Raw genomic sequence first — 72,089 nt, 5'->3', positions numbered from 1 at the left:
ATAACCATTGCAACAGTATTGTATTTTTCAACAAACGTTATCAATATATGATATTCAACTTTAGTTGTACTAGAGAAGTACTATTCAAGGTGAGTTAAATAGTATGTTTCTTGATTAAAAGGTAAGTTAATTCCAAAGGCAACAAAAATATCACTTGAAACAACTGGTACGTTGTTTCCATGGAAACACTGCAAAGTAACAATTAATCCCAATTTTTCTTATGCTGTCGGTGTTGCAAGGTCCTTAAGATGTACATGTGCCAGTCATGGATTTTATTGTTTTTCCTCAAGATAGTAGCATTAACCAAATCTTAGCAACGGATTTTACATGGTTACTTTGTGTTTCCATGGCAACGCTGAAAGTTATTTTTAGGTCACCTGAGTCACTCAGGTGACCTATTGCTATCCGTTTTTGTCCGTCGGCGTTCGTCGTTCGTCGTGCGTCGTGCGTCAGTGCGTTAACATTTGAACATTTTTAGCTTCTCCTCTGAAGCCGCTCAACCAATTTCAACCAATTTTGGAATATAGCATCTATGGGTGAAGGGGAACAAAAATTGTGAATTTCATGGTCCCTGCCCCCCTGGGGCCTGAGGGGTGGGGCTAAAACCACGAAAAATAATGCAGTCTTTAAAAATCTTTTTCTTTACTCCTGGACATCAAGCAGTCTAACTGTTGGCATCATTGTAATAAGCATTCAGCCCTCTACCAAATTGTGAAATTCATGGCCCCAGGGTCAGGGCTTCCGGCCCTAGGGTGGGGCTATATAGATCATTTAGTGAAAGTGCATTACTTCTTTGAAAATCTTCTTCTCTGCTCCTGGGTATTAAATAAAGTAACTAAGTACATAGTTATGAAAAGCAAGACTGCCTCTTCCAAAATTGTGAAATTCATGGCCCCAGGGTCAAGGGTTCTGGTGTTAGGGCGGAGCTCTATTGATTATATAGTGAAAATACATTAATTGTTTGAAAATCTTCTTCTCTGCTCCTGGGTATAAAATAAAGTAACTAAGTACATAGTTATGATGAGCAAGAGTGCCTCTTCCAAAATTGTGAAATTCATGGCCCCAGGGTCAGGGGTTCTGGTGTTAGGGCGGGGCTCTATAGATTATATAGTGAAAATGCATTAATTCTTTGAAAATCTTCTTCTCTGCTCCTGGATATTTAATAAAGTAACTAAGTATATAGCTATGATGAGCAAAAGTGCCTTTTCCAAAATTGTGAATTTCATGGCCCCAGGGTCAGGGGTTCTGGTGTTAGGGCGGGGCTCTATTGATTATATAGTGAAAATGTATTAATTCTTTGAAAATCTTCTTCTCTGCTCCTGGATATTTAATAAAGTAACTAAGTACACAGTTATGATGAGCAAGAGTACCTCTTCCAAAATTGTGAATTTCATGGCGCCAGGGTCAGGGGTTCTGGTGTTAGGGTGGGGCTCTAATGACTATATAGTGAAAATGCATTTATTCTTTGAAAATCTTCTCCTCTGCTCCTGGGCATTAAGGTGATAAACTAAGTACATAGTTATGATGAGGAGGTGGGCCTCTTCCAGAATTGTGAAAGCCATGGCCCCAGGGTCAAGGGTTCTGGTGTTAGGGCGGGGCTCTATTGATTATATAGTGAAAATGCATTGATTCTTTGAAAATCTTCTTCTCTGCTACTGGAGATTATTTAAACAAACTAAATGCATGATTATGATAGGCAAGGATGCCTCTTCCAAAATTTTTAAATATATGGCCTCAGTTTTTGGGGTTCTTGAGGAAGGGGGGGGGGGGGGGCGGCTCTATTGATTATATAGTGAAAAAGCATTAATTCTATTAATTAATCATTAATTAGTCCTGTCTGCTCCTTGGTGATGAGCTGATAAATAAATTGCTTAGCTATGATGAAAATGGGAGCTTCAAACAGAATGTTTAAATCTTGTGGTCCTAGGGTCAGGGGTTCTGGCATAACGAGGGGGGGGGGCTTTTGATAATATAGTGAAAAAGTGTTAATTCTTTTAAGTCCATAGTTATGATGATGAGGGTAACTCTTCCAAATTTGTAAATTTCTTGACCCTTGGTCTTGGGTTCTGGTGTTAGTGTAAGGCTTAGTTGAATCTTTAGTGAAAATGCATTGTACCTGTGAAATTCTTCTCTGCTTCTGGGCATATCGGAAGAAAACTGAGTAAAAGTTTAAATGATATAAGTAAGCGTATTTCTACCAGATTTGTGAACATCTGGACCATTTGTCTAAGCATTCTAGTCCTGGGCAGGGCTCTATTAATTTGTATTCTACTGAGAGAAGTTATTCCCCTTTTCCATTCACCTTTGATAATTAATCACTGTAAATAATACATTTGGAAAGTTAATGGAATAGATAATTATGCAAGAATGTTTATCATATAATTCAAAAAGTATTTTCTTAGTTTTAATAATCAGGTAGACCTGTAAGAAATAGATAAATAAAAATGAGACAAAAATAACTTATCTTAATAAAAGTTCTTCAAAGACCATAAGAGAGGTCAATGCTAGAGGTCTTAATATGGGTTTAGAAATAGTACAGAAGCACTAATAGTTTGTTAATAGTCTGCATGTGATAGTGTTAAGTGGGGGACAGATTAGAACTTAGTTTATGAGTTGATACTGAATACAAGACTAATTATTTTGTTGATCCTGATCTTCCTACTTCTCTTGCTTTAGGGCAACAAAGCTTCATCTATCAGTGTATTTAACTTCTAAATTGTTGTATTATACTCAGGTGACCGTTAAGGCCCTTGGGCCTCTTGTTAGAATAATACTGCAAATACCTAATTACTTAAAGTCAAATTATTTTTTATCATTTTTCGTAGGTTGTTCATTGAGTTTGATCATGTATCAGCTATCGTAAGTGAATTTTTAGCGTTTTCATCATTTTTCAGCATCTAAAATGAATTCCAAATGTACCCATGGTTACGACTTACTTAGAGATAACAAGGTGTCATGTTTTTGTGAAAATGGTTTGTTTGTTTTTCTTAATCTTTATTAAGGCTTGAAAAAACTTCAAAGTAGCTGAAAATCTCAATTTTTCCAACTTCTCTGGCTGTTACCATGGCAACCAAGACACATAGCAACGAAATTTGTATCTTTGATATGCTAACATTGGAACATAGATTTTAGCAACTATTTGAGAAGAAACTGGCAGTATTTGTCTCTATCAAGACGGCATATTAACTGCCTCTATCTTATAACAGGCTAGAAAATACTTTTTACTTATTTTGATATCCTTTTACACTGTGAGAGAATATCACTTTTGTATCCTTTCACACTTTATTTTAATAGATACATCACAGTATTTCACTTTTGAAAATGTAATACGAAACTAGTTTGTTATAACAAGTCTTAGAATTTGTTTAAACGAATTTAATTTGGTAAAACAAATTTTGGAATTTGTTATATCGAATTCAACAAATCTGTTATAACAAATATTGCAGACAAGTATCTCTGTTATATATATTAAAGCAAAATACTTGAGCTTAGGATAGGAATGGACAAAACAATTATAAATTTGTAATGGACAAGGGAATAGCGCAATTACAGATTAAATGTGTGAAAAGTACTTAAACATATCATGTGTCTATCCATGCAATTCTGGGGTGGGGTGGTGGTGGGGGGGTTGATGTTGGTTGCCACTCGCTCAAAAAATTCTGACTCGGATTTGAAAGAAAAAAAAACCCATCAAGTTAAACGTAAACCTTTGTCAAGTGTGTGTGTGTGTGTGTGAGGGTGTGTGTGTGTGTGTGTGTGTGTGTGTGTGTGTGTGGAGAGAGAGGGTGATGTTCAGTTGCGTGTCTTTAAAAATATACAGAATTTGTTCATGTATCTGACTTTTCTTGCCAATTTTTCATGCTTTTTACGGTGTTTTGTAATGTGCTAGTTTACTTAATACTTTATACTTTTAATACCCCAAAAAATCCCAGTGTACATGTACCGAACTCAGTGACCCCCCCCCTCCCCCCATTATATCCACGCATGCATATGATGGGTATGGGCCTAGGATCAACATGCAATGTAATTCTTTTTACCAAATGAATCTCAAAGAACTAATGCTAAAAATCATTTGGTAGGGAAAGGCAAAAGATAACAAAATCTCAGAGTGATCAAAACCTTACAGAAAATAAAACTCGATCGACAATAAACTCAACGTTGGTAATGTTTGTTTGAATGCATAAGTGTCCCCGTAGGCTTCACTATGTATATTCGGTAAAACTTGTTTAATCCGGATGTTGTGTACTCCAAAATCTTGCCTTCGATGTAAACTTTAAATCCCTTTCAGTAAATGTTGTTTAATCTAGAATGTTGTCTTATCCGACCAATTTCTACGGAACCAGTGGTTTCCGGATCAGACTAGTTTTACTTTATTACATGTACCATCATCCTCGCATGCCAGGGGTCCTGAGTCAACACAACACGTTGCATATTTCATTCAATATTTGTGGGCTGATGGTAGCGACCTCTTTCGGAAAAATTACAAATCTTGATTGTTTTTCTTATCTCTCAACCTATCACATTAAGCCATTCTATGATAAATAACTTGTAACACGTGCATTTGAGGTGTCAACTGAATCCTTATCTAACTATTTATGAAAGCTTTAATTTGATTGGCGCTTCTCAATGAAAATATTGAATGAAATATGCCAGGGGTCCAACGGCAGCGTGTTGACTCAGGACCCCTGGCTTGCGAGGATGATGTACCATAGACCTGAAGCAAAGGGATCGCCGACTAATGACGTCACAATTATATTTTCTTTAAACGATCTCCTTACGAGTGCAGCAGGATGTATAGAAAACTTCCGACATCATAAACATGACATTGTTTACATCAATGAAAAAGAGGCTCAGAACCATATCTGTATTTGTAAGTTAAGTTTACATGCTGCACACTAATGCTTATAACATTTTCACATTCTAAATTCTTTGAGTGTTTTTTTTTATATAAAATTGTGAACTTGGTCAAAGAATAAAAAATTTTCTCTAGGAGACCAGACCATACAATATTGATATCTCTTGGTATGTCATGGTCAATCATATATGTTATTAAAGAGTTCCTGGCAAGATCATAACATGGGCATTGAAAGAGAAAATGAAAAGAATCTTTAAAAGATAACCACATTTTAAGCATTTAGGTGAACCAACTAAGTTATGATTAAACAAATCTGCATTAAGATTACTTGACAATTTTCTTTTCTGACATTGGAGTATATTTATTTTCCTTTGTCCATAACTGTATAATTTGGATTTATTTTATCATCATTTTTATTAGTTCCCTACCGGTGAAACCGGAGGGGACTATAGGTTTCCTCTGAGTCTGTCCGTCCGTCTGTCTGTCTGTCAGCCTGTCCCACTTGGTTTTCAGCACTTTTTTTCCTAAACGCTTGCAGATATTGAGCTGATTTTTGGTATGTGAGTGTATCTTGATGAGCTACAGATCAAGTTTGCATTTCGTTCCGCTTCATTGATTTTTGACGGAAGTACGGCCTTTTCAATTTTTAGGGGTTTTCTGCAATTTTCTTCTAAAAGCTTTCAGATATTGAGCTGATTTTTCGTATGTGACTTTTCCTTGATTAGTTATAAATCAAGTTTGCATTTCGTCCCGCTTCATTGATTTTTGACGGAATTGTGGCATTTTCAATTCTTAACGGGAACCAGATTACACTTGCCGGTAGGGAACTAGTATTGCTAATGCAATACTCTCAGAATGATTGTTTTGTTTACTTTGTTTGAATTTAGCTACACTTGTCGCAGATTTCGAGCTATCAGACAAACCATCCCATAACTTAATTGTAGATGATAAAAACTATTATAATATGTAACTGTTCTAGTGATTGGTATGTGATACAAATTATTATTGCGTAAAGCATAATTATATGAAACAGGTAGACACTGTTTAACCATATCATGCAAATATGCAGGTGCTTAACTATTAAGTATTTCATTCAAAAGTTTAAGCTTGTGTTAGATTCTTCTTACACTCACTGTTTCCCATCCTAATTCTTTATATAAATTTTGTTTCGAAGAATTGTTTCTAGTAATGATACCTGAGGTCAACCTGCCTTTGAATGAACATTATAAACACACAAGTGTGTTCCTTCTTATGTATGCAGACGATTTGGTGATTATGTCAGAAAGCCCAGAGGGTTAACAGCAAATGTTAAATTCATTATGTAAATATACTACTACGTGGAATCTAAAAGTTAATATACAAAAGACAAACATAATTATATTATAGGATTGACTATATAAATTATTTTGTTCATTGAGAAATGGATCTAAAAAACGAATCGCACACTTTATGAAAGCCGAAGGCTATCCCCGGCATTACCCATTGACAACAATTACCTCGCTTAATAATTTATTTGAATATTTTTCTTTTTTCTTCTGAACAAGAATTTTTATTGTATGATTTAAAAATAGAAACATATGATTAAAATATTTCCTTTAAAGCACACGGAGAGAAACAAAAGATTTACAGAAGCTGAATTTAAATCATGAAAAGAACATTGTCGTACGTTTTAGAGACTATTAGTTTATAAGACAGTCGCGCTTCTACAATTATTGGAATGACAAACATTAACAATAATTGTATCAAAATGAATAATAAAAAGTAGTTCGGATACTAATATTGACATTACATTCATTGGAAAATGAACAGAAAATAATTCTCCATAGAAATACATTAGGTCAAAGTGATGGAAGTAAGGAAAATTGAATTATTCAGAAATGGTGGTAAGATCAGGGAGGATGAAAAATGGACGTATGGTAATGGAATCGTTGATATTGTTGATGAATTTAATTATCTTGGATTGCTATTTAATTACAACATAAATTTTTTGAAAACTCAATAGCATGCTGCAGCTCAATTGAGAAAAGCTTCATTTGCTATTTCTAATTCATCAAAAGCACATGCATTCAATGAAGAAACACAGTTATTCGTCTTTGATATTTATGTAAGTAGAGTACTTTTATACGCCTCAGAGATATGGGGATGGCATAAAGCTAATGATGGTGAAAAAATCCATCTTAATTATTGTAAAAGAGTTTTAGGGATAGGTCAGAAAACAGTTACTAATTTCATATATTGTGAATCCGGTAGATATCCACTAGCACTGAAAATGAAATTAAAAGTTTTTGAATACTGGCTCAAATTTAGAAGGTCTGATAATTGTATACTCAGTGCCTGTTATGAAGATATAGTTTTGCGTTATGACAATTGGATTATGTGTATTAATTAAGAGTTGGGAAGACTAAGCCTGAGCTATTTATGGGAATCTAACATTATTAGTCCCCTACCGGTGAAACCGGAGGGGACGAAAGGTTTCCTCTGAGTCTGTCCCTCTGTCTGTCTGTCAGTCTGTCCCACTTGGTTTTTCGCACTTTTTTCCTAAAGGCTTGAAGATATTGAGCTGATTTTTGGTATGTGAGTGTATCTTGATGAGTTACAGATCAGGTTCGCATTTTATTCTGCTTCATTGATTTTTGACGAAATTATGGCTTTTTCAAATTTTAGCGGGAACCAGATTACACTTGCCGGTAGGGGACTAGTATTGCTTATGCAATACTCTCAGAATGCTTGTTGATAAATGTGTATATAAAATAATTGAGCAGAGAATGATTGATGTTTATAGACAAAATATTTTTTTAAATTGAATCTTCATATTCAAAAGGACAATTGTACCAGTATCTTGTGAATAATTTGTATAACGTATTTAACAAAGCCTATTGATACTAAATATCAGAGAATGCTTACCAAGGTGAGATTGTCAAACCGCCAAGTAAAAAATGAAACTGATAGATATAACAAGTATTCTGAGAGTGTAGCATTAGCAATACTAGTCCTCTACCGGCAATTTGATCTGGTTCCCATTAAAAATTAAAATAGTGTAATTCCGTCAAAAAATCATTGAAGCGGAACATAATGCAAACTTGATCTGTAACTCATCAAGATACACTCACGTACCAAAAATCAATATCTGCAAGCGTTTAGAAAAAAGTACGGAAAATCATTAAGGCCGTAGTTCCCTCTAGAATCTATGAAGCGGAACGAAATTCAATCTTGATCTGTAACTCATTATTATACACTTACATACCAAAAATCAGCTCAATGTATACAAGTGCGGAAAACCAAGTGGGACAGACTGACAGGCAGAGGGACAGCTAGACAGACAGACGGACGCACAAAATCAGAGGAAACCTATACATGTAGTCCCCTCCGGTTTCACCGGTAGACGACTAATAATACATTAAGATCTCAAAGAGTTTACACTTTCTGTCCTTATGATATTGAAGATGAATTTCACTTTATATTAAAATGTCCATTTTATGAAAGTCTGAGAAGTGTGTCTTTTAAGAAATATTATTATGTTAAACCAAGTGTATTTAAACTTATAAAATTTATTGTGTAGTCAAAAGTTGAAAGAGCTATCTAATTGGGATAATTTTTATACAAAGCTACAGCTCTTCAAAAATCCAATTTGTAATTATTATTTGAAATCCATGTCCTTCTTTTGTATATCATACAGTTGGAAAAATGTTTTATAAGTCCCCTACCGGTGAAACCGGAGGGGAATATAGGTTTCCTCTGATTCTGTCTGTCCGTTCGTCCGTTTGTCTTTCTGTCTGTCTGTTTGTCTGTCCGTCTGTCTGTCCGTCTGTCTGTCCGTCTGTCCCACTTGGTTTTCCGCACATTTCTTCTAAAAGCTTGCAGATATTGAACTGAATTTTTGTATGCGAGTGTATCTTGATGAGTTACAGATCACGTTTGGATTTCGTTCCGCTTCATAGATTTTTGACGTAATTATGGCCTTTTCAATTTTTAAGGGTTTTCCGCAATTTTCTTCTAAACGCTTGGTAATAAATCAATTCCTACACTTTTTTGTTCCTTTATTTTCGTTAATTTCCTATTCCCAGTCTAACTAGTTCTTTCATGCTGGAGCACTTTCGCGCTGTTATATACAGCTTCAACTTGGGAATGTTCGATTTATAAGACATCAATTACAAAGCAATTGTGATTTGTATATGACTACCCCCACTCCTTATCAAGCCCCTTTATATATTTTATGACAGTTTCGATTTTACTTGAAAACTTTGACTTGATTTGTTAATTGTATGCATACATGTATGTACGTGATATTAAAAGCAAATTGTAGCAGTTTGTAATGAAGGCAACACACTTTCATGTCAACCTCTTATTTATGTTCAAATTAGTCGGCAAAATTATAATCTATATTCGGAGGGGTGAAAAGAGGAATTTAAATACTTATTGCATCATATCTTTGTATTGAACACACATATAGGTCTCTGTGGGTTATAATTAGTCTCAATAAAAATTGAACTCGTAAGTTGACATATTTTGTCATTATTTGTTAAAAACATTGTAATTGTACGCACAAGTACTCTAAAGTTGATATTAAAAAGGCGTTTCTGATTGACAATATCTATGTAGTTTTTCAACAATCTGGTGGAATTCCCATGGATACTTATTGCGCCCCTTTACCAGTAGACTTATTTTTGTGTTCATATGAAGCAGAATTTATTCCAAAACATCTACATGAAAAGAAGACGTCTCTATGGTGACTTTTAGGTCGTCATTTAGATATATCGACGACGTTTCATCAATTAATAATATTTTTTTTCATTCCTACATTGATCCGATACAGCCCTCTGAACTCGAAGTAAAAGACACTAAAGATTCTGACATATCTATCTTTTAATCGATTATGAATAATGGTTTCCATAAAAATGTTAGGCCATTGTTTTCACATGAATCTACAGATTTTTCCGTTTGCTCGATCATGACAAGAAACAAATGGCAGATGAGACCGGTCGACGGGGGATGCTTACTCCTCCGTGGCATCTGATTCCACCTATGATGTTTTTAAAGGCTAGTGTTAAATTGCTACGAATTGGTACTGTTTCTATGGATTTTTGAACTTGATTGTTGTTCATTATCGTCATATTTCAATACATAATCATGTAATGACTTGGTACATGATGATAACTATAATACAGTCATGTAAAACTTCAATTAAATGTATCAATCAGTCATCATTATTAATCACTCAGTTTTTTCTAAGTTATGCAAAATAATGCATAGCCTTCTAAGAAAGAACAAGGACTGAATAAGTGAAATCTACACTACACGAGCGTAACAATTTAATATTCACAGAGTTCCTGCAGCATTGTTTCAGAAAAAATTATAATTATACGTCAATATTTATAAACAAACGACAAACACAAGATGCTTGAGAAACATTTCCTCGCATTCAGCTTGACGTAGGTGAATTGAAACAGGTAAGCATGTATCTAAAATTAAGACTGCACTTATAACTTTCAGCTTTGTATTAAAAAATCGCTAATCAATAAATGAAAATAAATTAATAACTTCCGGCAATAACATACAGACTAACCATTTTTCCAAGATAAATTTTACAGAATTATTCTTAAATTGTGTTTATATAGAGGAATAATTTCCCTTTTTTCCGTTTGCTCGATCATGACAAGGAGCAAATGGTGGGTGCTTCCGGTAGAATGGGGATGCTTACTCCTCCATTGCACCTGATTCCACATCTGATGATTGTATTTTATCTATGGACGTTTGAGCTTGATTAATGTTCGTTATCGACACATTTCAATACATAACCACGTAATGACTTGGTATATGATGAAACTTCATGTAAAACATCAACTAAATGTATTAATCAGGCATCATTACTAATCATTCACTCTATCTCTAAACTATGCAAAATAATGCAGACTCCTTCTAAGAAACCACAAGAACTGAATACTGTAGATTCCTTAGATTATGCGAACAATTAATATCGCAATATGACCCTTAGACGTCAAATCGCGAGAATATTAAATCGTGAGTGAATGGTTGATCAACAGATTTTTTTCACGGATTTCAGCACCATAAAAAAAACAAAAAAAAAAAAACAAAAAAAAAAAACAAGTAATTTTATTTCGCGAGTGGAGCTTCTCGCAAAATTACGCAGTAATTGATTCCTCGTGTATATTTAGAAATCCACAGTAAACGAAATTTACATGAGATGAGCGTAACAATTTCATATTCACAGAGTTGCTCACAGGATTGTTTCAGAAAAATTATAAATACTCAATATTAACAGATAAACAAACGACAGACACAAGATGCTTGAGAAACTTTTCCTCGCATTCAGCTAAAGTAGATGAATTAAGACAGTAACGTGTACGCATGCATCAAATATTAAGATGTGCACTTAACTCCCAGCTTTGTAATAAAAAGTCGCTTATAAATAAATGAAAATAAATAAATTAAAAAAAAAAAAAAAACTTTCGGCAAAAACATGCAGACTTGTCATATTTCCGAGATACTTTTAATAGAATTATTCTAAAATTTTATTTATATAGAGGAATATTTTTTATAAGAAAAACATAATCCATTTACGTTTCTTTGAGAAGCATGTCAAATCCATCAGAAATACTCATGTAAATATAATACAAAACACAGATACCCCTTTTTAATTACTATGATACCCAACGCCTTTTTTAATTAATACTGGGACAATGTATCACTTTTTCAGACTAAAATTCAATTCTATAACTAAATACAGTAAAACACGGTTATAGCGAACACGCTTATAATGAATTGACGCTTATAGCGAACTGCTTTTCATACCCCGAGACTTTAAAATATGTTGTAAACTTAACAAATACGACGAATTACGCTGATAATGAAGCAAAAAAAATAACTTCGTTATAAGCCTGTTTCACTGTATACCCTTTACACAAAACAAATTCTCTCCCCTGTTGCTTGGGTGTTTAAAACGTGCCAGTTCTGAGAAAAATAATTTTACAATTTATACAAAATTTGCTCAGAAGTGTGAAAAGGTTTTTTTCCGTCAGGTTTTTATCGAAGTCTGAACACTGATCATATTAGTCGCCCAAACGCGATAATGGAGTCCGTTCCTACCACTCCTCGAAACATTAGTTGCAAAACATAAATAGATGATATCAAATCATTACAATTGAAACATTAGTTGCAAAACATAAATAGATGATATCAAATCATTACAAGTTCTTTATGACGATCAATCCATGGGCTTTTAGAAACTTCAAGTGATATGATTTAATACGTTGAATGAAATATTATAGAGTTAAAAAATATCTCCAACAAAGATATAATGTTTTTTTTTTTGTTTGATTGTTTGTTTGTTTGTTTTTTTTTTTTTTTTAAATGTTAGAATTTAAAACCTCATATCTCACTCAGTCATAGAAATTATTCAAACTGCATTATGACCTCGACAACACAAACAACATATGGGGTCCAAAAAAAGGCTTGGACATGAGCAGACCGCTGAAGGTTCAAATATTTGAACGAATATAGTTTAACAACTCTTTTTTTTTTTTTTCAAGTATTACTTATTTGTCGTCAGTTTGTAATTCAGAATCTTTCCACTACAAATATCTTTTAAATCTTTTTGCATGCTAGATGGCATCCCGATGTAAAACTTTTAATGTAGTGAAAGCATTTGGAGGAAAGTTAATTTTTCTAACATAACCAAAACAAAAGTTTTAACTTCAGTCACATACTTAGATTCCTTGGATAAGTAACACTTTTTGTCTACTGGGATGGATTATTCAAATCAAATAGTATTTAAAAATTAATTTTTTTTTAAGTTTTCGATCAAATCAAATTCGATGGTCTTATCATATTAGCAGGGTAAGATCAAGGTAAGTATTTTTCTTAAACATTAAGGCTAAAGGGGAAAAAGCTATTGCACTACTATGTCTGATCAGATAACATTACCAAAGTAAAATAATATAACTTGAACAGACATTGGCTACACAAAGTTTCGTCTTATTTTTTTTAATTTTTTAATCCTTCTTTAGTTTAAAATCTCTTATTCTTATATAGAGTGAAAAAGTCATATTATTGTCATTTTATTATACCTCATTTTTATAATTGAATACAACGCGTTATCTGATTGGTACTAGATTACCACGTGACAGGGCCATACAACTTCATATTTTCTTGTCGTTTTCATGCTTTTCATCATATTCAACCTCTTCAGAGACCTAGTGCATTTTCCCGCAATAGTTATCGTTCATTGAACGAAAACTCCCGAGAGTATTAGACGTCACAATAGCCTGGTTCACGTCGCAGAAGTGCTGGAGTGTTTTCAATAACTTTACGTTAAAATTAAAAGTGAATTTGAGAGCGGTGTCGAATTTGAAAGTTTATGTTTATTTTTAAAGTTTCTGCTTGTTCCAGTAGTATAAACAATTCATTGCATGAATGTTTGGGAAACATGAAGATTTATTCAGCCAAAAAATGTCATATTCCCCTCGGGCGAAGTCCTCGGGGAATATAATTTTGTCTAGGCTGAATGAATCTTCATATTTCCCTCACGATCATGCAATTAATGTATAATATTATATACATTTTTTATTATATACAAGTCTTATTATATATAAGTGATAGAAAAGCACCTTTTTAGATATGATAAACGAAATACACGAATAAAACATCGTGTTTTACACGATGTTAATATGAAACATATTTTACAATTATTTAAACAATAAAATGCTTTGAATTCTATGGTTGTTAGTAGGGGAATTAATGTTGCAGCTGTTCAAAAAAAAAAAAAAAAAAAAAAAAAAAAAAAAAAAAAAAACATACTCCGCGAGAGAGGGTTATGTAATTTTTTTTCTGCAATAGCTGCGACGTTAATTCCCGTACTTACAAACAAAGAAAGACATTTTATTGTTTATATTCATATCTGTATAAAAACATTTAAATTAAATTAAATATGTTAATATTGTATTATAGAGGTGTATATGTCATTGTATGCATAATTGATGGAAGAGCCGTTGCTCAAGAAATCTATACAGGTGGCTTGCTTAATGGCGTTTACTGTCTGATAAATGACAATGGTTTTCATAGGAAATAAAGGAAATAATATTCAAAGGATGTAAATATATGCATATATACCTTTTATAAATGTTGTCTATTGTATGAATAACTTAATTTAGCATCAATAAATGATAGCTCTTATGACGTTGTAATTCTATGAGCATTTTGCAGATCTTATTAAGAATAATCGTCGTGTTGTAGCAGGAAGTATCACATCACAATGTGACAAATTAAATTCAATTGTCAGCCATACAGCCCGCATTTTTGTAAATATATAAGTATACAAAAATTTGTAATTCAAAATATATATATATTCAATTGATGAATGTGCATACCCGTACCATTTAAATGAATCGAAATTGAAGAATATTTATGTTGGCCATGTCACCATTAAATTTATTATCATTTCTCAGGAACTGAAATGTATTCACACGCAAAAACTGACAATCACATTTTCTTTTCTACATTTGTATCCACACCTTGACCTGGTTCTTTCATTGTGGTTTCTTTGATGCAAAAATAGCGTCGTTAAGGTCGTTGTCTTCATGTTCGTATCTTTAAATATTTCTTAGGACTATATAGAAGTTTTCTGCTCCACAAGTTCGAATCAGAACTTTTTGGGAGAACCCTTTCTTTTCTTCACAGCATCCAAGTTATAAGTAAACATAATCAAAGCTGGGTTACTTGCCTTCATCCAAATTGTCTTTCAGGAAAGAAAATACATCTGCGCAATCAATAATTCAAAATGCCTAGAAATATAATGTGTCATAGGAATCTATCTGTCTTATCTATCTAACCATTGTGAAAATTGTCGCCTTTGAAACATATTTCTTTGTACTATTTTAACGTCATTTGGGTCAATTAATAGAAGAAAAAATTATCACGCTCTCTTGTAAATAAATTGTGTTGAATTTTGTATCCATGAAGTTGATCTGATTTCTATTTCCTTGTTTAATAATAAATACACAATATCAAGAATATGGGAATGTATTTTTTTTTTATGAATCTCATGCGGTAAATGCTTAAAATTATTCAGTGGTGAACAGCAAAAGATAACTATCTCAGAGTGGATGACAATCTCAGAATGGATTACAATCTCAGAGTGGATAACAATCTCAGAATGGATAACAATCTCAGAATGGATAACTATCTTATTATCTTATACATATCACATCATAATCCAGTGTCAATTCTCCGGGATTACTTTTCCTTCGAATATTGATTTTAGTTGTAGCATAACGTAATACTGAGATGTCTGGAGCTTAGTGCCACATAGCAAAAAGTATAAATGTGGCTCTTCACCTGCATCGTACATTATAACGAGATCTTTTTATTTTTTTTATTATGAATATATTTCTCTTTATTACAAGATCTTTTTTTTCATAATAAGGAGATAATTAACTAATTTAAATAAATAAATGAACAACATTGAGTTTTAATACAGTTAAGCAAAGAATTAGTAGACAATAGAAGATTTTAACATGAGCAATCTGGCAAATTAGCATGAATATTTACAATTTTACAATTTAACAGCATGACACATTTTAATTTATTTTTATTTTTTTTTCTTTACATCCTACAATGATTGATACACTTGGATAAAAAACTTTTACAAAAATATTGGGATACAAAGACAAATCAGATGCATGTGTTTTCTAATGTTTATCCTTTAGAATTTAAATCGGTTGATTATCTTTCTTTTCTGTCTTGAGCTTTTCAGCTTACAAAAATCTATTGGACTTCCGTTGTAAGCTTCCAATTCCGGACGGTTGAAGACGTCATCCAAGGTGTCCAGTTGTAAAATGATTTTAAAAAATTCAAGAGAATAAACTTCAAGGAATCAAAAAAAAAAAAAAAAAAAAGAAAGATTTTCAGGCATGCACATTGAATTAAAATTGAATCAAAATTTTGCAGTGCTCGATTGAAATAAAACTTTGCATTGCTCCTTGGCAGTAAGGCGACTAGGAAGGACCATAATTTAACACAATCATCAGTTTTCGGCTTATAATCATAACTTACTACAATTCTCAATGACACAACACATTGACATTACACTGAAAGAACTTTCAACATGAAATTTCTATACAAGCAGGAACTCTTAAATTTCATATTTACTGGATACAACTATGTCATTCAGGTAACTGAAAGTGGACTGATAGATTTCTGGTAGGTAAATGAATGGTAGAGCCCTGCAATTCAGTCACCTTTCATAGACCTTTCATTTACTGAACGGTGCACTGTCATCCTATGATTGAATTATTTCGTCCTGATGGATACATGTATCTACCAAATACACAACAATTAACCGAGAACGCAAGCAAAAACTCTTACAAAACTAAGAAAAAACGGAGGCATTTTTCTGATTTTGAAGCTTATTAAAAGAAATATGCTCCGTAAATTTGCATGTAATTCTAAGAAGAAAAAAAAAACAACATTCCAATCGCATCAGCCTATGTTGCGAGTTACAAAAGGACCCTATGGAAGAAACAAAAGAAAGACCCATAAGGTTCGTTGTAAAAAGTAGTAGAGACTTATTCGTGTTTCACATTTCAGAAGTTTTATGAATATGCACATCTAAGCAAACGCTATAGATTTGTGCAATACTGTCAAACTCAAAACACGTGCTTACAAGTAAAGACGAAATGTGCTTACTCGCAAAATTGTTAAACTCTAATGCAAGATGTAGTTGAATATTTTCCCCCGTTTGTTCGAACCCGTCTGTAAGCTCATCTATGTACTTTTTTCGCCTTTTTACTGATTGATATTGGTAATATTATATTTTTCTTAATTTCCTTTCAATATGTCAATTATTCGCTTCAATTACCCGTGTATCATTCGATTCTGAAAAGTTGTTTTAAATTACGTAGATAAAATGAACATTACTAACGATTACTGTCTTGAAACTGTTTTAAATACTATGAAACTTTACTCTGCAGGTTTATTTATTTATTTATTTTTGAGATTGAGTGAGTTTATATCTCTAAATGATGCATCTGACATGAATTTAGCAAATAATATCATGTTTGTTTGTTTGTTAGTTAACGTCCCTCTCGAGAATTTGCTGATAGAGGCCTATACTCGGCACTTAGGGCCATTGTGCAGTGAGGGATATTTTTCGTGCCAGCACCTACTGCGACACAGGACCTCGATTTATACGTTCTCTTCCGAAGGACCAGCCTCCACGTCCCGCAGTGGGATTCGAACCCGCAACGTAAGGATCAACTCCTTACACCGCGACTCTAAAGCAAACGCTCTAACCACTGCGCCACGCTGGCGACACAAATAATATTAGAATATACGAGTACTATTTCCTTTTTAGAAATATAACAATGGATGTAAAAATTGGAGAATATGAAATAGAATTGTTTTAAATTCGTAGTTTAAAAAACATAGATTAACTAACGTAAAAACTTTGATATTACGAGGGTTGTTAGAAAAGTTCGCGGACAAGTTCTATTGTGAGCGCGCTATTGCGCTATCGGTAATTCTCTGCAAATGAAAACTATACGTATTTTTCAATAAACATGCAAAGATTCAGCGTTTTCCCATTATCCTTAAAAATATACAGCTGTATTATTTCGATAAATATGCTTCACTGAGCATGTCACTTTTTCGCACGTTTACAATACATAATCATTTTTTTTAAAATTAAAAATTGCACTGTTGAAGCACATAAAGATTTATGATATTTCACCTGTTGCTGCAATATTCATAAAATATCATTTGGCGAAAATTTGACTTAAATTAGAGGGGTCTTGACTGTTTTACCGCTAATTATAGATGATCAATGCGTGAAAACAGTCATTGAACGTTTTGGAGCATCAAGCTATTGAAAAATTATCTGTGCAGACAGGAAAATGCACGAAAGAGACTAAAATGTTCAAAAACGATACCTGGGATTGTCTACATTTACTTAGGACCAAATTGTTCAAAAGGTAGTATTTTTGTAAGAATGGAGGGATTGAAATTTTTGATGATCAACTCCTTGATATCCAAAAACCCCACTTACGGATTTTGAATTCTTTACATACCTGATCGCTTAACTGTGAAGCTTAACTGTGAAGACATTCATTTAAGATATCACTAATATCTGAAACACTACAAAAGACGTTTCAGAAAATACAAGTATCATGTTTTGATGTAGTTATTAATTTTTAAGTAGGAAAAAGGCACGGAAATTTTATAGAAATGAAAGACATTTTAAACTATGATAAAGAGAGACAGCTTTGGAATCAGGTTGTCGTGTCACCTAATATATATATATATATATATATATATATATATATATATATATATATATATATATATATATATATATATATATATATATATATATATATATATATATATATATATATATATATACACATATATATATATAAAGTCAAGTGATTGCTCCGTGAACCTTTTGACCGCAAAGTAAAAATCATGTATATTTTCAAACTTTTAGTAAATGAACCTAATTTTTTTTACATACTAATAAACAAAAGATAAAAATTTAATCAGACACATATTTTTTTTTAAAGTACACAATAAATTTTCCGTAAATCAATGTGTCCGCGAACTTTTCTAACAACCCTCGTATATCAAATTAGTTTACTATAGTTTTGTTTTAGAGTAATTCAATGAAATCAAAATGTTATATAGCTAACACAAAGAATAACCCCGAAAGCAAGCTGAACATAAATTAAATATATAAAACGGGGAGGGGGGACAAACATTAACCTGCGCAGGTATGTTAAGGCAGTAACCAAGTGATATTTCGGCGAATTTAGACTTTTTTCGTAAAATGTACATGTAACATTGATAAATCGGAAAAGCCATACGTAAAACATTTACTATTATTATCCATTGTATAGACGTCATTGCATCTTTGTTGTTATAGAACGACAGAGGAAAGGCTGATCGGGATTTCAAAACATGCCTGTGTTCAATATAAGAAAACATGATAAGAATAAATCAGCGTACCTGATTGTTAAGCTTTAATTCCACACATAACATTCACGGTATATGCTTTAAAAATCCCATATCATATATTTGTTCACATGAATTCTCGTCACGTTTAATTTTCACTCGGCAAATATTTGATCAATAGTTATGACGTCATGGGTTTGGTATTTAACCCCCGCAATAAATACTTAGCTATTTATACCACCGAAAATCGACAAGATTTAGTTTATATTATGTTTTTGAATGATTACATACAATTTTTGGACCTGAAATTAAACTTTAAATATAGATATTAAGAAATCATTATCTCTTAAGTTCACGACATACAGCTTACTATGACGTCATATTGTATAGGCAAGTAGGATATCTGGGTGTAGCCTTAACATACCCGCGTGGTCGTTCAGCAAATAGTCGAACTTTGGAAATATATCAAACCATACTACTTCAAAGTAATTACCAATAAAATATATTCATTTTAACACTGATTCAAACAACAAATTTTTTTTTTGCCTTTTTTTTTTGATCAACTCCCTCTATAAATTTGTATATAATACGATATTATTTTATAGTAATACTTTAGGCATCCCCATCTCTCTCTTCCAAAAAGCGCGACAAAAATTTGAGATTCAGAGGTAATCCGAAAGCTAGGTACAAAAATATGCCATGGCCACCATTAAAAAGAGTATGCAACATGGAAAATAACTGAAATTCAGTGAATTGAGCCAGAAAGCCAAACAACCAGGCCACACCAACGATGGTAGAAAGGCGGAAGTACGCACTTAATTTACTCTTATCCTTTGACTTTCGGATTTCTGCCTTGACACAGATCCGAGATAATGTCACAAGAAACATGAAAGAATTGATAGAGATGAATAAACCAACTGGGAGTGTAAAAGTAAAGAGGGTCATCTTGGGGTCAGCAACATAGCAGGTGCGAGGAGAGTAGCCCAGGTTTTCCCCTTCACTTTGCACAAAGCTTACAATTACATTGACAGCGACTATTGCCAAACATAGAATTACATCCATCAGTAAGAAAAATAATACCTTCGAACTGTCTTTCTTCTGTACATTTGATATTGTCGTAAATGATTGAAAGATTTGGAAAGTAGATAAACTCATCCAACATATGACAGAGAGCCAAAGAAAATGAACCAGCATGCCAATCCCAATACACAAGGACTCATTCCAAAGAAAAAACTTAGAGAAAGTGTAAATTGTATTTGCCAAAACTGACAACACAGCTAATATAATGATGTTGATATCTGCGACTGATCTGTGGGATTTATTAAGAAAAAACGTTAGTATAGTAACCAGAGAAGCAATGGAGGACAATGAGAGACAGATAAGTGAAAAATACTTCATTAAACGGTCTTCTGAAAATTCCCTTTGAGTGTTTGCTTGGCTGACAACTTTGAGATACTGGTCGACACATATTTCTACACTGCGTTTATCTTGGGACTCTTTGAACTGATTCGAGGAGAAACATGCTTGATAGTCTACAAGACATACAGAGAAATTTGACATATCTATTTTGGCTTCTCTTGTACTCACTTCTACTTTAGGGCAGCGATACCAGTCAGCTACGACGACCACCATATCATTTTGGAAACATAGAGGCCGCTTGGGGTCATAATCATAATAGTTTAGTCCTACAGCACCCGGATATAAATACATTTTATCTAGACTCATTGGGTTCACATAGAAACGGTCACGAATATTTGTTCCAAATAAAGAATTACCGTGCATATGAAATCTTTGCCCAACAACAGAAAGAATGACGTTAACTTCGCGCTTCAGAGATACTAGATATACTGCCATTTTCTGTATAGAAAAGGCATTCATCAGCCTCTGTATCATTAAATCCACGTTATGAAAATGGCCTACCGACAGTTCAAGAACAATTGCCAAGAAATCTGGTTTTAACGGAGTCAAAATTGAAATCCGACAGAGATAATCAGTGAAATGGTGACTAAATATGATGCCTGCTAAAGATGCTTCGACGTCCCTTAAATGGTATTCCCAATTAATCATGTCGGAATCTTCTAGAAAAGTGAGCATAAGATTTAACTCGTAATTGCTCTTCCCAAGCATCGGATAACGAAGTTGGCAGGCTGAGTTGTTGTACTTGTATTCTGCTTCACATTCAATATCCAGACACTTGGACTAAAATAGACAAGGCAAAGTTTTAGAAAGTATTAAATCAACATGTTGTACGAGTAGAGCCTTAAATATACTATAAACTAGCTTCAACAATACTTCAACTGTACAAGCAGGCTTCGAAAAGCTTGAAATCACTTTATTGTAAACTTTATATCTTCCTTATTTGTTGTCTGTTTTGATCCAGAGGAAATTTATAAAACTTACAAATCAGGAAAATGAAAAAAGAAGAAGAAGAAGAACAAAATACCATTTTACTGTCAAATACTTGATTTGTTGCGCAATTAGAGTCTTCTGTGTGCACTTTGATTTCATTTTGTTTGAAATCCATCAGAGCCGAAAACGATGAAAGCATAGAAGTGAGGGAACCTTCTCCACTTAAGTCATTTTGAATCGTAAGATCAAAAACTACTTTATCACACAGGGCACAATAAACGTTTCTATAAACTATATTGGAAGTTTTGTAGGGTAAGTAGTATTTCTGGCAAGAGTCAATGAGAAGAGCTTTTGTTTCTTCCGTTAGTCTGTGTGTTTTGTTGCAAGTAGGATCAACTCGAGCTGTATAGGTTACACAGGGATTAACTATTTGTTGAATGGATTTTGGGGGATGAAAACCAATGTTGCAGACTGAACTGCCTATTGAAAACACAGATTGGTAAAGAGTTTCAAGTTCGTCATTTGAAAAAAGCGCGGATCGATTCAGGCAAATTTTTTCCCTGTCCCAAGGAACCATATCAAAACTTGATTCATTATTGCATAATGCGCACTGAATATTAAGATACGTTTCATTGGTTAACAATGACGTCACTGGCGTAGCATTGGTAATATTTTTAGATTGAGATGACAAACAAGTATAACCATTTAGACACGTTTGTATCATCCAGTACGATTTCCCAGATGTGATTCCTGTGTCTTTATTCCATAATGGTTCAAGGCAAGACTGTTCCTTTTGTTTTTCCTGTACAATTGGCATGTATTCAATGAAGTCTGGAGTGATTGCTTGTCTGTAGAATTTAGAGGGACAACAAGTGGCTTTTCTCACACAAGAGTCTTCACATTCGCATGTTGTACACGACGGCTGTTGGGTGAAAGTAAAGTTTCGTCTGAATTTTTTTCCAAGACACATATCTTGTTCTGGGCATAGCAAAAGGTAATAGTTAAGCAAGGTATGTGCCTCTCCTCTGTCGATCCATGAGGTGAGATTATCGGTTTCTGTAAAGTCGTCAGAAGTTGGGTAAAGCGAACCCTGGAAATCCGTGATGAAGCCACCCAAAGCAACACCAACTGTTGAAGTTATGAATAAAATGGAGATCTATAAAGGATATAGAAAATGATGGATATTATTAAAATAATTTATCTAACTTAAGTAATGAACTCGGCCATTATGTTTATATCTCAAAGTACAATCAACTTTCCGCTTCAAATCAATTTGAAACAGATTTCTTGATAGAGATTTTTCGGATAATCCTAACTTTCTAAACAGAAAAAAAATGTGCTTCATTTTCCTTAGAACATTTTGGAATTAGACTTGTATTCGAGAAAACTTTAATTTAGGCATTTTTTTTCTGGTCAACATAGGTTTTACTAATCGTTTGCTTTAATAAATTGGATTTTAGGTCCCTCAATTTTAATGCTTGAGAACATTTGCATAGCTAATTGTCGATATTTGTCGGTTAATTCCCCTAACTTGGTTGCGCACTGCTCGTTAACGTTCAATTTTACTTCCGGTTTAAGCTGAAATGCTGTCTTGTTGTCGTGTGCCGGGTTGCTCAACTCGCGGGGGACTTAACTTTCCTAAAGATGAGGCATGGAAAAAGCTGTAGATTATTAGAAATAGTAGTTTAAATAAGCACAAGCTATGGTCCCAACATCCACGGAGCGTAATATGTGATTTCATTTCAAGGACGAGGACTTCTGTACAGAAACTAGATACGGTGGGTTGATTTTATGTCTGTTATAAAAATGATTTTTATTTATTAAATTTTTTTTGTTTCTTTATTCATGATTCAGCAATATTCAGCAATATCTCGTTTTACCATCCGAATTTCAGTGGTATGCAAATAGTCAGTAAATTCCTAATATAATTATATGTAAAAGCCTTAATAACACTTATGTCCGAGCTTTATGTGTAAATTATCATTGTATAGATTCACACAGAGATAATAATGATATAGATTCTCATAAAAATGACGACAGTATTTCAAATTGTTTTTGTTCATCAATTTAAAAAAAAAAAAATATTTATTTCATGTTACATGCTGTTTAATTTAAACTTCAGGGAACAGCCACCCATAATGATTAGAAATTGGACGTCAATCAAAATATGTAGTGAAATTGCCAATTCCTTTCTTCTCACTGTAAATAGTTGGCATTGTCATGTCTATTTTGATATGTTATAAGAAACTACGGGAACTCCGAGGAGACTACAAATGCAGACACCACAGTGAAAGATTGCTGGCCTCTGACATCAGCATATCCAAACAACAAATCCCATGATCATGATAAAGAGGCTATCTAAAAAAGTCAAAGACACAATTCACTGGATAAGATATTTTTGCATCTCTATTAAAATATAAAGAAATGTTTTGACCACAGTAATCAAATTTTGATACACTGAAGCTATGTCTAAGAAATAGTACTGTTATAATTCTTTTGTAATTTTAAATTTGACTTATGTAAACATGACTTAACTCTAAAGAAGCAATGTAATCAGTGCATGTAAATCTGTACATGTTTAGTACTGCCTAATTATAGCTGTCAGTTCGAAGAAATTTTTTAGGTGCTGATCCCCTCAGAAGGCAAAGGACGCCACATGCGGCGCCTTCATTATATCCATGGAACAGTTTGAACAGATGAAAGTCACTTGATGAAAGAAACCGGAGACTCATTACGCGTGAAAAGAAAGTGGACAAAACTTGTAGTAGCCCTAAAGAAATCATTTATGAGGATAAAGCTGATCAGTGTCAAACAGGTATAATTTCAAATGTGGGTATTTTTGTTGAAACAACTGCATGTGAATGAAATGGAGAAAGTTTCAAGTGTACAGAGAGCTCATGCGAAAACTCCGCTGAAGGATATAGAGATACTCTGTGTCAGACCATGTCATCAGCAATATTTCATTAATGATATCGAAGGTTTTATGTTTGATACAGGACTCGGAACATACACTGATTTTTGCATGTTCTTTATAGTATAGGGGAAGCTGCATTTCATCTGAATTATATTTACATTCAAGTGCAGAATCTTACAATTGAAAACCAGCTATTTCTAACTCTTAAAAAACTGAGACAACATAAAACTACAGTACGGACACACCCTAACAGAAAGCAAACCCCAACCGAACCCCGGGTTTGCTCGGGGTCCGCTAGAGCTGACCCCTAGCAAACCCAGAGCGCACCCCTGGCGGGCCCAGAGCAAACGCCGAAAGCAAACACCGATTTCAGCAGCGTACCCAGAAAGCGAACCTGGCGTTCGCTATTACGCAACAGAGCTTTCAATCAGGATAACACGTTGACCAATCGGCGCGTCGACCAATCAGCATGTCGGTTGGCATTATGTGCAATTTAGATTCATTTTTATTTTTGTACTTTATATTTACAAATTATAATTCTCTGGATAACATTAAATATTCAGATGATTGCATAATTGTTTATTTATTTTCATATTTTTTTTCTTACAAAATCGATTTAAAGAGGCCGACTGGGGTTTTCATTGCACAATACTTCGCCCAGCATAGTAAAATAAAGCGTATTTACTCTTTTAAAGCAACTATTTTTACATGATTTATAAAAATTAATAAATTTAGGAAATCTCAGGTTAAGAAATCTAATTACGTTTTTAAGTAACTGATTTTTTTAAACAATTTTTCAAATGATGGGTAGATGGACGTCGTAATAGTTTGTTTCTGACGTTATGAATGATCAAGTTCTTTAAGCGGAGTCATTGATTATGCCATAAAATAAAAAGTATGAAATACATGCTCTTGAAATTCCAAACATAGGAAATTGAGGATCTAACAATCATTTTAATTATTTTGTATGTAAATCTGTGGTATCTGTCATGTTTTGTTGTACTCCATAAAAACAGGAAATTATCATGAATTTTGACATTTTGAGATGCCCCCTCTGGAAACAAGACGGTAGAATTTTGTGTTTCTTGCCCAAAATGTACAATATAGTATTACCCATCAAATAATATAATTTGAGCAAAAAATCTATTGTAGCATTTGTATAATTTGCTCCGAAGTGCGAAAAAATGGTATTTTCCTATATTATCCTATAGTAAGTGTACATGTATTTTGAGATAGTCCCTAAAAATAACCAGACGGTAGATTTTCACTAAACTTGGCATGTATACCGAAGTTAATGTAAGGTATATATGGTATAAAATTAAAGAGTTTCTCTATAGTAGTTTTTACAGAATAAAACCCCAGTCGGCTCCCTTAAACATGTACAGGTTTTTAATCATACTTTGCGTATTTTTTTCCGACAGGTTGTATAAAAAAAATTCAATATTTCGTTAATATTATTTCTTTTATTTTATTTTTTCCCATTCTCTTTTATTTCAAACTTATCTTTTTCCGTCTACATTAGAAGTGAAAATAAATAAATAAATAAAATAAAACATTTACCTCTACCTAAACATGCATATACATGTACGTAAATCAGAAAAAAAATAGATCTATTATATGATTTGTCATTTGAATTTATTTGTCTCAACTTTATTACGAAAAAATATTTTTTCATTGATATCTAAAAATCTACATGTTGAATTTCTACGCCTTGACATCTTTTTTTTTTTTTAAATTGCCTAGAATAACTTATTGATTATTTGTTAAGTAAATGTAAGCAGTGGCCATCATGTATCTATCTGTATAATCATCCACCTATTGAGGACTTGTTTTGCCGTGCAAAGAGCAGTGAAGGTTCCGTCTCGTATTTAACCGACATTTCGTTAAAGGGTGTATCCTGTTAACATGGTCACGGTGTACCTAAGTATGACTCACCTTACGTTTACACCTTCTATACCCCCCCACCCCCCACCCCAACTTGTAAGTTACCTGGTATGGATACGATTTTTTGAATATATAAAATTTAAACGCCGGTTTAGAACATTAAATTGAACAATCCAGAAAGAAATGTCAACACCGTGGCGCCAAAAACAAAAAGAATTACAGGTACTGTAAAATAAGTTTGTTACATGTAGGACTTGGTGACCCCCGGGGAGGGGTCGCGTTATATAATTGAGTTGAATACGCTGATAAAACTGGTAAATTTATATGATCCCTGAATATATTTTAAGTGCATAAACTGTATGAATCAATTATGAAAACCACACAACCGGAAACCTGATTAAAGCTGACGTATTTATGTAGAAACAGTCAAACCCCTTTCAAGAATTCACCAGACTTAGTATTTTACATGAGGGTCTGTGCTTAGTCTTCAAAGAAACTTGATATAATATTTTTTAAAAAAAATTCAAAATTGCTGTTATTTCAGTCATCTTAAATTTCATCTTAATCGTTATTTAATATTTCATTATTATATTTGTCTTTAACTTAGATATCATTTAATTCAAAAGTTGCATGTATTTAGAATTATGCTTAATCTCATCCCGCTAAGAAAGCAGTGATCATATTCCTTGTTATTATATTTACTGTAACATTTAATTTTTTTTGTCGGGGGGGGGGGGGGGGGATGCTAATGAACAATCGTTATGAACAAAATCTGCCTTAGTTATAAATTCATTTTTATCAGTTTTTAATATTGAAATTACGATAAATAAATTTATATCATTAATTGTTAAACGGTCGAGAAAGGGATTTTCACATCTTTCTGAGGTTATGAGGAATGATAAGAAATAAAGCAAGACTTACACAAAATCGACGTAAAAGAATTCAATGCGTGTGAGTTTCATATAGAAGGTAAAGTTTTCCCTTTCGGAAAAAAAATAATAAGGAGCACCTAACCAAAACTGTACCGAACAAACAATCAAAACACTTCAATCTCTTTCTCGTCAATTGGGCTGCCATTTATTTTATTTTTTAATATCATAATACGATTCAATAATTAATTAAGAAAAAAAAATAAAGAAATTTATCCGTTTAATTTTTTCGGTAAATGTACCTGATTTTTGTGTTCTTATCATCAACCCGTAGTCATTTAACAAAATACACATATACAACATTCCTGGACGTAAAAAAAATATTTTCCCGTAAATAATTCTCTCCGAAATTTTTAACAACACTTGTTTCACTCAGTTATAAAAAATATTTATGCAAATAAAAAAGCAAATACAAAAAATGTCCTTTCAAAACATTACCCAAACACACCCAAATTTTTAAATAGTGGACCCCGAGCGAACACAAAGCGAACCCGGGGTTCGCTTCTGGGGTTCGCTCTGGTGTTTTGTTGTGTCCGGTCGGTACTGTAAATTTGAGCTTAGTAGGTTAATTTCAGTCTCTACAACAACAGTGAAAAACGTATGGCTGACATGGATCAACTTCATGTCCAGGCAGTGGCCTAATGAACCATTTACAGTCTTCAAAAATAAAACAGTTTCACCAGATATTTGTTCATTTTTTGCAGTGAATGGACATTTTACTTCAATAATAAACTTTTCGTCATTTAATGCATCTGGTTATGCAGGAGGAAATGGATGAGACTTTGACACAAATGTGGCACATTTTTGGGTTTTTACATAACACTTTTCTTCAAAGCTTTTCTATGTCTACCGACTCGTAGCATTTGCCGTGAAAGTATGGATGGGTCATGAATTTGTAGAGAATGTTAAATGAAACAATTAGCAAGCTTATTCAAATCATTTTTTCTGTTGTTTTGCAGATTCTACCAAAATTTGAGGAGTGCATTCTCTTGCACCGTTCAGACTGCCATAGAGGATTGGTGCTTTGGCCACGGGTTCCATTTTCAAATTTCATTATTTCCTCACAAGATATTTCTGTAACTTTGAAATTTTTAAGTCACATATCTGAACGTTTTTGTTGAAAATAGTCATGATCAGAATCAATGCCAGCTGTGTTTGCAATAGGGAACAATTGGCAGGTAATTTGTTAACAGATGGGATATTTAACCAAACATTTCTAAAAGTGTCCTTATATCCAGGCATGTCCCTAAACTCACCTAACCTTGGGTCATAAATGACGTCGGCATCATTTGATAAAGGGAGGTCTTTGGCTTTAATTGAACTTTCCATATAAGGTTTAACATGATGGAATGTTTGCAAATTTTGAGTGCAAGTTTCTTCTGTGATCAAATTACCAATTTCACCAAATTTCTGTAGAGCAAACAAAAACACACACATATTTACATGCTGCAACTGCACCCATTCCTACTGCACACTCACACTGACATTCAACAACACACTCGTCAGCATCAAAAAGTGCATCAATCTTGTTCGACACCGCTTTCTTCATAAGTGCCTAGCACTCTGCTTTCACAAAGAATAGTCTATCCTCCCATGCCAATCTGGCATACTTTAAAAATTTGCTTTCCTAAATGTATTTTACATTTGCATCAATTTCTTTTTTTCATTTTTTCCCAAGTATGCACATAAAGGTTCCTATCTTATTCTTGTGATTACAGTATCTTTATTTGTGTCTTTATACTTCTCATAAGTGAGTGCATGTACCTCCATGCTGTACTCACTTTCAACTCTTTCACCACCACCAAAATCATAATTTCTATCATATGCCTCAAGTCTGAAACATTTATTATCTTTATCTAGAATATAGAATACATGTGTGTATTTATTCACCAATCAAGGGTCCTCAAGGGGCATGTACAATTAAAAACAGTATAATCATGATTATGACACGTAATGGCTGCATTGGGTGCAGTATTGACCTTATCCTCACTTGCAAAAGTTCTCAACTAACAATTAACCTACTGGATATTATTCACACAATGAAAACTAAGCATCACATACAATATAAATGTAAACCAAACTGCTATACACTTTAATGGATAGACTAGGTTAAGAAACAGTAGATAAGTAAGTAATGCGTGTAAGATGAAGTAAACAGTTAGTAAGTAATCATAAAATTACTGTCATAATGAAAGTATATTATTTAGGATATATTTAAATAGGTTCCAAAAGTATAATTGCGATTTTTTGTATATTTTGGAAGATTGACATCTTATTTTGCAGAAGAATCGGCAGTTTTATCAGTGTACCAACTCTTTTTTTTTTCTTTTTTTGGTTTTTTATTTTTTTTGTTTGTTTTTTTTTTTGTTGAGATATTTGATTTTACTTACGTGTATTTCTCGTTTACTGATAATACTGTCGATTTCTATGACGCTAACAAGGGCAAATATAAGACTAAACAATTAAGTATAATTTTCAGTGAATTATTTCTTTATTATTTTAAGTTGTAGTCTTTATTCTGTCATGATTCGCAAAATCGACATTTTTGTTGAGAAAAATCGAACAAAAATGAAAAAGCACTCGGACCTTTCCACGAGTTCTCTTTTTCGCCCCAACACTCGCGCATTGTATTCTATGTTCGCCTCTCAAGGCAATTAGGTCCCACGAACCGTAAACCATCTTCAGTAACGAGATTTTATATTTCAATTAACAAGTTCGATCTGCATCAACGCTCTCTAACTTTGGAGGAACGAAAAGTGTTGAACGTCAACGAGGCTTGTGCCACCTCCAATCAAGGGCTCGTCATTTGTAATTTTATTTGCGATTCACGGTTATAGCTAGGTGATAGCTATTTTTATGGGGTCAGGGGAAGGACTGGAATAACTATTGCACTAAGAAGTGTAAAAAGGTATTCTTGTTGTATATAAATTGAAAATAGATAATCTGGCCTTTCAAATCACAAGTATGCATTTTATGCACATGTTTTCTTACTTATCCTACCAATGATTAACCAGTCTTATTTTTTTAACCACCACAATATATATGTGTATACCACAACGTATCAATTGTTTTCAAATTCTCATTTAAGTCTACTCAAAAAGACTTCTCAAAGATAAACGGCAAAACAATGGGGTATTACTTCAATCACATTTCCCTTCATTCTCCATCCTGGCTCTAAGTGTCAGAACTTCAGAAACTTGAATCTGTAGAAAACGCGAATGCTTTAAAATCAGTTCGAGTACATCTATTTTGGCCTTGCTGTTCAGGAGTTTTGGTGAGTTTCTTTGTAATCATATTTAAAAATCTGACCCTCTATTGTGGCCGAAACTAGCTGATTTGAACAATCTAGATCCTTAATAATTAGCGGATGCTTTCATACTAGCAATATTTGTGGTACAGAGCAATCACCCAGAGATAATTAAATACTATAAATAAATGAGACAGAACAGTGATATGGGAGGTCTCACAAGGTTACAGGTGCACAACGCAGGCATTTAGACGAGCTTTGAGGACCTAAGGTAAGCATACACCGATAATTAAGATACATGTATTGAACTTAACTTTAAGCTTATAATAAATAAAAAAATATTTCTGGCAATGGCATGTAAACTTACCATGTTTCCAAGCTCTTTTAAAAACACCATTCTGAAATCTTTTTTATATAGAGGAATACTTTGTGAGAAGCATGTGACCCATTTAGGGTTATTTTTAGAAACATGTCAAACCTAACAGAAATAGTCATTTCAATATTAATTAGAATCAGGTGAAACGCAATGCCAACACCTATATTTAATTAATACAAAGACAAAGTATCACTTTTTCCGAATTAAAACTCGGTTCCATTATTAAAATAAACCCTTCAAACAAAGCAAAATCCCCTCTTTGTAGCGTTGGTGTTATAAACATGTCAGTGCTGAGAAAAAATAATTTCACAATTTTTTTTATCACAGTTTGTTCAAATGTGTCTAAAGGTTTTTGTTTCCTCATGTTGTTATCAAAGTCTGAACACTGATTAAAAGTGATTACTCACTTCATTCGCCCACACGCAATAAATGGAGTCAGCTTCTACGGCTTCCGGAAAAATTACTTGAAAATATGACTTAGAAGATATATGGAATCAAATCATTTCAAGTTCTGTGTAAAGAACAGTGAGTTTCTAGAGGCTTATCGTGATATAATTCTGGGCTGGGATTCATAAACATACTTAAGATTTGTTCTAAGTTTCACACTTAAGTATAAAATAAATTCTTAGCTAAGAAAAAATTCTTAAGTCATATTCATATAAATTCTAAGTGCAATTCTTAGCTAAGTTTAATTCTGAGAAAATTAGAGCACTTAAGGCAGGTCACCCTAGCAACTCATACAATTTCCCGAACAAAAAGCGCACTCTTTTGTGAGGGAGGTATTTAGTTCCATGTGTATTACATCACAACTGATACAACTTTGTCACCAACATTGCACAATACTGCATCTTACCAGTTGATAAACATCTCAAAGTCAAAACAAGTTTCTAGTTGGATGTAATAGCATGGTTTCTTACTGAAAGAGTAAAATGTCTTTTGTAAAGCATTATTTTTATTTTGATAAAGAAAACTTAAGTATTTCTTATCTACTTAAGACATCTCCTGAGGACACTTAACTTTAAGTCAATACTTAAGCACTTAATATGTTTATGAATTACATTTAAGTATTTCTACCAAATTTAAGTAATACTTAGGGGACTTAAGTATAAAATATAAAACTTAAGTGATTTTTTAAAATTAAGATTATACTAAGAAGTTTTATGAATCCCAGCCCAGAACTTTTTGAACATTTATAGAGAAATAAATGTTTGTAACAAAGAAGAATTTTTATCCCAAAGTTATGATTTTCTTTTTTTAAAAATTCTTTTTGGTTTGTATTTTTTTCTTCTTAGATTTATAGCAAAGAAGTCATGTTATAAATATGTGATTGAAAGAAAATCTCTGTAAGATTAGAGAGAAAGAATTTTTTTACTGATTTTTATGCAAATCTGTTTATAGATTGAACACTTTTAAAATCATATTATTTTGTAGTTTGTTCGGAAAATTATAAAATTAATACATTCACGAAAGAAAGTCCCTAGTTTTAGTTTTCAATTAGAGAATCATTAAAAGACTGCATTTAAACAAATATCAACTTAATTCATTAATCCTTAGTTATTTTGAAAAGCAAAAGATATTGTGAAAATATTTTCTATTTTCCCATTCTGATATTCCGACAAAAAATACCGTTCACGGTAGCTCAGTCTGTAGAGCGCTCTCTCCTTGATCGGAAGGTCGCGAGTTCGAATCTCGGCCGCGACTGACGTAAGTCGATAAAAATAGGTATCAACTGTTTCTTCGCCATGCGCTTGGCACTTTGAAGTGAAAGTTGCGGGTCATTCGGATGAGACCTTAAAAACCGAGGCCCCGTGTAACGACAGGCGTTGGCACGATAAAGATCCCGCAATGCTCAATGGCTCTGAGTGCCGAGTAAAGATCAAAATTTGAAGCCCTTCACCGGTATATGGTGACGTCTCTATATGAGTGAAAATTTCTCGAAAGGGACGTAAAACAACATACAATCAATCAATCAATCAATCAAACGACAAAACTATTGCCCCATTTATATTTTTATCTCATCTTTATTTAAAAGAAAGATTTTCGTCATGAGAAACAAAGTAGAAAATTCGTGGAAACCTCAAGATTCACTACGTGTTCCAGTGGTTCCATAGCAAATGGTGGGATATATTTCGCCAATTGACGAAGAACGGTCCATATATTTTGTAAATATTTTTATGTATATAGTTATGATCACAGGCGTTTAGTTTGTCCATATATGTCTCAGTCTTGAATATATTAAATCAATGAAAATTTGTTTGTTTGTTTGTTTGTTTATTGTTTAACGTCCCTCTCGAGAATTTTTCACTCATATGGAGACGCCACCACTCTCCGGTGGCGAGCTACAAATTTTTACCTATGCTCGGCACTCAGGGCCATTGAGCAGTGAGGGATCTTTTTCGTGCCAGCACCTAATCTCGGTGGAGATTCGGCCGGGCTAGATATTTGGTCTGACGCCCACCGAATCTCGGGACAGTCCTTCATAATTCATGTCTGGGAATTCAGCCCCAACTTCGGCCGGCTATAGCAAGAATTATTCACCTAAGCGACACTGCCGTTCGCTTCAATTAAGTCATTTAGTAGTTTAATTAACTCTCTGTCACTATTATTTTCACATTGCTTACCGTCTAGGCATATAAATCCCACCATAAAAACATTCACTAAAATCTCCGTTCAAAATATGGCTCCCTTGACGTAATTGTTTATCTCCTCGCACTAAAGAGTTCCTACAGTCTGTTTTCTTTTATGTGATACTGAACCTCTACTGTGGCTTTTAAGTATTTTTGATAGAAATGAAAACAGACCAGCACCTACTGCGACACGGGACCTCGGTTTATACAGTCTCATCCGAAGGACCGGTCTCCACGTCCCACAGTGGGATTCGAACCCGCGACGTAAGGATCAACTCCTTATTTCCCGACTCTAGAGCGAACGCTCTAACCACTGCTCCACGCGAGCGACTCAATGAAAATAAAATGAAATAAAGTTCTTGAAATTTTAAGAAATAAGAGAAAATCAGGATTAGACAATATCAGATCTGTTTGTGATAAAATGCCTCACTTTGATAGAATGATCTTATAGACCTGGTATAGTATAGTATTATAGTATTAGATAGAAATATTATAAAAAGATCCTCTATAATTTTTTTGTCCATGATGAAGAAAATCGAACTTGATTTTATTAATACCATCACTTAGTGATATTGTCTCTCTTAATGTGTGAAACTTTGATTATTTTATAAAATGTAATGAATATGAGAAGAATCAGTCGTTAATTAAAAACTTTTCACCAACCAAAGGAATCCTAAACTTAACAGTAAGATTGTCAGAAATGGTGTATATTTTTGAGCATTTGTTTGAAATGATTATTATTTATATGTTACATGCAACATTGTTAATCAGTCAAGTCCTAGGCTTCGGATTATTTGGGTGTAATTTTTGGATTTCCAGAATTCATCCTACTGACCTAAGCTTAAAATAAAGTGCTATTCCATCGTTAGCATTTTTATGTTTCATTGTTGCCGGAAAGTTTTACACTTATTTTCCCCGGTGATAGTATAATAAAAGACAACTCCCCCCCCCCCCCCCCAAAAAAAAAAGTTTACTCCATTAATCATCTAGGACTGAGATATCATGTGTTTCTTGTTCATGTTGGATAATCACTGTTTAAAGTGATCAACAGCTGATAAATACAGCAAACTTGCTGAACGACAAGCTGTTTCAAATTCTATTCATTATAAACAATTTATTTCTCCTGTTCTGCTAATGGCCACGCTTCTTTTTTGTCCCTGTATGTAGCATGCGTTGCACGATTCAGTTTAATTGATTAATTTTCATGATTGATTGAGAACTTAAGTTTGACATTTTATCACCAAAACTTTAAGATGTGTCAAGTAATTTTCTCTTCGAGAATATATGAAAAGTGTAGCGATGTGCACTAGCTGCAGACTCCGTTAATAGCTGTGAGCAACAAGCCCAGATAATCTGTTATAAATGTGTAACCATTCAAGACTTCTGACGTTGATTGAGCACAGATTGAGGAAATAAAACCTTCCTTTTGATAGTTTTCGAGGTATTGTGATAGAATTTCTCAGCACTGACATGATTATAACACACCGATCCTAAAGAGAAGTTAATTTGTTTTGTTAACAAATAAATTTAATTATAGAACTGAATTTTGGTTCAGAAAGGTGTAAGGTTGTAGTTGTTATATTTCAAATATGGGTGTTGGTATTATGTTTCATCAGAAGTGAAAAGAATAACGAAATGATAGGTTTGACATGATTCAAACAAGATTCATTTTTAATAATAGAATTTTTCCTGTATAAGTAATGGATTTTAGAATGATATTGTCGAAACTAGCTTATGAAAGTAAAAGTACGTATGTCATAGCCGGTGGTTTATATATTTTTTTTAAGTTTCTTGGGCGACTATGAATAGTTCAAAATTAGGTGATTATTTTTAAAACCGATATTCAATTCCTGAGCGGTACACTTAGACACATTTGAAAATCTTGTTCATTTCAAAAGACACTGGTCATTATTTCAGATATTAAGTTTTGTTTCTAGTAGTTTTTAGCACACCTACGTGTAAGCTGAATGCTAGAAAACCTTGTCTAGTATCTTTTATCTTTGTCATTTGTGTGTCAATCTTTTGTTTTTGTAACATTTGATATCTCCAAAATAGCTAAACCAATTGCAACTCTTTCGAGCTCAACAAAACTAACACAAAGGTAAAAAAAAAAAAATTAAAAAATTAAAAAAAAAAAAAAAAAAACACGACAGAACCTACCTGAGGTAAAATCGTTATCCATTTAAAAAAAATGAAAAATTGTATTACTAAGTTGAAATTTTGAAACATCGAAATGAACTATAAAGAATGTAAATGGTTTCTAAATGTGTACTCGAGGAACCAAAGTAAAACCAAAACGTTGGTTCAAATTGTACAATGTACAGAAGAGTTTTATAGGAAAAAGGTTATCACCAGTTGAATTATTTTGCAAATGACATCTTGTGATGTAGATTTAAAGTTTGTTCAAGATCAACATTTACATTACTTATTTAGTCAACTTTATATAGAAAAGTTTATAGAATCGTATATTTAGATATATATCAACAGATTTTCGTTTTGGAAATGTAAAATTCAATGAAAAGAATATATATTTATATTTCAGAACCAATTTTCTAGAGTATTCTGAATCACATTCTAATGATGTTCTGTTTTCAAAGATTAATGGTAGATTATTTTTATATACCGTAGATAAATCAGATGTACGGCGTCTTTCATAAATCTCTGGTTGTAATTTACATTTATTAAATTAAATTAAATTTTAGAAGTGAATGAAGTGTTATCATCATCAAGTTTTTGGATTCATTTTCAAGTGTTTATTTTTACACTTTACACAGTTTAAATTTCTTACTTAGATTTTCACTGAAAAAAATGTTGGAAAAAAAAAAAATTAGTAAGTCTTCTGTTTGGAATATAAGAAAATTGGTTTGTGGTATGTATCTTTAAGTTCTCACTGTTTTGCAACTGTAATTCAATAACACACAAAGACAATGAAAGAAATCTATCTTTTAGTTAAACAACACTGCCACAACCAAAACGGTACTTAAACTGAAAATTTGTCAGGGCCGACTTTTTATTTACTCTTTGGGGCTTATTGCTATGTTAAATATTCTATGATATAGGACAGGATGCTATCAACGTGTAGATATAGAAGTGAACAAAATGCTACTGATTGTACGGATGGTACAGTTATGAAGTTTTCAGGTAAAGACATATATTTTTTTTCTTTTTTGATTCGTGTGCCATCGATCACTCTTCTGTTAAATGTAACACATTTTCTGCATTTTTGTTTTTGTGTTGTGTCTTTTAATCTAGGTTGATCGTCCCACTATTCTCCTATATTAAATTGTGCTTTCTGTAAATTGACATGTTTTCGTGGGATAAAATTTTCTGGGTTTGAGTAAAATGATCGGATGGGTTACACAACAGATTTTCCAAAAGAAACATACTTTATAAGTAAAATGCTTAAAACTCTGGAAATCCTTGCTGCAGAAAATTGGCAGAAATTGTCTTTTAACTTGACTTATTTATGAAGAAACGGTCATTTAACTCATTGAGAGTTATCTCTCTTATCAGAGGTTTGATGACCCTTAACTTACCCCATGACTTGATGACATAATGTCTGGCTGTCCTGTTGTAGCATTAATTCTGTTTTAACTGACATATAAAATGCTTACATACAATACAATACTTATATACAAAACATATACAATATTGATATACAATACTTAATATATACAATACTTATATTCAAAATTTATATTCAATACTTATATACAATGTAAATACAAGATGTACTTTGTTTAATATTGAAATCAAAGTCATGTGAAGAACAGGAAAAGTTCTTTTTTGGCAAAAGAAACCTAAGTAGGACATTATCTCTATGAACATGTACCATAAGATTCACAAGTTTTAAATTTTTATCATTAGGTGAAGATTGCAGCATTACCATTATCTTATAATAATAATAATAATAAAAAAAATAGATCGGTTTTGATTTCATTAAAATCATGAAAAATGTCATGCTATTGTCAATTTTTTTGGAAGGTCCATAATTTTTGTGCCTGAAAAATTATAAAAATATGCCCTAGTTTGAGCATATTTGTATATTATTGTGCAGTACATTTATTCATTCCTGAAGTAAGATAAGACTATATTTACAATAATTCTACATATACAGAGTGATAGCGATTTAGAACGGTCGCCATATTTTACGAGATTCAACAAAAGTCGTAAACGTTCATCAAAACGTGTTTATTTAGTTGTTTTGGTTTGAACACGGACAAGCATTATGAAAAGTCTGCTATGGTTGACGCTTCTGATCATGGACTACAAAATTATTACGCCGATCTCCAATTTCGAGAGCCTAGTTGACCCAGTGCTCCAAAAGGTGAATAGAAATCTGATAAATAAATAAGAAACATACTTTAACTGAAATTACTGTCACTTCTATCTTTAAGATAAAGGATCTGTAATTTGAGGTCCGATGCATGACATACTGTAGAAATGCATTTTTTGGAGGTTGCAAAGTGCAATTTTTTCATCATTTTTAGGCCTTAGCATGTCACCCACGGGTCCCTGGACTGAGTGTAGCAGTCGTCAAGGACAACCAAGTATTAATTTCCAAAGGTTACGGACTGGCTGACCTACAAACAGGAACGCCTGTCACAGAATTCACTTTGTTTCGACTTGCTTCAATAACTAAAGCGGTTTCTACAACATTGTTGGCAAAACAGCTTCATGAAACTTCAAAGCTAGTATTTACAAATATTTTTTTTCTATTTTGCACATTAACATTTATATTTAGTACTGAATATCTTCATTAACTTTCATATTATTTATATATGCTTTTAGCAATGTCTGTCAAAGTTGTTATTGCTATAAGATAATTTTGTCAAATAAATGAAGACATGGAAGCCTGAATATCTTCATTAACATTCATTTTATTCAAATGTTTCTAGCAATGCCTGGCAAAGTTGATATTGCTATAATATATATATGTATTTTCTCAAATCAATGAAGACATGAAAGGATGACAGTGTTTTATGACTTACATGTATATGAGAAAGAAACATCATCAATGCGAAAGCTCTAGGTCTTTTCTCTGTCATATAAATACATTTATGTGAAATGCGAAATTCAGTGTGCTAGTTAATGTTATATGTATTGTATTGTTATTACATGTGAGTATATTATTTTGACAACTATAATTGCATCATATTTTTTTTAAAATTTCAGCTACAACCTTTACTCACATCTGACTAGTTTCTATGATAGCAGTTTTAAATTTTCAACCACAATCAGGACCGAGAATGCCAACATCCGGGACATTTTGTCACATGCGCTCGCCATTCCTAAACACAACTACCTACGTTTGAATCCAAAACTGAACAGAACAAATTTCCCAAGGCAAGCAAATTATCTTGTATACAGCTACTTATATTTGGCACAGGATGAACCTACACTATTCAGTCAACTGAATGGTCACTGAAAGGTCCGGATAGGTCACTGAGCTCAGTCACCTTTTAGTAGACTACCAGCCACTTTTCGGTTAACTGAATAACATAATTTCATCCTGTGTTAGATGCCTTCATAACTCTCCACTGCTTCCAGCTCTAACCCTAAAAAAATCTTATATAGTGCAACATCAAAATGCACAGTGCAGTATACTAGATCAAGCCAAAACCTTCATGGCGTATATATCTTACACTTGAAATTATTAATATTTTCTTTAAAATACATCCCCATAAAAGGGTTAATGGCATGTTATATGAAAGATTTCTCACGTCTTTAAAAACAAGCTTTGATACTGCAAGATAAAGTTTTTGGGGTCTATGCAATAAAATGTAACAGTAACAGAAATCAAGACATGCAGATCTTCATGCATGTTCTCACATCCTATTCATCGTGCGTAATTGCGCCTACATATAAATTCAAAGGTATGGCAACACATTTTCAGTAAATTTCAAGCAATACAAGTTAAAAGTAAAGTTATGGAACTAGACAAACAAGGACAAGTTTTTTACTTAGAAATTATAATAATTTGGCCATTTGGATTGGTCCTTCATTTGGATTGGTCGTTCAATGATAAATGCATTATTATGCACTTTTTAACATAACATATGGACATGTTTCTTTCTTCTCTATTTCTAACCATATCATGCAGGTTTAATTTACCATATCTGCAATAAAAAAAAAAAATAATAGATTGAGTTGTTTTTTTTTTTTACTTTTCTCAGTGTTTTAAAGAATCTAAAGTCAGTTTACCCTTTCCGAGAAACTTACACATACACAAACATCGCCTTTGGACTGTCGACAACAATTTCTGAGAAAATAGGTAGACAACCTTGGGAAGATCTGGTTCGACAAGAACTTTTTTCACCCCTTGGAATGCATTCTTCTACGTTCTTTTCGGAAACAAAGGGCACGAATCACGTCGCCAAGGGTTACATCGATGACGTCACAAAATCATCAACAGTTCCTGTTCCCTCGGTCCTTTACAAGTGAGTTCAACGGTAATTCAAGAAATCATAAAATGTTAATTATCAGAATTTTTCCATTAAATCTGAATATAATTTGTATGATTATTTCCTTTCCAATAAGTTCCTCTATCAATAAACACAGGATAAGACTGCGCCATTCCATAAACTGAATAGTCACTGAAATGTCTGAAACCGAATTTCAGTAAACTTTCAGTCACTGTAAGGTTTTCTGGTTGGTATGGTTTAATCCTGCAAAACCTTGCATTAATGACGATGCAATGAATTTTTGTCTATAATTTTTATTGCTAAACTGCCGTTTTCGCAGAGGACAAGCAACATCACTTTGTACAAAGGAATCAAAATAATGAAAAGATACTCACGACACTCTTTGTTATAAATGTCAGTCAGGTTTTCTTGGGTAAGAAATTTACCTGAAGAATAGATCGGTATATTAAATTATTCAAAATAGACGGTTTCTGAATCGTGATTTCTATCGTTTTAGCTTAGAAAAAAAGGTCTTAACCCTTAAAACGGAGGCAGTGATAAATCTGCATGACCTGCTAATCACAGTAAAGTCATTTTGCTTTAAAAAAATAAAAGACGTTTCTAAAGACTTCGTACAGAACCATAGTACGAAATTTTGAAAAATTCCTGGCAGCATTACTTTGATTTTTTGTAGTTCTTGGGAAAAACTATGCGGTTCAATATGCCTGATGAGTAATGCTCATGATATGGCAAAGTGGATGAAATTTCATCTCAGTGGTGGACTGAACGAACATGGAAGCCGTGTAATGCAAGAGGAAACATTGAAATCCACGTACAAGGCTCGGAATTCCATATCTTCCTCTGGAATAAGTGAATATTTTTCAAAACCCAGGGTTCCTCACACTACTACTGAGAATAATTATGCTCTAGGATGGCGAAATGGATACTATAGAGGTATCAATGTGTTTATATATCTTAATTCTTGTGTTGCCACATAATGTTAAACAGAAAAACTTCGTTATGAAAAATATCGTTCATAAGTATATCTCGGTTATTAGGAAGTATTTACAAATCTCTCAGACGACTTTTCATTTTTTTTTGTACGGATATAAAGACTATCGGTTAAAAGAAAACAAAATTCGAGGTCCCAATGACTTCCTTATGAACGTTTTTTTTTTCTGTAATGCATTTTTTTTTTTCTGAAAGAGAAATAAGCAGGCTGTTATAGCTTCAAATCACAGATTATTTTACAATAACAGATTTTTAAAAACTTTTTTTGAAAAGTAGATTTTCTTATTCTTATGAATACATTGATATTGTTACAGTATTATTATTTTCATTTGGAAAAGAAAAAGAAAGTAAGAAGGAATTCTTTTTTCTAGAATATAAGATTTTACGCCATACCGGAACAATACTTGGATTTTCGTCTCTAGTAACCCTCATACCGGATATGAATATTGGAATATTTACGACTATGAATGGACAAGATTCCGACTATATTTTTCGGACTCTTCTTCACAATTACCTAGCAGATATTGCACTTGGGGAAGATGCATGGCTAAATTCTAGCACAATTTGTTCTTTTCCAAAACCATGGTTCTCACTGACACCCAGTGCAAGTCACCATATCAGTAAATCGAACACGCTTTCGAGGTCATCATCGGAATACGTCGGACATTACCATAACAATGCATACGGAGATTTACACATCTTTTTAAACTCTACTACGGGGATCATTGACTTGAAATACGGCATTGCCACGTGGAACCTGTATCCTAAGCATTCTCGAGACCAGTTCGCCGCCCAGGGTTATGGAATTCTAGAAAACATATCTCCATACGATCTTGCCACTATTAAATTCCACCACGATACCCATGGTGGTAGTATTATCAGTGTAGAGGTCACCAGTTTTGAACCAAAGGACCCTCCAATTTTTAGCAAAGTTTCAAGCTCAGTAGGTTCCAGTGTTATTTTTGGAAAGTAAAGTTTTTGACTATCATCAGAGATTGACGGAGTAGTATTTTATTTTATATCAGCAAACATTTATATTGTATAAGCAAACATTTCAAGTATAAATGGCATCAGAATCACAATTATGAAAAAGTGCTTTAAACGAATTCTTTTCAAGATGAATTTCCTTGAGCTACTCTAGAATAAATGCAACGCCATTATAAATGTGTACCGCCTTACACGTACATTGCACAACCTGATTGTAAAAATATTTTCTTTAGAAATCAACGGAAAGGAAAAAAAACATGAATTTCACTGACATTTTCCTCCTAATTTTGTTCTAAATTTAAATTAAATTTAAATTTAAGTTTGTTTTAAATTTCAAAATTTCCTAAGGGGATGTAAAGAATCATTTCAGAAACTATCAATACAAAATTGATGTTCATCACAGTAGGATATTTTCTTTGTTTGTCACTAAAGGTATGTTTAAATAGTTTGATTTTGCAGAAGTACAAAGAATGCATTCATTATATTCCAAAAACGAAAAAGAAAAGTTCACCAATAAAAAAAAACCCTTACTTGCAGCGAGATAGTTATATGGTTTTTTTTTGCTATGGAAATGCAACTTACATGCGATGTCATGTTACGTCACAGTCTAGCCGTTCCAAATGTCTCGCTCGGTTTGAAGAGATAGATATAAGTTTTATTCGAAGTGAATACGTAACAAACAACTTTGCTCGCCCCATCGTAAACATATTAATTCCTCTACTCGTGTAATGACATTCATCTATAAGACAGAGGAATACATTTGAATTTATTATCATATTCATAACTAACATATACCTTTTTTCTTAAGGATAAACCCTAATATGGATGAGTGTAACATACAGTAATCCTACCGAAGGCATCTATCAAATTGAATATGAAACACTGTACTTCTACTAGATTCAAATTGATAGATGCTTTCAGCAGGGTTATAAATCACACCCATCCATATTAGAGAATATTCATTAAAAAAGTATATGTTAGTTTAGCATTATTGCTTTGTTGCACAAAAATAAATAACTGACAAGGGATTTCCCAAGCATTCATAAACTCGGTAGTGTTTGTAAGAAAGCTAACACTATTTTAAAACAAGGAATCGATTTTGAAATAAAAATCGTTAGAGAGAGAGAGAGAGAGAGAGAGAGAGAGAGAGAGAATAATAGAGACTTACGGTTAAGATAAAATATTTTAATTAGGGCATACTTGATTTAGTTTAGATTGTGGAAATATTTGACTTTAGTTATGTCATGAGTGTGTCTATATTAATGACTATAGGTAATTTTTATCTGAATATATTCTCTTCAATATTTGATTACATATTAGTTTTGCTTTACTTGTGTCTTTTTAAATAACAGAGTTTATTTAAAAGACAAAAATCCAAATAAATGTTTAATCCGTTGATAAAAATGAGGAGGCATGAAATAAAATCGGACCAACTAGTTAATACTGTTTATAGGAAAATCTTGTAATAAAACAGAGTTTTAACCAATTTTTTGACGTTTCCCAAATGCATGTTTCCAGGAAATCTTCGAGTCCTGTATAGAAATTAAAGCCTTTATGTACACAAATTACAAATAAAAAAAAAAGAAAGAAAGAAAAAAACACTAGCTGTATTGATATATTTGGACTGCATTCTAGAGCTTTCGAATACCTTTTAAATTAGAGCTGTCAACAGATATTCATCTCTTACATGTATATCTCGTATTTTATATCCCATAAATCGAAATTAAGCAAACGCCAAGTGATTTTATTAAACGAAAAATGGTAACAAAGTCCTTTTATTAATGGAAAAAGAATATTTCAATCTAGAAGATTACCAAGACACAAACAAGAAATGCATGTATTATTTAAATGAAATACAGAGTTACTTTGGGCATAAATCGATCAAAAAAAAAAAAAAAAAAAAAAAATGCACACAAAAAATGTACTTTTCTACTTTTCAAAATTTATAATGATTCTTAGGTAGTAAAACCTCAAGTTCCAGAAAAAATGAAATGTATTAACATCTATTGGAAGAATATCACAGGATACACTTAAAGGCTTAAGTACCCGTAGATTTACAACAATGTTACCCGAAGTATGGGTGAGGGATAATCAATAATTGGAACAAGGAAGGTTTTTTAGCTTACCTGAGCCAAAGGCTCAAGTGAGCTTTTCTGATCAAAGATTGTCCTTTCGTCCGTCGTCTGTAAATTTTTCTATTTTCGACTTCTTCTCAAGAACCACTGGGCCAATTTCAACCAAAATTGCTATAATGCATCCTTGTTTGAAAGGGATTTTATTTTGTTCTCAGGAAATCCCATGCCCTCATTCAAGGGGAGATAATTAAGAATTCGTGAAAATTTGGTGGCATCTTTTAAAGATCTTCTTCTCAAGAACCACTTGGAAAAAAAAGAAACATAGTTGAAAGCTTCATTACGTACTCTAGATTCAATGTTGTTCATATCATAACCCCTGGGAGTAGGGCAGGGTCAAAGATTGTCATAGGAATATATAGGATATGTCTTTGAAAATCTTCTCGAAAACAACAAAAGCATGATTAGTCATGTTATCATAGAAGTATCCTCAAGTAGTGTAGATTTAAGTTTGTTCCAATCATGATCCCTGGGGGTAGGGCAGGGTCACAACAGGGGGTCAAAGTTTACCATAGGAGTATATAGAAAATATCTTTGAAAATCTTGTGTAGAATAGCTAAGTCATTATTAGAGGTATTAATATAGGCTCAACTAGGATATATGGATAAGTAGTACCGTTAAAAAATTTTATAAGCCAAAGGGCTGAAGAATTAATGTGCATTGCTAATGAATACGAGAAAATTTGGAGAAATTCTAGGTAGCATAGAAACTTTTTGGTAAAAGTGTGGACATATAAACAGGTGGATAGGTTGACAGGTCGACGGGAAGACAGGTTGACAGGTCGACAGAATGTTTGGTTGACAGGTCGACGGGTTGACAGGTAGACAGGTTAACGAGTCGACAGATTGACATGTCAACGGGTTGACAGGTCGACGGGTCGACAGGTAAACAGGTCGACAGGTTGACGGGTCGACAGGTCGACGGGTTGACGGGTCGACAGATTGATAGATTGTTTGCTTGACAGGTCTACATGTATTCAGGAAGACAAGTCGACGGGTTGACAGGTTGACAGGTCAACGGATTGACAGGTCGATAGGTCAACGGTTTATTATCTTCAGTGGTTTCCTGCACTAACCCTAATCTCTCGGGGGGGGGGGGGGTTGAGGACTTAACCTAATTTCTCAGGTCGGTTGGAGGACTAACCCTAAACTTTCCGATGGGTTCGAGGACTAACCCTAATCTCTCGGGAGGATTCGAGAAAATACGCTAATGAGGTGTCAACTGTCGACCTGTCCAACAACATACAATCAATCAATCGACCTGTCGACCTTTGTTGTGATGGATAAGATTTCGCAATTTGATGTCGACCTGTCGACCTTAATTTTGAGGGAGAGTTTACCAACTAGGTTTCAACTGTCGACCTGTCGACCTTAGATAACAATACAGGTTAAGTGTCAAATTGTCAACCATTTATAGAAAAACTCTTCTTGTGAATTATTTTTTTAAACGCATTTATTCGACGTAATAAGGCAAAACACTAGCTTTTTTGTTTTATAAAGGAAACTATTTCTTTCCTTGTTTTAAATGTGAAATATGTTATTCGGTTTTACGGATCTACTTTTCCGTATACCCTAGTTGAACCTTAATATAGACGTATCCTCAGGTAGTGTAGATTCAAGTTTGTTCCAATCATGACCCTTGGCGGTAGGGCAGGGCCACAACAGGGGGTCAAAGTTTACCATAGGAGTATATAGGAAATATCTTTGAAAATCTGCTTGTGTAGAATAGCTAAGTCATCAAGTGTGTTCAAATCATTACCCCTGGGGTTCGGTGCAAGCAAAACTAAAGATGGGGCAAAAGTTTAAAATAGGAATATGTAGGTGTAATGGTTTGCAAAAAATACATTGAAGGCTTCAAATTGTGGAATGACCTGACAACCCTTGGAACGGACTAGCCAAAGGGTATATAAGGCAAAGCTTTGGAAAGTCAGGCATTCAGAAGCTAGCTGATGAAGTTGGCTGTTAAATCAGCACTTAAGAAGTTAAGGATAAAATCAAAATAATAGTATTAAAGTTGTAAGCACCAGTGGCAAGTATGCTAGGGAATTGATGTTAAGTCCTAGGTGTAGTAAATCTGAAGAAAATTGAGACATCCGGTTCTATCTATCAACAAGAACTTAGGAGAGAAATAGTGCAAGTAGTACCTTACCCAGTCCTCGTCTCTAGATCAGAGAAAAAGTTAAGTACTGTGTGATTTACCCTCAGACAGAGTGGTCTTTATAATTATTCCAATCATTAACTCAGAGCAAAAGGAAAACCTAAATATCCCTTGTAAGAACCTGATCATATACGTTACACAGTAGATATCTTGAAAAGTCTTTTCCTCAAGAACAACTAAGCCATTATTATTCATATTTATACAGAAGCAACCTTTGGTATTGTAGAATCAAGTTTGTTCAAATTATGATCCCCAGGGGATGAGGGAGCACACCATAGAGTCAAAGTTTTTCATAAGGATATATAGAAAATCTTTTGCTCAAGAACAGCAAAACCATGATTAGTCAAATTAATATAGAAGCATTCACAAGTAGTGTAGATTAAAATTTGTTCAAATTTAGGTGCGTAGGATTTTGCAGTAATAAGCGATTAGAATTTTACATAGCAATACGTAAAGGAAAAAAAAAATATTTAAGTTCATCTTTTTAAGAAGAGCAAAACCGTGATTAGTAATATGATGTGGAAGCATCCTGAGGTAGTGTAAGTTTAGTTCACCCCCCCCCCCCCCCGCCGTTAAACTTTTCAATACTGAACTGATTTCTGCCTTTTCCGAGCCAATATGCTCAGGTGAGTATTGTGGCCCGTGCCTTGTTTTCTATTCGCAATCGTACAACAGTAATAATTACAAATTTCATAGAGTTGTTTAATGAAAAATTATAGAAAAAAAAATCGAAACACATAATATTAATAGATCACCTACTGCAAATGTACATTGGAGTCATTAGTTTAAATTTTAACTACCTGAAATAATGCGTTTCTCACAAAAAAATATATATATATATATAAAAATCATTGAAATGAAGTTAACTACTATTGGCTATTTCTTTTCTTAAGGTTGATGCTTTTTTTTCAAAATTTTTTCAAAAGATCTCAAAGCTTCCATGGTCCCTACATTAATAATGTATATAAAATAACACTCTGTCTATAGATTAACAGTTTTATAAGATTATTTTTCACAAGTTTACTCTAGTGGCTGTGTGTATAGGGGAGGGGAGGGGGGGGGGGAAGAAGAGAAGGGTTGATGTGTGACGTTCAAATTTTGTAGGGGCTGCAAATCTATTCTACTTTTTTCCGTGACTCGCTGCCTTTACAATGCTTTCCCCCCTTCACTTTGTTAGGTAAATTGGATTAGTGTTTTTTCTTCAGGAGTGTGTCTACTCAATATGTCTGATTCATTTATTACTGGCGTAGACTGAAAAGATTCTCCAAATATGTGTTAAAATCCATGTTTACAATTTTCACAATCACTTAGCTATAACGTCTCAACCGCTCTACTACACTGTATGACGCATCAGCCTACGACACTGCTTTGCAAAAAGGCAGAGGCAAAGTAAATATTTAATAAACAGAACACTCAATTTTTTGGAAGTTGAATACAGCATTTATTTTTCTCGTGAGACAGGATTTTTTTTAATTTCCACTCGTACTTTGGACTCGAGAAAATATTAGAATATCCTGTTTCATATCCAACTACAAAACATTGAATATCCTATAAATACATTTCAACCCGGCATTAATGTCATGATAATTTAAGTGAAGGCATGCAACGATGTTTCTCCTATATGTGTTAAACGCACTGGTTAGCAGCACAGAGAAGAGAGTAATAAATAGTTTAAAATTTTCTTCACAAGAACAACAGGACCAAAATTACATTCATTTGTATTTGTAGGTATTCCTGATTATGTTAATAGTGATTTTTTTTTCAAATCATGACCCCAGTGGGTACCTGTAAGACAAGGCCACAATAGGGAATAAATATCAAATGGAAGGATAGCTAAAATAGTTAGCATAATCTTTTTTCTTGTGTACTTTGTGAAGATTGTTAATGATTTTTTTGGTAATCTACATATTCTTATTTCAAACTTCAGTCTCCTTTTCGATGCCAAACCCCAGCCTGGGGTTATGATTTTAAAAAAAAAAAAAAAAAAAGATCGAAAACTATGCACAAAAAATTGCATATTTTTTGTTTTTGACCCAATGGTTCTAAAAAAAAATTATAGGATTCAACCCTATTTTCCTTGTGCTTGGAGCTAGGGTTTGGTTAAAACTGGACCACTAGTACATGTGAAGGAGACGAAAATGTGAAAGGTTAATAGATGTCAGAGAAACGGGCAAGACACAAATCCTGGTCAGGCAAGCTTTCTTGGCTCAGATGAGCTAAAGGATGTATATATTGATATGAAATGATGGTTTTCTTTATTCTTCGTTTTACATCCAATTACAAATTAATATTAATCATGAAAGAAGGGACAGACTATATGCCTATGAAATAAGAAAGTGGAAATAAAATAAAACAAACAAACTTAAAGACTAAAAAGAAATATTAGCCGAAGTGCGAATTTCCATAAAAAGACATTACACTTGTGTATAAAATTACTCCAACTGAATGCTAGAAAATTTCCAATTGATTGAAGTTTTATTCAATAATTATTCAAAGATTCCCGATGCTCAATACATTGATAACTTTACGTTAATTATCAATGTGTACACAATCTGGTATCCTTTAACGTTCATGACAGAACACAATATTTTATCATTTCTTCCCAGAGTTTATATCATTTAATACAGATCTTCCAAGTCCCTAATTTCACAATTTGTATGACGAAAGGAATTATTATTATATTTTCTGAATAGAAATATATATGATTGCTATTTTTAGTCACAACTGATTTTAGTTTTCTGACAAAGATAAGTGTAATAATAATTACACTTGATGTCGTGCCACTTCCAATTATCAGCCTTTAGTGCTACAATACAGTTTTCTTTTCGTCCTAGTTGTCCTGGTTGCCCATCTGCCCAGTTGCCCTCTTCCACTCTGGACCCATCTGACTCATATACATAGATACCTTCTTGAAGGATATCGGTCACCCCAATCCATGTAAAATTAAATCCTCAAAAAGAAACATAATAAAATCTTCATTATTTCATTTATTTACCAAATTTGATGTTTATGTCGTTTGGAATACCGTCTGCTTTTTTGACTATAATTGTTACATTTTGCTTTAACAAAAACAAGGATTAGAATTAAGAAAAATAAATATGGTAAAATCTTCTGTTAGAAGATATGTAAAGCAAATATGACGAAGAAAATCTATATTTTTTTTCTAAGCTTTTTTTTTAGTTCCTAGCAATTTCAGGCGATTATCGGATGCATTTGTTATTTGTTTTACTTTGAATTAGGTCAAACTGTTCTTAAATTTAAAGTAATATGAGTATTGAACAGTCTTTTATTATCTTTCGTTTATGTTGTAATTTTCCGCTGCAATAAGTAATGTTCTAAATTTCAAAAGGGTATGGTCTAATATTCCACCATATTTCAAGTTGAATGTCCACGCCTTGTATATTTTTTCTTTTAAATATTCATTTACTATAGCTTCCAGACTTTTTATTTACAAAAATCATCCTACAATGTCTAGATAATGAAAGTCTGGAAATAATCCTTCGACGGGTTCATGTTCTTCTTTACCATACAACTGTAGTGCTGGACACGTCATTACTCGTGTTACTGGTGAAGTAGATATAGCTTTTACCGAGGAATTTAAATCACCTATTTAAAAGAACCAAAATTTAGGGAAACCCGGTTTTTCATTCATAAATGTTATGAATTTCGTGGAAGATAACGCCAGGCGTAGGCAAAACACGAAACGGAAGATCTTGACATTTTGTCAGAATGGATTAAAAGTATCAGATGGATATTGAAATCTCGCATTTAGCGGCTGAGGGGCAACATTAAAATCATCCATCCTTCTGTCTTCAGTAAAACAAAAGTGAATAAAAAGAATTAGATGGATTACACAATAAAAATGTACTATCCAAGTTGACAAAGCAGGTAAAACCATTGTCTTTGTTTGTAAGGTTTAATTGTATTTTAGGGGAACATGGATTTAATTCTTCAAGTGGTGACCCAGCTTATACTCATAGTTCCCTCTCTAAGCAGGGAATTCTTCAAAATCATAATTTCCGTTTTATATATTTCATATATTCCAAGCAATCAAACTGATTTTGAATTCTCATACCGATAGAAACCGGCATGTTGTAATTACGAAAAATTTCTAAACAAAGGCAGGTTATTGACAAATAAGTTGATGATATAAGCATATCAGCAATTTCGCTTAAAGTCAACATTTTGCCAATTATATAGTCGATTCACTGACTTTTCAGCAAACACAATATATCGTCAAGTCGAATGTTGACTGACGTTTTGCATACAGATTGATTGGCCATTTTTTTCTGAATTGTCTACGGATTTTTCCTTGAGTGTATCATTAGGAGCACACTGCAGATGTGAGCGGGTGTAACAGGGAATGGCTATCACCTGATCCCACCTCTGGTGCTTTTAAAGGTCTGTATTTGCTCTGCTCCCAATTGTATTGTTTCAATGGACTTGTGAGCTTGATTACTGTTCATTACCTTCATATTTCGTACCTTTTTTGTGTTTACGTCTGCCAACATATTCGGTAAACATTCTCTGAGAATGATAAATTTTTAAACCAAGGCAGGCTAATGACAGATAACTTGATGTTATAGATATATCAACAACCTTATCTAAAGCCAGCATATCGTAAATTCTATGGTCATTAAAATGACTTTTTGAAATACAACCTATAACTTTGGCTGACGTGCTTGATACCAATTGTTAGGCCTTTGCTTTTATACTAAATTTGACTCTGTCTAATCAATACATATGAGTCAGGTCGCGTGTGTCCGGACGAGAGGGGGTGCTTACTATTTCTAGGCACCTGGTCATACCTCTGGAATTTCTGCGAGTCCGTGTTTTATGCCCTCTTTATAGATTTGTATTGTTTTTTGATTGATCACCGTTCGTTATCTTCCTTTTCTCATTTTATCTACTTAGTTTTTATTCCGTATCTACCCAATCCACTTGAGCAGTAAGTACTAATAGAAATATCTATGTTCGATTAATATTATTTGTCCCGCTCGCCAATAGCTAGCTTTTAACATCTCGTGGTCGTTGTGTTAGTACTGGTATTCTTTTTTTTTTTTTTACCAAAACAATTTCTTTTGATTATTTACATAATGTTATGGTTATTTCTCCGCCTATTTGACGTGTATTTGTCTAAAAGGTTGACTAACAGATACATTCATAATAATTTGCTTACCTGTAATTAATATATAATTTGCCTATTCAAACAAAAAAAAATAATAATAATACCAGTGTTCTTCTTCTTTGCAATTACAAATGAATCTGCTATTATTTTTACCTTATCATGTATTAATTTTAGATAATGACTGGATATGCTTTCCATTGCCCATGCCTTGTGTATGGGAACATTTTCATATCTGCATATTTCTGATCTGTAAGAGTCGCCCACGTGGTTAGAGCGTCTGCTCTAGAGTCACATAGTAAGGATCTGATCCTAAGTCTCGAGTTCGAATCCACTGCGGCACGTGGAGACCAATCCTCCGTAAAAGACCGTATAAACCGAGGTCCCGTGTCGCAGTAGGTGCTGGCACGAATAAGATCCCTCAATGCTCAATGTCCCTGACTGCCTAGTATAGGTATAAATTTGCAGCCATCAACCGGCAAGTGGTGGCGTCTCCATATGAGTGAAAAATTTTCGAGAGGGACGTTTAACAATAAACAAGCAAACAAGCAAACAAACTGTTCTGTAAGCTGTGTTAATATTCATTCTATTTTTATCTTTTCTGATGAAGTTGTAAATAAATTATATGTATTATAGTTTGTGTTGAAGACAGTCCTTTTTATTTGGGGGGATTTAAGTTATTTAATATATTTATCTAAGCTTAATGCAAATTTGAATCTTACATTTTTAAGCAAGTATCAAGCATTTTTCTGTAATCTTGAATCCTTTTCACTGATACTTTGAATTGATACAATTTTATTCAAACAGTTTAATCGAGTAAGTATCAAACACATTGTTTTGATCTTCTAGCTACTTAGTCTATACATTGAAACTACTCATTGACGTTGTGCAATAGTTTTACCCATGCTCAATCAGTATTATAGCTCCAGCCAGCCAATTTCAAGGTCAAACACCTTTTGGTCATGCTGTCTATGGAGCTATTAGTTTTTTCTTAATTCGTTTTGTTTTGATTATTCACAATTGTTTTGATTGTCTGTCTATTTGACATATGTATTTTGTCTGATAGGTTGACTTACATCTATTACATCAGTCCTTAGAGACATGAATGTCATAGCCCTTTTATTTATTTGCCTGCCTCTTACGATAAATAAATACAGGTAAGCCTGTGTTGGTATTCTGCTTGATTACACAAAGAACAGAGAACATTGCTTAATATGTGGTTTATGTTGTGAAAATTTACCTCGTTTAACTAACTCTAGCTCAATTGCTATCCTGTCCGGTACGTCTATATTTTCAAGAAGATCTCCACCAATATTTTTGCAGCTGATCTAAAAGTACATTGTAAGATTTTTAAAAAATGCAGAATTTAGTCTAGGAAATCATAACTGCGAAACATCTACTTGTTCATAAGAACATTGCTTTCCACAAGTTATCCACAAGGAATATTGATTCAAAAACTTCTACGAGAGAAGAAGAAAACATTTGATGTTTCCTTCAACTCGACATTGAGATAAATTGACGATGTTTATCAATTAACAATAGTTACTTCCATTCATACGTTGACTCGATATCTCCCAGTGAATATGAAAGAAAACACATTACAGAGTCTGCCACATCTATTTCATATTTGCATGTTTTACTAACTGTAGACGAAAAGAGCCAGCTTAAAACTAAATTGTAAGACAAAATGACGCACGATATGAATTCAGGTTTTACATCTTGAAATCTCCTTATTTATGACTGTAGTGATTTTTTGCTATCACCTGTATATGGTGTTCACGTCTCCCAACTAATCGATACTCAAGAGCATGTTAGAGTACGATCATTTTAACTGAGGCAGAGTAGTGACAGATAAGTTGATGTTACATGGATTTCAACAACCTCGTGTAAAGTCAGCATTTCGTAAATTCTATGATCATTATAATGAACGGTTTAGCAAATATAACCTCATTGTGTATTAAATATAACTACGAATGTTCAGTATATCTGATCATTCCATAGACTTACGGCGTATGTGTCCGGTTAATAGGGGACGCTTTCTCCCTTTAAGCACCTGACTGCACCTGTGGAATTTCCGTATTTTATGCCATCTTCATAGATTTGCATTGTTTGTAGATTTTTTTTAGATCGATCATTATTTGTTATCTTTACCATTTTCATTATTAACTAAACATATTTTGCTCACCAATGCATCATGGAAAGTCAGAGCACTGCTTGAGAATAGGTAACTGTTGGTTTCGAATTGAATCCATTCACCGATTTGTGCTGTTACTTATTTAAAAAAGAAGAAGAAAAACATGAGAAACATACACTCATAGAAATGATTTTTTTTCTTTTTATTTCGATACAAAGTGACATATCATGATGCAAGAACTAATAATGATAATAATAATGCATGTTAAGATACGCTGTGTGGCAGGAAATCTTAAATATTTACTCTATGCAAAACTCTTGACTCAAAGGAGAGATAGCTATAACTTTTTGGAGTATTCAGTTCAATAGTATAATGTTTTTCTAGACCTCATGGATCCAGTTTTAATTGTTTTTGCTATACTTAAATCCTTTCATAACCACAGAAAAATAAAAAGACGTCGACTTACGGTTTGATTGGTTCTGTTGTTCTCTCAGTTTGTCAAATTCTTGCTTCAGGATTTCTTCTTGTTCTATCAAAAGAAGAATAGATTATTTCTTTTTTTAATGAAGTGTACATGACTTTTCGTCTTCGTTTTTTTTTTTTGTCCTGTAGCAGACAATTTAGCATTTGATGCATATATCACTTTAACATTCTTATGATAATATGAAAGGACATTAGTATCATTTATATAGATGTAACTCACGAGTTATATTTTTAAGTCTTTCCTGTGCGTATCCTTCCTGTTGTTTCAACAACCAATCACGATCTATAATTCATCAAAAGCAAATCAACAAATAAATAAATGAATCGATAAATAAAGGAAAACATTTAAGGTCCTAATAATAATAATACTTATAACAATAATAATAATAATATGTCTACGTATACCGACTGAGCTACAATGAACCATGAAACTCTCGGAGATCGACTCATTCTATTTGTAATATTTCTATTTAAGTTCTTGAATATTAGGAAGAGAAGCTATTTTAGTTTTCCAATATTGACTGTCGGAAATGTCTGTTTGCTTCGACAGGGAATGCATAATAAAGTCATAAAGTCGAACTGCATGTGTGGTGGTTTTCGTTTAATATTCAAGATCTCATTCTGATAATATAAAAATACGGAACGCAATCCATGACTAGGTAGTAAAAATCAAAGCTATGCAGCATATAGAAAATCTAAGAATTTACGAAAATATGATAACACCCTCTGAATGTCTTTAAAACATTGCAAATGCATATTGAATGAGTTGCGGACCACAAATTTATGTATAGCTGTTTTTCTTTTCTTTTCTTAATTTTTGTATATACGAAAACTTAAGGAATTCGATGATAAATATTTTATTTTCTTGCAAAAACATATATTTATATGTTTAATTAATTAAGTTAACAAAATAAAGGAAAAAAATACAACTTACCTTTACTTTTATTTTTTTCAACACTAAAGAGTGCGGTCATAGTGGCGAGTCCAGTAATGAGAGCGAGGATGAGGAAGACCATTATGATCTTTTTTAAATACCTCTTCGACGTATCATATTTCCTGGAGTTTCCTTTGTTAGCAATAGATTTCCATGGCTTTGAGAGCATCGAATAAAAGGAAGTATCATATCATATATAAAATAGATAAGTATTAAAAGAACAAACAAAAACAAACAAACGAACAAAACCAAAACAGAACGATTTTCCTTGACAACAATAAATTGGCAGCAGCTACGGACAAATATAAACATATAAATGTAAAAGATAAATAATGAGTAGATAGATTTCTTCGCACAAAAAGTTATATATTTTATTACCTGATCAAATCCATGACCGTCTTCAGATTCCTTGAATTAAAGCAATAAATAAATAAATAAAATATATAAAAATGAGATAGAAAAAAAACCAAATTATTCAAATAAAAATGTGAAAAAGAAATGTATTTAAATACGAATGGGAGTATTACAAATACCTTACTAGATACTTTATCGTTCGTTTTACATATTTTTTTTTCGAAATCAAATTATGCAAATTTTATACTTATCAAATCTTGAAATCATACTTGAAAATGACATGTTTCCTTTTTCTTGATGATTGTGATTAAATATTTTCTCTTTTATTTTAATGGAGACATAAGTCAAGAAATGACGAGAAAAGTCGTATACAATTACCATTATAGAGCACTAATGCATGTCTTAATACAATAGTGTGTTGGAATAAAAAATGCGAAACAGTTTTTGAGATATGTACCATTGCCTCATATGAATGATTGTCCCGGGTTTCAAAGGACAGATGTTCGTACTTGTTTTGTGGTTCTACCTATTAAAAAAGAATAAAAATTAATTGGATAGTTCGTCTTCTATTCAGTGTTCATTTACATTTAGTTTTACGTAAATGGTTACATAAAACAATACCTTTTTATTTTAACATTTTTTTTTCGGGGGGGGGTATATTTGTTTTTATTTTGTTTGTTTGTTTGTTGTTTTTTTAAGAACAAGTAACATATACAATATATAAGCAAAAAACAGAATATAGAAAAAAAATAAAAACAGTCCAGACCCAAACACAATTTTTCTATATTATGAAGAAATAAGAGGAAGAAAAATTACAGACGAAGAAGAGGAATGTTGATGATATTGAAGAAGAAGACAATGTGCGTGACTCAAAATACTCTTTGTCCAGTGTCAAACATGCTAATATACATGTAGTAACTAAACACTTTACAATGGGATTCCTGGGGCTTTTTTACATTAGGAGTAAAATCTCTTTGCACTGTTTTATTTAATTTTCAAGAAGCAAAACAATAATCTTTTTTTTTTCTATAAAATAAATATTAATCATGTCATTGTCCTACATCTTTAGATTTAAAAACTATCGTTGAAGACAGGAACATCTTATTATCGCGAGAAATATATGTTACATATTGAACATCCTCAAATCATGTTTATGTTTCTTTAAAAAAAAAAGACCGTTGTTTCCTTTACATGGCACTTCCACTTCCAGTAGCTACGATAAGTAGCATTGTCTGACAAGCCCTTTCCACTATAAATGCGGTGCTGCTGTTTTGCAGGACAAATTCATATCTCCTGGCGAAGTTTTAGTTGGCTGATAATTAAATGACGTTTCTAAACAAATGCTGTTACGTCATATATCACTAAACTGTATCAAATCGCTCTGCGAAACAGCAGTACCGAGATCGTGAAAAAGTCTATCGTGTTACTTAACGTAGGTCGCGGGTTTGCAGGCCTTTTAAAAGTGTCCGAAAACATACCATGAAAATTAGTTATATGATTCATCTGCCTTTGTTTTACATTCTCTGAAAATTTTATAAAATTCGTCTGCATCGTTTTTATGTAATTAAATTCCAAAGATGCCATTGTTGTAGTAACATTTTCGACGTTATTGTATTGAATTATATAGAAAAAACGTCGATTTCGGCTCGTTTTCAGGAAAGATTTTTTTTCAAAAAATATCATTAACTTTTAAATGGTGCAGACGAAATTGTTCCCCCTTTGGTATCTTAAAATAGAATTGACTTGAAATAAATCTATGTAAAAAAATTAATATGTCTTCGAGTTTTTTTTCTCGTAATTTAAATGTAGATATTTGCTTTTATATCGCAAAATGTAACATTTTTAAGAACTACGTCATTAGATATCGCGACGTCACGCTTGACGTCGTGAATATCGACCCAGTATACAGAGCAGAAAAACAAATTAAAATATTTTTAATTCACGTCTATTTGCTTTCATATGACCCACGAATCGTATCATAATAATTCAATAGCAATGAAATGATTATTAGACATTTCTCTTCTAATATTCTTTGTATGTCTCATATTAGTGAAAATTATCTCAATCAGTTATCGACAATCAGTCCTTTAGTTTCTCTCTTTCAATGTATTTTCTTTATATGTTGTTTTCTTACCGTTTCTTTTCTTTTCTTTTTGTTTTGTTTTCTTTTCCTTTTGTTTTGTTTTATAACATTAATTCGACTGGTTGGACATGGAAAGCAAAGTAGATAACAGCATTGTAAGCCGTTACTTACACAGGCGCTTTGGGGTATTGACCGCCCCCTCCCCTTCCATTTTTTTCTTTTTAAATCTGGGGTCGAGTCACCTTTTTCTTATGTTTAAATTCTAATATGTACTATATGTTATCAATAATGTAACCCTTTTGTCTCTTTAAACTGTTTTTAAAAATATAGCTTTGGACTGATACATAAAAATGCGTCCCTTTTTTTTTCTTTTTAAATCTGGGGTCGAGTCACCTTTTTCCTATTTTTGTATCCTAACATGTAATATATGCTATCGATAATGTAACCCCTTTGTCTCTATAAGCTGTTTTTAAATAGATCGTTTCGACTGATACATAAAAAGAGAGATTTTCTCGTCGCTTAACTCACTTCTTTAACTTAAACTTCGCATGATTATTTATCTAAAGCATAAGAAAACATGAACTATGCAGACATCAATAATTTTTTTTTTTTTTTTTTTTACACATTCTTCTTTCGTTTCATATTTCCATTTAATTTCATGTTCCCCCGATTAGTAAATATTTCGATTAAATCACCCTCATCTAAGGGCATCTTTACGGCCTAAGGGTAAATTGTCCGTATTAGAATATAAAAATAGGAAAAGGTGACTCGACCCTAGATTTAAAGAGAAAAAAATGGAAAAGGGGAATCCATATCCCAAGTGCCTGTGTTTACTTACAGGAGGTCAGTGTCGCTAAATAAATGTATTAGTTTATTTTCATAGTAACTTAGCAGTTTTTAATTTGTGATAAACCTCTTAATATATTTTCAAAATGTCCTTTTTAAAAATAAAGGTTAAACTTTTAAATGTAATAGGTGTATTTGCGATTGTTTGTATAATGATTTCTCTGTTAATTAAACAAACTGTTAATTCAAATACGTTCAAAAGAAAAGAGGTCAGTTGAAACTTGTGCCTATATCGTTTCGCGATACCATGTGATATCTAATCAATCGCAAATTTCGCGGACTTTTCCGACAAGGCGAAAATTCCGAGCGATTGATAAAACATAATGAAACGCTTTTTAATACTTCCAGTTGGATTCGAATCGTAATAAGCCTTCATTATATTTGATAAATTCAGTTTGTTCTATAAATAATATTACACTAAAGTACCATTTCCAACAAAGTTATATCTAAATATCGTATCGACTATATATTCAAATCGTAAAAAGCCTTCATTATTTGTGATAAGTTGTGCCTTAAATAATATAACAATAATATACCAATTCCAACAAAAGTTATAGCTACATAACGATGTACTGAAATTTCTTTTTCATTGTGACGTCATAATCAAATGTGCACAAGAAAGACGCCCAAACCATATAAATTGCGTACCCACTTTTAATGACGTTAGCAAACCCGCGACCTACGTTAAGTGCAAGTCTCTGTAAGAATCATGCAAAGTAGGTTTGAAAGTGAATCACAAAGGTTCTCAGAATTTGATGATTTTCACCACACAGATTTCTCTTGCGCTATAAATCATGTATACAAAATGAAAAAAAAAGTTTTGGGTCATGGTTACTATGGAAACATGGCTAAAGAAATTTCCCTAGCAACCAGTCAATTTTCCATGTGTATAGACAAAAAAATCACTAATCTTTAGGGCTTGAAATTGATTGTGAATATTTAAGAATTTCTTATTATTTATTCTTATCGTAAAGATAAACATTTAAAGTGTTTTCACGATACATTGCATAGAAATAAGATTTTGAGATATATCTGTACTAAACATGGGTAGATATGAATGTTTTGCGTTTTTGCTGATTCAGCATTTTTGTTGATTTTGGTACTTTTCAAGGCCTTATTACTCAAACTTCTGGCGTAATACAGGAGTTGTATATATTTTGCATAAAAGAAGAGGAATGCCTTTTTTGGACTTCAAATTCAAAAAGGTGTGTTTTTTGTAAAAAATCTAATCCGTTGCCTAGCAACAAAAATGGATGTTTGGATAAATAAAAATGGAAAATCGTACAATCTGAAAATTATAAATCAAAAAAAATTTTATCTGAGAGTACAAAAAAACCCAGTTTAAAGTAAGAAAATGTATCTGAGACTGCTTTGCAAACCATGAAATAGTGTAAAGATATATATCTCCATGGCAACAGCAAATTCTCCATAGCAAGAAAGCAAATAAAGTTACTTTTGGCACATATTTATGAACAATTGTAAAATATTAATCCACAGTTTGGGAGCAAATTGCGTTTAATTAAATCTGAATTTGTAATAGATGTCTTAGCAAAGTATATTTTCATAATTTTAACCCATTATCATATTTTAACCCATGGCAACAAAATCTGAGAACAGAAAAAACATTATATGTTAAGGAGAGTTAAGTGCAATTTTCTGTAACCACTTGAACTTTTTTTGGCAAGCATGGTCACCGATTTTCATTAAAAGACAGTGAACTTTACTGTGAAAACTTGATTGCAATGGGAAAATAAACATCATAATAATAATAATTTATATCTGTTTCCTTTTCAAAACAAACACCACAAGCGCGAACTAGAATGTTTTTAAACATTTACTTATGATGTTCTTAAATCCCTGAGAGTCAGCTGTGTTTACAAAAAAAAAAGCTTATTTATACATTGTTTTTTTTTTTAATTTATATAATTAAGTTTAAAAAAAGTTACATAATCCCTAGATGCATTTTCATTTCCCCTTGTCTGTCCTTCTTTATTCCCGATCATTTCTTGCTCTGTTAGCTAAAGGAAAGAAATATATATTTAATATATTTTCAGGAAAGAAAACATAACTTCACCGTACCAATTTTTTTTACTCTAATCCAGTTTAACACTTGAGAATGAAAATACATAGTAGAAAGGTATTCAAGTATTTCTTTTGACACAACGAAGATAACATGATACCATCTTCGGTGGCTCTAATCATTTAAGCATATCAAGAAAGTACATGTATATTCATATCATATACATCTAGCGACATCCTCACATTTATTGTTCTATATGTACATATCTCCTCAATACGCTTTTACCTAAGATATTTTGCCGTAAATATAAGCCAGTGATTTATACTTTCAAGAAATAGACACATAAAAATAATGATTCGTCTTTTGTTTAAATAGTCAGTACATTAGTTGGTATATTTTTTCATAGCTTATTCCCATCCTTCCATTTGTTAATTTTTAACATTGCGTAATATTATTACAATACTAGACTACCGTTCCATTCAAAGAGAAGAACAAATTCATCTACAGGATTCCATATCAAAATCCCAGAAATAATTCAAGATACACATGTGCCCGACGTCCTTAAAATAGATTGTCCCTGTTAACCCCGATGGAATCAGTTGCAAGAATTTAAATATGGATTGCTTCAAATTATTAAAACTGTGCAGCAAGGCCAGAAAGGAACAGAAGCATTAAAATCTACATGAATTTCATCATAAACTATCATGATTTTTTTTCTCATTAAATGTAGATGATGTCTATTAATGCAAAATAAAGCATTTTTGATTTCCTCTATTGATAAATTTAAGATAATTTGTGTTGGTATACCTCTGTACTAACCTCCAAAACAAAGATTGTCATTTTAAGTAAAAATAAATATTTGATATCATCAGTTTTAGACGTTTATCTATATATTTCTCTAACTGCGACTCTAATTTAAATCCATACTTTCAATTTTTAACAGATGAATTCATTATAGAAGAAAAAAAAAAGTTACCTGTACTTTTCTTTACCATCCAACCTAAAGAGGACATTAATCAACTGACGGAGCTTAATCATGTTTACACTAAAACACAGAGGAAGAAAACATTAAAGGATGAAATGCATTTCAGTATTTGACCTGAACATTGTAGGACATCTGAATGCTCCCTAAAATTCAAGCATAAAATGCAAACAGGAAGCACTAGAAATTTCTTTCAATACAGCTAAAAGTTCGGGCAAATTGAAAGCTACACTTGAAAGTATTTTTAAGTATTACAAAACGTTTATGGACAATATTTATATTTACATATAGTTTTCTGTAAGTATGTATAACGTAGTTTCAATTACACCTATACTATTTAAACGTTTCGGCAAGTTTGTAGTTAATTATTAAGCTTCGAAATACCAAACAATAGATTCTGTTGTTCTGAAGGGGATGGTGGAATTCAAAAGTTGGTTATTGTTCCTTTATGTATAAAATAATAATAATAATAATAATAATAATAATAATAATAATAATAATAAAAACTCTCTGTTTTTTTTCTTCCGTATTTGCTATTAACCCACACCCTCCCTGTCTGCCCCTAAAATGAGAATAAAAAAAGAGAATAACATGTGCTCAAAGCTATTACACCAAACCTCCTGGATACTAAACCAATATTTTTTTTTATCTGTTAATATTTTTTTTTATTTGTTAATATTCGGATATAAATGTTTCCGCTTTTGTTAGTTCAATAGAAACGTAAATCAAGAGGCGAAGAACAAGGTTTGTTTGTTGAACATCTCATCGAGAAATGTCTCATCGAGAATGTTTCACTCATATTGAGACACCACCACTTGCCGATGGAAGTCTGCAAATTTAGACCTGTACTCGGCGATTACGGACTTGAGCAGTCCCAGCAACTAAGTAACACGAGATCTGGGTTTATATGGTCTCATTCGAAGGACCGGTATCGCAGTGTCTCAGTGGGATTCGACCCCACTTCGTGAGGATCACCTCCTTACTTAGCGACTCTAGAGCAAACACTCTAACCACTGCGCCACGCAGGCGACCTGAGAACAAGGTAAATAAAAAGGGAATTGGAATCATTTAGAGGCCTTTAATATGTCTTAACATAATTGGGTGTATGAATTGAAATTTCTCTTTGTCGCAAACTGTTCTTACCTTCGACCACTTTTTATATAGCATTTTCTCATTAAAATAAAACAAATCTGATCGTACATAATTAATGTAATAATCAGGGACAAAAAAAGGTCTTAACTAAAATTACAACCTTGGAATATATGTAATAATGTTGATTCTGATATTTACAAATTTCAATTTATTACATAAAGAATTTTATTTTATCTTGAGGAGGGATAAAAAAATCCTCTCTTTTCTTCCTTCTTTCTCTTTGAAATACTACTAGTATAGAAGGAGTATAACATCAGAAAGTGAATTTTATATATATTTTGCAAGATAAAAGAAAAGAAAATACTCTCTGCATGTAAACAAGATTACATAGAGATTTTTCCTTAAAATAAAAAAAAGAAAGAAAATTAAAAGGTTTATGGGATGGACTTGAAATTCAATTATCTTATTGTTCATTTCAGTCTTAAAAGTTATTTTCCAAAGGAGCAAGCGGTTAAGTTTGGAGTTTTAATGGATAAAATCTCTTGTTTGCAAGTCATATCATATTTCACCTAGCTGGTCCTGAGCTGCAGTTAAAAAAAGGGGGGGGGGCATAAATATAATACGAGAACTTAACTTTAATCAGTTATATCAAAGGAAAGTTTTATTGTTTTGCATTTTAAGTGAACATGAAAACAAAACAAAAGCAAAAAAAAAAAGAAAAAAAAAAAAAAAAAAAAAAAAAAAAACAAAAGTCAAAAAACAAAAAACAAAACAAAAAAAAAAACAAAACAAAAAAAAAAAAAAAACAAAAAAAAACAAAAAAACAAACAAACAAACAAACAAACAAAACAAAACAAAACAAACAAAAAAAAAGAAAAAAAAAACAATATTGTGATGAGTTTATTTCGTAAGTTAATTAATCGTATTCTTTTGTATATACAAAGTGCGGGGGCAAAGCTAAATTTAAGTTCTTAAGACAATGTTTCACGAGAAATTAAACTTACCCACACACAAGGGGGCATTTCCACTCTCGTCGCAATTTATACAAAATAGGATAAATTACATACAATCACCGAGCAAAATTCAGTTAGAGGACATACTTTTAATAGATTCACACAGAATATCCTCAATGTTTTTTTTTTTTTTTTTAAAAAACTTGTGCTAGTGTAATGTATACATACTTTATAAATTCTTATGTGTTAAAGGGAGCATTTCATATTCATTTTTTCTTTCTGGATTGTTTGAAAATTGTGGGTATCAGACAAGAGAAAAAAAATATCATATATTGCAAATGTTCATCAAAATAGCAACACATTGAAGCTTAAAATAACAATCAAAACACCTGAAATCAACGTCAATGTAAAAAATCGAAGAGCCATAAGAAAGGTATGTATGAACGGTATGTAAAAGTTATGACACTCCCCGTCATGTCAGCTCAAGTTTGCGTGACGTTGTCATATGCAATTATGACGCCATAGGTAGTTCGGAGAAGATACTACGGCCGGTAAACTGTGATATTTTACGGACAGCCTTATCCCAGCCGCGATTGCGGGGTTTCATCCTGTGAATGCGTTCTTAAATATTTAGTAATAATACAGCACTGCCCTATAATGCTTAAACATTTTTTTGAAATATATGTACCTGATGTAAACAAGATTGTAACAAAACAACTTTGATTACAAGCAAGCACTTAGATGTCAGACATTTAGCTGCAAACAATGAAGAGCATCAATGAATTCGCTGATGGGACCCTGTGATCAAAGGCACTTAAATTAGACATAAGGTAAGGAAATATATACTTAAACTAATGTACATCAGATCTTACTCATTTTACACTTCAAAGAGAAGTGTAATTTTAACAGCTCTCTACATAAGGAGCTGTCTTTGCTCTTTAATAACACAGGTAATAAAACAATCCAGTTATGTTGAAAAGTAAAATGAAGAACTTTATTGAGTGATAAAACTTCAATGATATTCAGTATGAAGCCAATAAATAAATGATAAATGTCGACTTGCTCGCATATATTTATAGTAGATTATCACTTGTACATTCAATCAAAACCAAATACTAAAAAAAAGTAAACGACAAATAGGATTCAATACACAGCTGTTTAAGGAATTTTTGCGTTTGAATTCCAATTCTACGTATTAGAGAGAGAGAGAGAGAGAGAGAGAGAGAGAGAGAGAGAGAGAGATCGCTTCTTTACATTTTAAATCAATGTTTAAAGAGACATAATTGGCTACCTACCAAATTTAAAAAAAGTCTTCGTGTAATCATATGAAAAATATGTGGAATATCAATAAAAACTTGATAATTATTTGAATCAATTATCACTTTGTTCAATTTTTATCACAAAATTTAAATTATACGTAGCTTAACGAGCTCTTCTCGCCAGACAGTAAAGGAATTCAAAATATGGGCTCATTTAAACCCTCCAGGTTTTCTCTGTAAAAGCCTTTACACATTTAAAATTGTGAAAAACAAATCTGCTGTTCAGTGGATATTATTACAATATTTTGTCAATTGATTTGAGAATTGTGATGAGTAGAGTACTTAGTACTAAAAAAAAAGATGAAAGAAAAATACACATACAAGTACAAAATATAGGATATACCTGGTAAATAAGAAACAGTTGTGTTTTTATTTATGAACAAATTAATTAAGTGTTATCTTAAACTGTATAACTGAGGATAAATTCAAAGAGGATATATATTTTGTTTTATTATTATTATAAAATTTGTATAGCGCAAAATATAACTAAAATTAAGCTAAAGCGCTTAAACATTAAAATGAATATAGGAATATACAATAATTAACTCAAGAATCTGAAATAGACATATAGATATTTAAAAAATAATTAAGATTATTTAAAAATAAGATCCTTCAGTAGCTATAACGATATACATTATTGAATGGGGAAAAATTAACCTAAAACATAAAATAGAAATACAAGACAAAGAGAATCTATAAAGTGTGTGTAAAAACAAGAACATAAAATTATAAATAATTACTATATTAATGACAAAAAACAATTATAAAAAGGTGAGTCCTAAGACACTTTTTAAAACTATGTAGATTTTGTTCGTGTCTCAAATTTGCCGGGAGACTGTTCCAGAGTGCAGCTGCGCTTACATCGAAACGTCAATTTCCATATGACTTGGTTCGAGCACGAGGTTGAACTAAACACCTGGAATTCTCAGAAAGCAATGATCTCGCTGGGAAATAAAAATTCACAAGGTCTTGAATATATAAAGGTGACATCCCATGCAGTGCCTTAAATACCGTTGTTAATATTTTATACTGGATCCGAATATGTTACATGTATCATACATGTATCTTTTTAAGCCCTACCAAATGTTAATTTCAATCTCTTTCATATATTCGACTGGGCATCATGCTTAACCCCCTATGTATCAACAGTCAGCAACATTAATATTATTTTAATAAATCATGAAGATGGACAATAATTTCAAGAGTACGGAAGATAGTTTTCCTTTAACAAAAAAGGCGATTATTGAGCATGGTTTGCTGATTTTCATTTTGTAGAATTGATTATCCTAAAGTTGAGATAGTGATATTTCTTTTTGTTATACCTTTAAAAATTGGTTCCTCTATAAATATATACTTAAAAAAAGTCTTTCACTTCAATGTTTTCCTGGGCGGTCAAAAAAAAAAAAGTCTTTCACTTCAATGTTTTCCTGGGCGGTCAAAAAAAAAAAAAAACCTTTGTTTGACCACATGGTGAGATATTTGACCTGTCGATGAGATATTGGACCGCTTAAATCAAAATGCGGGAGGAATCACCTAATCTTATTTGCATTTTTTGGTGTTCGACAGTGACGGAATTGACCGAGCTTAACCGCAGTGCTGGTAAAGGAAATTGATATCATGGAAGCCGCACAAGTTGCATGTATGTTAAAAGATAAAAGGTATAACAAAACATTTATTGACTGGGTTTGAGGGCAACATGCGTTTTGTCGAACCCTCGAACCAAACTGTTTGCCTTCGGTGTACCGGCCTCGGGCAAACAGTTTCGTTCTTGGGTCCGACGAACGCATTTTGCCCTCGAACCCAGTCAATAAATGTATAGTATTGCTCTCTGTCCATTATTACTGATGCTCCTCCTTTGTCGACGATTTTGATAATAATTGATTTTTAAAATTTGTAACTTTTACAATGCTTGCTATTGATTGTTTGAAATAAAAACAATTAGAAAACATGAAAAATCTTATAAATCATTAATATCAGTGGACAAGCACAAAAACTGAGAAAGGTTCTTTCCAGAGCTAAATTCTCCTACAATAGCCAGATATTTGAAAAAAAATGTGTGGGAACCCCCGTTGTAGAACATGGGATATTGTACAGGAAAGCAAACAAATGATACTGAAAAGCAGACAAACTGTAAGACCAAATGCTAACTTCAATTGCAAATCTTTCGAATTTGATTTATTGTGCAATATGTCCTTGCTGTAGAGATAATAACATTGGACAGACGAATCAACCAAACGAATGAGTAAAGGGGTTCATAAACAGCAAATATGTAAAGGGCGAAACTATTTAAAATACCCCTTGTTCAGAACACTTTGCTAAATGTGATAAAAGAAATTTTAAAATTTCCCCTTATATAATTTGTGGACGTCCGATGAAGTCGCCCGAATTCGAAGAGGAATATTTCATAAAATTATCATATACCAAAATCAATTCACGTAACCACTACAGTGAGTTTTATTGTGACGTCATAATGTATTTTGTTACATTCAAGAAAGAATAATATAAATATATTCTGTATATAAAGAACCAGTCAATATAATTGATATTAGCTTCTCCGAAAATTATCGACGGTCATTAAATTTGTACTATTGACCGGCAATATTCCCACATTTTTATTGATTTCGATTCTAATAAGAAAATGGAATCATTGTGACGTAATAATAACGTCGAGACTTCCAAACAATAAAAAAAGAATAAGGAAAAAAAATAATAATAAAATAAAACAAGGTAATATAACCATGGCAAGATCTGCTTAAACTACAATCAAATTGCAGATATTGCATAGGATATACAGACCCTAAAACGTGCTACTACCCCAAAAAAGCGTGTAACTTTCGTGCGCTTTTCGTTTCGTGCAAACCGTGTAGCGTTTCGTGTAAACCGTGCAGCGTTTCGTGCAAACCGTGTAGCGTTTCATGTAAACCGTGCAGCGTTTCGTGTAAGCTCCAAAGCGTTTCGTGCAAACCGTGTAGTGAGCGTGCGAGAAGCGTGTGAGAAACGTGCGACTTTCGTGTAAGAACCGTGTGAGAAACGTGCGACTTTCGTGCAAGAATCGTGTGAGAAACGTGTAGGAGTCATTCGGAAGTCATTTTATTTTAAATATGGCTATTGATAGATCAACATGTTATTCTGTGTTGTTTGTAACCAATATTATTCGGATATATCATTCCGGTGGTATTTTAAGAGAAAAAAAAATACGGAAACAACAAAATAAAATTACTCGGTAATGTATTACATATTTGTTTGATTTTCTTTCTTATTTTAATGTAAATAAAGATGGAAAGAAAATATGTGTTCAAAGTAATTAATTATATATGCACATCAATTTTAAGGTATTTGATTCAATACAATTTTTTTAAAGGGGGCACTATTGAACATTTTTTAAAAAGAAAAATTCATCAGGAATCCGGTCTTGTCCTTATCATTCATTTATTTGAATCTCTTCACCATTTTACAATTATGTTATTTAGAGATTGCAAGAACATATGGGTGATTAATGCAAAATAATAGATTGATAAGACAGGCGTAAAAAAATAAAATACAAAGTTTAGTGCGCTGCTATAAATGTTATAAATATATATGGGAATTCTAGGCCGCGGAGCACAATATTTTTTTTCTGTATAATTTTCTTATATAACAAAATTGTGATACAAATAATTTTGAAACGATGAGTCATTTATAGTCTTTTTATGCATAAAATTGGTTGATTAATTATTTTTTTTTATAAATGAAACACAATTCACATGCGTCTGCAAATACAGGGTTAAATATTTCCGGGGGGGGGGGGGGGGTCAAATGAAAACATAAACTTTGAGTTTTTCTTGTTAATAAGTTTTTATAGATAATTTTCTTTTTAAAAAAAATTACTGCTTTTTTCGGGGTGCGCCCGATGCAGCCCTTAAAAATATATTGGAATCTTCTTTACACTTCCGACACTCTTCTTACGACTGTGATCAAGGTCATTTACAACAGCGATAACGGGCTCCGCGTGCCGGGAACTGAAAACTTGTTCTGCCACATGTATTATCTCTTGTCAATCATGGCTAAGATGACACCCGACAATAAAGATTGATTTTTAATTCTTGAAATTAAATGGTTTTATTAGTATTTAATGGGTACAAATTAATAATCGTGGATTTTATTTCTTAAATTTATCCGATTGTCTGTAAACAGTGAATTAAGCCAGTGTATTTGTGAATAAAAAATATAAAGAAAATCCTGAATAATTATATATTAGTTGTTTTATTAATCACGCAGTTCTAGAGCATAGTTTTTAGGACATTGGACATGTATACATGTATATTGAATGTATTGTTAAAAGCCGCGACTATTGATTACATTTTTTTTTGTCTAGACGGGGTTTGAAATCAAGGATTTTACAAGGTGGTGGGTATATTGATTTTATTTGATAAACACAATGCCTGAAAGGAGAACTAAAGAATTACAATTCCTAATCCCCCAGCTTCTCTACCATATAAAATTTTAATTATAAATCAAAGTTTAGTTCTGTAATGAAACGATATATTTACCACTCTGAATTAAGTGCATTTAATGAATTACATGTATCGGATCCCGCTGGAGATATGGATATCTTTTTTTTTCTTAGAACGGGCATTTGTTTCTAAAATAATTTTTCCCCAATGATTTACTTACTGAAACAAGTGCCCGTTATATTAAGCCATGATCTTGGTAATCTACCCCCCCCCCCTTTCCTGCACAATGTTCTTGTTTGATGCAGTGTACATATTACCTGTGCAAATTATTAACAAAACCTAATTTAATCAAATGAAAGTATTTATTTACTTAATCAATTAAATGAATAGAACAATCAATAATAATAAAAAAAAATGAAAATCAATCCGTTTACAGAAATCATATGGAATTTAATCATTTTTTTTTTCAAATAAATAACTGGGTTTATTTGTCAGTAATAAAACGTCTTTTTAATATCAAACTATAATTGTAAAATCATTGAATGCTGTAAAAGATTATGAATTACAAATATAATTTTTTTTTTTTCAGTGCGTAATTTAGAGTCTAATGAAAAAGGTGTGTACATGTACATGGACGATGATAGGCATTTCACCGGGCGGGTCACATACTCAATGACAACTATTAATTAAATTACAACTTAACATTGAGTATTTCATCTGTTAATATAATACTGGTGTAGCGAGTTCTAATTTTAATCTGAATGATTGAAATTCTTAACTAATCTTTGATTAATCCGTAATAATTTAAATAAAGTCCGAGAGATTCCGAATAGAAAATCCAGATCGAGGCCAAAGCGTGCGAGAACCGTGTACAAAGCGTGTGAGAAACGTGTACAAAGCGTTTCGTGCAGGCTTTCGTGTAAACCGTGCAGCCTTTCGTGCAAAGCGTTTCGTGTAAACCGTGTAGCGTTTCGTGCAAACCGTGTAGCGTTTCGTGTAAACCGTGCAGCGTTTCGTGCAAACCGTGTAGCGAGCGTGTACCGTTCGTGCAGCGTGCGTGTGGGGTAGTAGCACGTTTCAGGGTCTGTAAATTATTACACCCCTAGACACCCCCCCCCCCGCTAACAAAGTTAGCAAAGGGGCCTATATAGGAATCACCCTTTATGTCTGTCCGTCTGTCTGTCCGTCTGTCTAGCTGTCTGTGCAAACGTGTACAGTCCAAATCTTTCTTAAGGAGGGACATTAGAATCTACTACTTCACACAAAAATTGTTCATGATCTGAGGGTGTGTCATGACTTTGACCCAAGGTCCTTTGGGTAAGTTCAAGGTCACTGAAAGAAAAATTTCATAATTCGTGTCCGGTCTATATCTTTCTTATGGAAACAAATGATGAGTTTCCATTTTACACAAAGAATGCATATGCCCTTACGGTGTGTCGTGGCCTTGACACAAGGTCATTTTGGCAAGTTTAAGGTCACAGACAGAAAAGTTCATGGTTCGTGTCTGGTCCATATCTTTCCTATGGATAAACTGGAATCTACCACTTCACACAAAGGTTGCTCATGACCTGTGGGTGTGTCATGACCTTAGCCCATGGACATTTGGGCAAGGTCACGGTCAATGAAAGAGAAATATCATAATTCGTGTCCGGTTCATTTCTTTCTTATGGATAAACTTGGTGAGTTCCCATTTTACACAGATTGATTATGACCTGAGGTGTGTTATGACATTGATCTATAGTCACTGTTAAAAAAGAAAATAGATAAATAATGCATCCATACTTTCCAATAGAGAAATACTTGGAAAATTGTTATTTACTTTTTCAATGTACAGGTGTAATGAAAACAATGTTATTATTAGTGTTGATGTTTTATTAGACTGCGCCTTCGTTCTTTCATTAAAAAAATATGATGACCGATTACCGGTAAATTTTCACCCTAAATGTTTAAACAAATTGTGAACACCTCTTAGATCCATCAAATGCTAGTATTAGTGACTTTGCACCTTTTCTGAAAAACCCAGAGGGAGTATTTGTCCATTTTGGACAGTTCTAGTTTGAACTGGTTTCCAATGCATTGTTAAAGCAAATAAATGAATGAAAACTAAATGCAGTTTAGTAATTTGATTTGTTTTTATCCTACATCTAAATTTCCTGCAATCATTTCTTGCATTGACTGAATAAAGGTAACCTAACAAACCAAAACTATATTCGGTCAATGCCCCACATGTAATAAAGCCTCATGCACACATTCCGACGTTTTGAGAGGCATTGTGGCGTCATATATATTGCAATGGTGACGCCCTGGCGTCATAGTTTCATCTGCGGAGATGTGCCTGAATCTGTTGAAGATAACTCGTTTTGAATGTCAAATGTAAAAATTTGTTGCAGGATAAACAAAATACATCTGTTTTAAAATTTAAGCAGTATTTGGTCTCGGGTCGAAAAGGTGATAGATGGCTCGGCAAACCTCGCCTCTAACAGGTTTTCTTACCGTCGCCCAAATATTGCTTGTATTTTACGACAGTGACCATGTACTTTATACATATTTTGCCGCTTCAGGAAATAGTTTCCTCACTCGGGGAGCTATAGTTTTGCTATTTCTCGAGTACTCATTCCATAGTTGTTTTGTTATACCGGAACAATCTAAGGAGATTTATTAAACCTAATACTCAGACAGTTTTAGACAATATAGAGGCATTTGAATAAACAAATACATGTATCTAACATTTTGTTAGATATCTAATGTACAAATACCTAGGAAAATGATAACATGTTTAAAAAATGAAAAACCTTTCACGCCAATTTAAAAAAACTTATCGTGCTAGCCATTTTGCTATAATTTTAGTATGTCGAATTGTTACATTGCTCATAACATTACGTCAGAGACTCGAGATTCCTTACACGCTCCGCCCACTGAGCATTTTGATTGGTTAAGAATATTAATGATTATTAATAAGGAAGTAGTCCCACGGCAGTAGCTCTGATTTTACAGTCGTCCTCAGATCGGGGACGAAGTACCTTCTCGACACAGACAGTTTTATGGTATTCATTTTATATAGAGTAATAATAGTAGAGGTATTATATATTTATATATATATATATATATATATATATATATATATATATATATATATATATATATATATATATATATATATATATATATATATATATATATATATATATATATATATATATGAGCGGTGATCAAAAAGTTCGCGAACTAAAAACCACGATTCAGATCTGAACGAAATTTCGCACACATATAGTCATACACGTTATATGAATAGCAGATGATAATTAATTAGAATGTGAAAATGAAGTCAATGTGTAGGTGACCAAAAAGGTATCACTTAGTCATACTCCAGCAATGAACGACTCTAAAGTTTAATGTATATTTTGGAAATTCCTTTGCAGTAGCATATAATAATTTGCACAAGGTTAATGAAGACAGAAGACTTGCCAGAATTTCAATCATTTATTGGATTGATTGTT

At 32.7% G+C, this 72,089-nt stretch overlaps 2 protein-coding genes across 2 annotated transcripts; one reads left to right on the top strand and one right to left on the bottom strand.

Moving 5' to 3' along the window:
• The first annotated feature begins 19,607 nt into the window (after positions 1-19,607).
• Positions 19,608-41,531, top strand: LOC133197863 (uncharacterized). The gene is made up of 6 exons (XM_061334049.1): positions 19,608-19,748; positions 37,634-37,833; positions 38,319-38,489; positions 39,320-39,583; positions 40,242-40,501; positions 40,930-41,531. The coding sequence occupies exons 1-6, from the start codon at positions 19,608-19,610 to the stop codon at positions 41,529-41,531; spliced, it is 1,638 nt and encodes a 545-aa protein (XP_061190033.1).
• Positions 41,532-48,434: 6,903 nt separating this feature from the next.
• On the bottom strand, positions 48,435-59,803 carry LOC133197964 (CD209 antigen-like protein E). The gene is made up of 9 exons (XM_061334125.1): positions 59,740-59,803; positions 55,322-55,390; positions 54,889-54,918; positions 54,511-54,667; positions 53,797-53,859; positions 53,560-53,622; positions 53,145-53,230; positions 52,200-52,287; positions 48,435-48,784 (listed from the first exon to the last, which is right to left on the bottom strand). Exons 1-9 carry the CDS (start codon positions 59,794-59,796, stop codon positions 48,549-48,551), a joined length of 849 nt encoding a protein of 282 aa, XP_061190109.1. The 5' UTR covers positions 59,797-59,803; the 3' UTR covers positions 48,435-48,548.
• Between the last annotated feature and the right edge of the window lie 12,286 nt (positions 59,804-72,089).

The sequence above is a fragment of the Saccostrea echinata genome, unplaced genomic scaffold (genome assembly GCF_033153115.1).
Source record: "Saccostrea echinata isolate AGI-Se365-2 ecotype Australia unplaced genomic scaffold, CSIRO_AGI_Sech_v1 ptg000032l, whole genome shotgun sequence".
NCBI lineage: Eukaryota > Metazoa > Mollusca > Bivalvia > Ostreida > Ostreidae > Saccostrea > Saccostrea echinata.
Note: the sequence above shows the minus strand (reverse complement) of the source record. Positions and strands in the feature narration are given on the sequence as shown.

What these genes read in the sequence shown, in the direction of transcription:
- LOC133197964 (XM_061334125.1), bottom strand. Translation starts at nt 59,796, where the DNA reads ATGATCGGGAATAAAGAAGGACAGACAAGGGGAAATGAAAATGCATCT. An exon ending in TGACTTTCCATGATGCATTG is followed by an intron (nt 52,288 to 53,144) that starts GTGAGCAAAATA and finishes ATGTACTTTTAG; the next exon opens with ATCAGCTGCAAAAATATTGG. An exon ending in GCTAGAGTTAGTTAAACGAG is followed by an intron (nt 48,785 to 52,199) that starts GTAAATTTTCAC and finishes TTTCTTTTTGAG; the next exon opens with GATTTAATTTTACATGGATT.
- LOC133197863 (XM_061334049.1), top strand. Translation starts at nt 19,608, where the DNA reads ATGGTAGAAAGGCGGAAGTACGCACTTAATTTACTCTTATCCTTTGAC. An exon ending in AACCAACTGGGAGTGTAAAA is followed by an intron (nt 19,749 to 37,633) that starts GTAAAGAGGGTC and finishes CATCATTTTTAG; the next exon opens with GCCTTAGCATGTCACCCACG. An exon ending in AACAGAACAAATTTCCCAAG is followed by an intron (nt 38,490 to 39,319) that starts GCAAGCAAATTA and finishes TACTTTTCTCAG; the next exon opens with TGTTTTAAAGAATCTAAAGT.